The following is a 70662-nucleotide window of genomic DNA, read 5'->3' on the forward strand; positions in this document are numbered from 1 at the left end:
TTACTTATTTCTTTGCTCCTTTTGGTAAGAAAGTTGTCCTGCACGCCAGGATGGCTAATTAGCTTCAGCATGAAGGTCCCTCGCAGATTCTAGTCTTTACTCTTAGTAGCCTGTTTGTATTTTTGTTTCAATTTTTTTTGTATTTTCATATTGATATGATAATATTAAAAATAATTTTTTTTAAAAATAAAAAATATTATTTTAATGCATTTCCGAACGAAAAATACTTTGAAAAGCAACTACTATCACACTTTCACATACCTCTTTAGATTCAACTAAAAAGATTACTCGTCATACATTATGGTTCAGTTTATTTTTTACCAACATAAAAACAAAAATGTTTCAGAGATATCAATATTTTTAAAAGAGTAATAAAAAAATAAGAAATTTTACCAACTATTTAATTTGCTTATTTATCAAATTATCTTGTTGCCTTTAATAATATCAAATAATTAAATATAAAAGATAAAAGAACTCTCAAGAAATAAAAGCAAAAATTTTTAAATCTTAAGGGTAATGAAATAATTTAACTGTTTTAAAATTAAAAGTTCCTTAATAAAACCAAATGTTTTTTTTTTATTTTAATGATAATAAAATGATTACATTGTGAAATAAAAATGCAAAAATAAAATTTAACTTTATTTATTTTTATAATATCTAATGATTCCCATGAAAAAAATATTTTTATTTCTAAAACAAAGATAAATAATTTTATTAATCAAAAGCAAAATAGTACAAAGTAAAAATTCGAGTGCAAGCAATTGAGCTTAGCGAATTGAATGACGAAGAAATTTAATGCATGTATGCTATATGGTAGCAAAGTGATGCTTATTGGACTTGTAACTTTTAGAAGTTCCTGTCAATTACAAAGAAATCAGTGGTGAGCGGAAGGAGTGTGCGAGAATACTTCCAAGATAATTAGATCCTTAATCTTCAAGATATCGTGATTAGATTTCGATAAATTAGGGGGACAAGTCCTAATTAATTAAAATGCCGTACTGGGTTTCTTGAAATGATTGATACGAAAGATCAGATGTAGAGTGGAGATGGAGATGCGCAATTTGAGTGTGAAAATATGAAGCCAATGGATACTGGGGCAAAGCCGACTGAATTTTGAAAAGGCACCGTGTGATGAATTAGCTGTTATTTTTTAAAATTTATTTTTAATATTAGTTTGTTAAAATAATTTAAAAATATTAATTTAAAATAAAAAAATATTTTTTAGAATATAAAAACAAGCAACTTGATATACAGGAAGCAAGATTACTGCTGTCCAGCTTTCTATCGTATGGGTAAATTTGGAGGCATATAAAGGTGATTGTATGGAGCCATGCTGCTAGATGGTGTGGACCGTCCATGGCGAGAAAGTGTTTGGCGCAGGAAACATTCTATCGGATGAAGGGAGAGAGAGACGTGGCATCAGATTCTGCAGCAGATGGCTAAACACAATATTAAGCTGAGAGGTAAAATGTCATGGTGGTTGGATAGATGAGTTGTGAAATGTGAAATTGGTTGAGTGTTGTGCGGTTGAGTTTCTTAATGACAATATGCTTCAAGGACGGTTCTATTTGAAATATATGTTTCATCTAATTTCACACACACACACACACAGATATGTGTGTGTGAATGGCCTTGCCCCATAATTTTTAGACTCGACCCGGTCCAAGGTCCGGGTTTCGAGTTTCGACCGGGTCGTCCGGGTCAATTATTTTTTTTAAAAAATCAAAACGACGTTGTTTCAGTAAAAAAAAAATCAACGGGTTGCAACCGGGTTTTTGACTGGGTCTTGCTGGGTCACATCGAGTTTTTTCTTTCCATGTTTTTCTTCAATCAGGCTTGGTTCTAACCCCGGGTTGGCCGAGTCCCGAGTCGACCCGCCGGGCCGGGTTTTAAAACTATGCATTACCCCCTCAAATGCGTGCTCTTGGACTCGAACCACCCTTGGGCGTAGGGGCCATTCAATAGATCCGTTTCCTGTGGCCATATTCCACACAATAATCACGAGTCATGGCTTTTCACAGGCTGCAACTCTTGATTGTTTGGGAATGCGGTTCAATTCATGTTTTTAAAATTTTGAATTGTTTTGTTAAAATTAATATATTTTTAGTATTTTTGGATCATTTTAATGCGTTGATATCAAATATAATTTTTAAAAAATAAAAAAAATATTATTTTAAAGTATTTCTAAGTGAAAAACATTTTGAAAAACAACTAAACTATCCTCCCAACCATTATTAAATTTAGTGTCAGGCCATTCATTGCTGTGAATCAAAATAAGAAGAGATGTTCTTTGTACTTGCTAAATGACATCAGGCCTCAGTAGAGCCCTCCGTGGCCTAACACGAGAAGAGAGTGCTTGTATTTAACACTCTATTCTACAAAAACATTGTTGTTTTCGTGTGGACATAGACAGTGTTTGTATTTTTTTTATTCTTTAAGATTTTTTTCATTCATGTCACCAAACAATTTACTTTCTTTAATTCAATCCTTTTTACATGGCCACAGTTATGAATAGGATTTAATGATTTGTTTTTTAGGGGTTTATCACGATAAAAAAAGGTTCATGCATTAGATTGATGTTTAGTTTTGTAAATTAAACTTAATTTTATTGAATTTTTATAAATAAAATGTATTTAATTAATTAATTAAAAATATATTTGAGGTATTGTTTAGTAAAATATATATCAATTCTTGCATAGTTTTTAAAGAGGTTACAACATATATTGTGAACGGACACTTTTTTGTGTAGCCATTCATGATATTTGTTGTTACACATGACACGATCGAGGCTCTAAAATGGTTATCGAGGGATTTTTGGAAAAAAAATCAAAGTTTCCACCTAGTTTTTTATGGAGATTAAGAATCCTAAAACATGTATTTGTCCTATAAAATTGAGTAAAAGGTTGATTATGCTTGAGAGAAGAAAAAAATATCATCATCTCCAAGTCATTTTAAATAAAAGGTTACTCTAGTTATGTGTTTTCTAAATTTATTTCATGTATGTTATTAATTGACCTGTTATTTTGTAAGCTTATTTATAAGATATTTATTATTAATGGATGATCATGGAGTTACTGTCGGACCTTAGAATATGAGTCTTGCAACTCAATAAAATTCTCATGCTGTGTAAAAACTATGTTGGTCCATAGTTTTAAAAAAACTCATCGACTCATTGTTAAATTCATTTTAAAGTTAAAAAATATCACGCAGGGCTTATGTTGGTCACTAAAATAAGACACAGTAACCAAATTGTTAAAATCCAAGTTCAATTAAAACATGACACTAACTTAACGAAAACTCATCGACTCAATTTAAAACTCATTTTGAGGTTAAAACAAAATACATAGACCTATGTCGGTCCCTAAAAATTTAAAGACATGTTGACCTAACTATTAAAACCCAAGACATGACGCTAACTTGATGAAAACTCGTCAGTGTTGTTTTATTTTTTTTATTTGAAAATAATTTTTTACACATATATACATGCATAAAAAGGAGAAACCATTTTTTTTTTTTACAAAATGAAGCTAATGTGAATGTGAAATCCATAAAAATAAAATAAATGAACAGTAACCACGTGTGAATAGTGCAATGAATAGTATTTTGCATTTTGAATAGTAACATGCTTTTGAAAATGAATATTCACATGCACTTACGTATGTAAAAAGGTGAAAGCGATGTTTTATAAAATAAAGCTTTCGTGAATGCAAAGTCAATAAAAATAAAATAAAATAAAAATACATTGATGAATATTAGAATATGCATTTTTTTAGCATTTTCAGCAATAAACTTGCAAGTTGCAGAGAAGAATAAGAAATGAAAAAAAAAAAAAGATCCGGCGAAAAAGGCTTGTGCAGTTGTTGTTGGTGGCGGAGACGGTGGTAGTGATGGCGGTGAAGGGGTTCTGGGTGATTTTGTCTTCTCTTTTATTCCTTTTCTCTTCTTCTTGCCCCCTTCTTACCTCTAGGCTTAGAAAACTCGATTTCTCATGTCAATAAGCTTATTTATTCTTTTATCTTGCTATTCATGTTTTGTCTTTTCTCTTATTTCTCTTTATTTTTTTTCTTTTCTTCTTTTTCCTTACCCCCTAGATCAAACAAACTTCAAAAACTCAACTCAAAACTCTTTTTTTTCTTCTCTTTTATAAAGGGGGAAGAGCTTTTAGAGGTTCTCAACTCGAAACTCTCTTTTTTCTGATAAGGACCCTTGTTCTATTAGGATGAATCATAACCTTAAATGTCACCCTTTTCTTGGAAAAACATGACTAAATCACATACTACTTTTTTTTAGGTAGTTTCAAGGGTTTTATTGGCATGGTTATTCGGTGGTGGTGAGATAGGGATACCAAAGAAAAGGTAATGGTGTTTTGGTTGTGTTAGGGAGTGTAGGTGGAAAGATAAAGTGTGGTCATTTAGGCATGGGAGAGGGGTGGGGTAACAAAAAAATAAAATAAAGAAGATGGTGGTTTCTATGCACCAAAATAACATCCTTTTGATTCATGTTTTTTTTTGTTTTCTAGATGAAATGATGTCATTTCACCTAGGCAATAATGGACGTTATTTCAGTTTAAACAGGGGAAGCTTCTATTTTAAGTTAGTTCTTGGATTTTTATTTATTTTTACTAATTACACATTTTTGTCATAATTGCTTTCAATTTAGTCTATACTTGCTCATTTTCCTAATAATTGATTTCAATTTTGCTCATTTTCACAACCCTCTCATTCCTCCCCCTCTTTTAATTTAGTCTATGGATTTTTATTTTGTTAGTTTTGACCGGTTGCACTTCTTTTACCATCAATTCTTTTAATTTCTCCCATTATAACATATTTATTATTATTATTATTATTAGATTTTTTAATTTATATTTTTTCTTGCTTGCACAAAAACAAAACACATGTAAAAACTTGAAAAAACAGAACTTGGAAAAATTAAAAAGTTTTTTGTACATTTTTTTTACAAGGAATCAAAATTCGGGCCATTACAATATTTTTAATTTTTAATTTTTTTTCAATTGTTTTTCTTTATATGTATATTTTTTAATCATATAATTAAAAAAAATTGATTAAAAAAAAGGTTATTAAAGCCAACCTAATTCATGACATGTGTTACAGGTTAGCCTAGATTAACTCGAGTTGATAAAAAATACCATAATCTAAAAAAATAATAATTAAAATGATGGTTGCTTAAAATTATTTTTAGTTAAATTAAGTTTTGAACAGGAAAAATAGTTGTATTTGTACCCTCTAGATCAAATAGATCACATTACTCCACTCCATTATAATTTGATTTGAAATTCATGTTATATAAAGCCTCGTAGTAGTAGGGTCAAGTAAAATAAATAAGAAGAAGATTAATTATACTAACAAATTATTGGATTTCATTTTTAATTTTTCTAAAAAAATATAGACAAATAGCTATATAAAAAAAATATACAGCAGGACGCAACACAAGATCAAGGTCTTTTATTTGGATTTATCTTTTAGCTTTTTAATCTAGTATTATATTATTGTTAATATTTTTTTTATATTTATTGGAGCATGTAATCATCAATTAATATATTTTCAATTCACATTTTATTTTTATTTTAGTTAAAAGAAAATCTCAGCAATGCCCATATATTTTGTTTTACATTGAAATTAACTTTGATTCGACCGCGCACAATAAAATTATCTCTTGATCCTCTTATTCACAACGAAATGCAAGCATGGAGACTTAGGTGATCCACAATGAAATGCAGGTAAGCTTGTTTGGAAATGTATTTGTGATTGTTTTTTAAAGTATTTTTTATATTGAAATACATTAAAATGATATGTTTTTATTTTTTAAAAAATTATTTTTAAAATCAGCGCATCAAAAAAATTGAAAACATATCCAAAGCTTATAATATGATCCAAAAAAAATATAATAATTTTTCAATTTAATTGACTAACCATAACCTATGAATGTGTTATAATTTTATTAGAGTTTTACTTGTTTATTATAAACCTTGAATATCATGAATATATTTTTAAATAAATTTAAAAAATTCTTATGTTTCCGTTTACAACAGCATATTTAGTCTTTGTTTGGATATTGATATTGCGATCAAGACAGCAAGAAGACTCCCCAGTATACGATCAAAGAACAAGGAAGAAAGGCTCTTAACTCTCGTTATATGTACTGTGAACCAATTTCTCAAGGCCCATATCGTAAAGGGGCAACAAAAAACCTAACTACAACACTTCAAGGGCAGGCAAGAAGACGAAAGTGCAAGAGCTCAACACAAGCTCTTGAGGCCTAGAAAGAATGAATAGCCCGGCCTGTAAGCAACTCAAATTCAATCGATCTACTAATGATTTAGGAATTTGCTCATACAATGCACCCCCGAGTACCACGTTTTTAGCGGCGAACTTAACAAGCTGCACCGAAGAAACCGACTTCAATACAGGCGGTCCTCCTCCCTCCCATTACAGAAATATCGTTGTAAATCAATCTTCCTCGTGAACACTATCTCCTATCCCTAAAATGGGCAGGCCATTGTCCACCGTTGAAATTCCTGATAGACGATACATTCCTGACCGCCAGAACAGCCGTTACACACCAGAATCTGACGCCTCCCCTGACCAACGCCGCCGCCGTGACCGTGGTAGTCCCTCTTATCAAAGCTACGACGATCGCCATCGCGAAATCGATCGCGGCAGACGCCGTCGGTCGAGCTCACCCGACTACTCTAGAAGCCCTAGAAGAAGAACAACAAGAAGAAGCCCGAGCCCTAGGCAAAGACAAACCCTAGATCATCCTCTCCCAAAAAAATTCGGCAAGGGCCGGTCTTTTCTTGATAGGAATGGAAGGGAATCGGATGAGGATTCCGATGAGGAATTGAAAGGATTGAGTTTTGAGGAGAGGAGGAGGCTGAAGAGGCAGAAGATGAGGAAGTCTATGAGTTATTGTATTTGGAATGTTTCGCCAAGTCCTCCGAGAAGGGATAATGAAGAGGAATTTGAGGAGAAAGCGGATAAGATTGAGGAGAAGCATGGAGAGGATGAAGAAAAGAGTGATGATTCTAGCGGAAAAGAGAAGGAGAAAGGAAATAATGGAAAGGGGAGAATGGAGTCTGAGAATTCTGGGAGTAGCGAGTCAGAGAATTCTGGGGGTAGCGAGTCAGATGATTCGAGGGAGAAAAGAAGGAGGGGATTGAGTTCTAAACGTAGGAGGAAAAGGAACAATGATAGTGAATCAGATGTTAGTGAGAGCCAAAGTGAGAGTGAACCCGACTCTGAAGAAGATCGGAAACGGAGAAAGAAGTCCCGGAAAAGTATTAGTAGGCGGAGAAACAGTAGTAAGAGCATTGGTAGAAGAAGAAAGAGTACAAGGAAGAAGAGTAAGTATAGTGATTCTGATTATAGTGGGAGTGAGGAGTCTGATGATGATCGTGTAAAGTCTAAGAAGAGGAGTCGCTCTTCGGGTTCGCAATCTAAGGGGAGCAAGAAGAAGAGAAGCACTGAAACAGAGAGTGAGAATCTGGATTCCAATGAGGGTTCTGGTTCTGAGAAAAACGAAGTAGATGATGATGATGATGATGATGCTGACAAGGCTGAAACTGATGTTGAGGCATTGATGTTTAAAGAAATGATTGAGGCACAAAAGAAACCCGCTCTGGATAATGAACCTGAGGTTGGGCCAATGCCCTTGCCTAGAGCTGAAGGGCATATTAGTTATGGTGGAGCTTTGAGGCCTGGTGAAGGTGATGCTATTGCTCAGTATGTGCAGCAAGGGAAACGTATTCCACGTAGAGGTGAAGTGGGTCTTTCTGCAGAGGAGATTCAGAAATTTGAGAATCTTGGGTATGTGATGAGTGGTAGTAGGCATCAGAGGATGAATGCCATTCGTATCAGGAAAGAAAACCAAGTTTACAGTGCTGAGGATAAGCGGGCGCTGGCCATGTTTAACTATGAAGAGAAGGCGAAGCGTGAACACAAGGTCATGGCTGATTTGCAACGGCTGGTGCAGCGTCATATTGGGCAGGATGTTGGCCCTAGCCACGATCCATTTGCTGCAAAGGCATCCGATGGTGCTGATGCTTAGGGAGGTGTGTTATTATTTCTCCTTATAACTTACCTTATCATATTTTCTAGGGCTTTTATCTTGATTGATAAGTAGTGGGATGATATGTTTTCCTTATTGATATTACAATGTATTCGAATGCTTATCATATGCAATAATGATGGGTTAACTCCTTGTCAGTATCTTAGATGATAAACCTAACCACAAACTATCTGCTTGGTTAATCAGTTTCCTCAAAACCAGATGAAAGTGTAATAGATCAGAGTGTCTGTGCTATTTGACATAAATAAAAGTACATGCTTAGCCTCGACTAAAGTGTAAATATGGAATGTGATATTTGAAATTGGTACTTGTGAGACTAGTTGACAAGGAAACTGAAATGATGTTTTTGCAATTACCTTGATTGACAGTTAAGAAATGGTTTGGGGTGTAAATGATTTGAAAATGAGAATGAGTAGAGGATACTGAATTTTGCTTACTGATCTAAATCTAGATACTGTAAATTAATTTTTTGTGAATTAAAGCGAAGTTTGATTATTAGATTGCAGTCTAGAGTGGAGTTCCCTCTGTTGTAATTTGTTTCTTAGAAATCTTTACATTGACACAGCCCTTTCTTCATGTTGTAATTGTGTTAGAAAGTGAAAAAATTTCTACTGGTCTCTTGTTATCATAATTGTGTCCTTACTTTCTGGGCTGTTTGCATTTATCAGCTTCAATTACTGTTTTAATGTCATTTACACTGGTTATAGTTAGGACTTGGGGTTAGATTTTAGAAAGCTATATTTCCTTTTTAATGATAACAGAAAAGGGAAAGCTGTGATTTCAGTTCAGCGCCATAGTTATAGGCAATGGGACATGAGTGAAAGATACCTGAGAAAATTTTAAAGCAATATCTTTTCTCTGAAAAGGATAATTATTCAGAGAATAGCTGCATGGTCGTGGTGTTCAGTTAAAGGATTTTTGGGGTTGGAATTGCCTTTTTTACCCCTTAATTTCTGAGTTGAGTATGTTTCAAACCTACCCATCAAAATTTTAAAAAGGAGATATAAGAAAGAAATTGCGTCTCTGATAAATCTGCACTTGCATTGCATTTCTCCTTAAATGTGCTCTATAAACAGAAATTAGAGATTGTTTTGCTTGGATACTTGCATCATTGGGAATCAGGACCATGGGAAACATTTGTCTGTTTAGCGTAGGATTATGGATTTCATTCTACATGGTGTTTTCAGTTTGTTAGGTACATGTACATGGATGATTGGTCTTTGATGGTGGAAAGTTTTCCATGCTGAAGTCGTAAAACATTATGAACTTTTTTGCACTCAGTTTATGTTTTCTCCATCTCATCACTGGGTAGGTTTGTCTTCTTTTTCTTTTTAATCTGCTTTCTCCTCAGTTATATTTGATGATGTGCTGGGCAAGATTACTATGATTTAGCCCGAGATTTTAAATCATGTTATCTTCCCAGACCACTGAGTAAAAGGGACCTGCCACTGATTGTTTTCCTGTGAAGTCTTAGAAACTTTGTGATGGGTTTATTGGCTAATGCATGAAGTATCCTGACATGGATCCATCATGAGCCCGCGAACAAATTCTTTGACACTTTTGTTTCATGGTCAATAATCTTGAATCTTTAATATGTTCCACCGAGTATGTGCTTTTGTTCCACTATGTTGTTCGCACTTTCTTTTTATTCTTGAATTGTCTTATCTATGCTTATGAGAATCTTAATTAGACTATCTACTCGTGAATGCAAAGTCTTTCTTGCTAGAACTTCTGAGTTCTTAAACGCTTTGTGTGTATTTTAGGTATCTGACTGGCAAGAGAAATCCAAGCAAGCAAAAACTGGGAATCTGACCTCTCAATTTTAATTCTGTGCATATCATTCACATGTAAAAGTTGTGAGAGGACTGGTTTAGAGAATATTAATGAAGATCTCCACTGTAGGACATATATGTGCAGACAGAATGTGATGTGTCTCAATAATTCTAGGGGGGAGCTGGCGAGGGAATGCTCATATTTATGCAACTGTATTAACTCAAGGAAAATTGTCTTTTTGTTTGACTAGACTTTTTACAATTAGATGGGAACTGTAATTTTGCACTCCTTTTAATCCTTTTTAAGTTGTCCATTATTTCTGTTATTTTTATGCTGTTTTCTTCAATTCAATTGCCACACCCAGCTTTGTCTTGAAGAACCCAGGGCTAAATTTCCCGTTGTTAGGCCGATTTCACTATACCTATCTATTCTACCAATGGTGCCCTGTATTTTATTTTTATTAGACAGACACTGTTTGGAAATTAGACAAACCTACTCTCCAAGCGCTGCATGCTTCGAAGGTTAAAGCTTTGGTTGGGTGATTGGAATAGGTTGGTAATGCTGGTGAGTTTAGACTCGTCAAGCACTTTTTCCTGAACGGTTGCTGGGTGGTGCCAACGGTCATTTGTAGAAGCATCTCTTACAGCATGGCTTACATCTGGGATTTTGATGACAGTTTTTAGCTGTGCTGTGCTGTGCTCTCTCTGCAACTCAAGAAGTGTGGTTGGGAATCTATATATATATATTAACTCAATGGCGGCGCCAAGATTATGTTTGTTAGGAAGGATGGAATGGGTAAAGTGGAGGGATGGATAGGGGAGGATGGATGATCTTACTATTCTTTTAGTAGTTAGTCAATAAAGGGAGAGGAAGGATGAGTCAATTTATCTAAATTAAAGATGTTGTTTTTTTAAAGTGTTTTTTATTTATTGAAAAATAATTTATTTATTTATAATATATTTTTTAATATTAACACATAAAAATATTAAAAAATATTTAAATTTTAATAAAATATAGTTTCAATAGCGGCACTGATCCCTTCTCCTCAACCCTCTCAAGGATTGACTCGCATCCCTTTATTTTTCTATTTGTAATTATCAATTATCAATGTTTAAAATTGGATGGATTGATTGGGAATTTTTCCTTTACTGTTGGCCAAATAATTAGATGGGTGATAAGCCATCTACCCTTTCCTCTTCGCCCAATCCACCCCTCGTACACAGACAGCTGGAATGCTGCTGGAGCCAAAAGCAGGGGAGAGGCTGATGTCTGTTATGTATAGAAGTGGTAGGTAGGGTGAGTGGTGACCGTATTGATAGAGCCGTAGTCTGAGTGATACAAGGACGTGTACTCTACTTAGCTGAAGGGTTTGAAGTAGGGAGAATTATGTTCATCCCGGGGGTATTTGGGTTTTTTTTAAAAAAAAAGTTTTATTTTTTAAAATATTTTTAGATAATTTTAATAGATTGATATTAAAAATAAATTTTAAAAAAAATATTATTTTTACACCTTTCAAAAAAATATATAATATAAAAAGCAAACCATGTATATCACGGTACTGGACACCCTTTTCATCCTTTTTTTTTATAAAAAAAAAGATCACGTATTTCAACGGACTAGAAGCAAGACTTGGTTTTATCAAATAAGTTAAAGCCTTCACACATACTCGTAGAAAGTAATGCTTCTTAAAAGAAACGCCCTTGTTTTGGCATATTGAATCAGACTATTATGATTGCTGCCACCTATACGGTGGACTGGTGTTCGAGAGGGTTTTTGAAAATATAGTTGTGATTATTTTTTAAATTGTTTTTTATTTTAAAAAATATTTTAATAATATTTTTTATTTTTTAAAAATTATTTTTGAGATTAGTATATTAAAATAATTTGAAAATATTAAAAATATATTATTTCAAAATAAAAAAAATTTAAATTTTTTTAAAAATACTTTTAAAAAGCACTCCCAAACAGCTAGTAAAAAGAAGAAGAAGAAGAAGAAGATCCAAAGCATATAGGAGAAACTATTTTCTGGTATTTCTACTGGAAATGACAACGGAGGTTTAAACTCGGATATGTATCCGAGGATTCTAACCATTTTAATTTGCTCCTCTCCCTGACGACTAATATTGTGTTCAGCCTTTTGATCTCTCTTTGGACCTGAGGCATCATTCGGTAACATGTGATGATGGTTATTTGGAGCCGAAACATGATTTGAAAAGAATGCTGGTTGGGCTGGAACCAAAAAAATCTTAGCGGGGAAACATGAATGAGAAATTACAATAATTTTTTATATATATTACAGAAATTAATTGCAAATCAAAAGGTCCATACATATATTTAATTAATCTGTTGTACATAATCTTAAATAAAATTGAATATTTGTTATGCCACGGGTCGGATAAAATTTTTTTAACCATTCAAAATTTATAAAAATGCCGGGAGACCTAAAATTTAATACATATTAGATGATACACTTTTAAGATATTAAGATGATCACATTTTGAATCAACTCGAGTTAACTTTGATTAAATTGTAAAACTCGCAACTTGAATCATGAGAATATTATAACCCTAATGAACACAAATCAAAATACATTATAAAGTTTAATTATAATCAAGCAAATAATAAAAAATAAAAATAAAAAAAATATTCAATTTTAAAAAAGGACCGCAATATTCAACCAATAAATATTTATTTTTAAATGATAAAGGACTTGAATAAACTTAGGTTAACATGTCAAACCTGTGATTTGAGTTATAAGAATAAGATTACCTTATAAAAAAAAATAAAATGTTAGTTTTTAACCAAGTCATTGTTGGAGTATGAGATTGTAAAAAAAAAATCAAATTTTAAAAAGTAGTAAATAAATTAGCTCAAGTTATCCTATGTTAATCTATTAAATTTGTGACCTAGATTATAAAACCGGAATAATTTTATAAAACACAAACTAAAGAAACTATGTGTTTTTTAAAGTTAAGTGATAATTTATTTTTTCTATTTGAGCATGGCCTAAAACCAAAAAATTGGTTTATAATTGTTTTAAAAAACAAATTCTTTGATTTTATTTAAATGAAGTTTTTCTTAAAAAAAAATAAAGGAGAGCTCCTTTGAAAGAGAGCCTAAAAGTCCAAACTTAATAGATAGACATATTCCTAGACCCAAATTCAAGGGCAGGCGTGCACACCTGTCATTTAAATTTATTTATTAATTGGATGGGTGACATATTATTTATCTGGTTTTTTTTAATGCATTATCTGGAACCCTAATTTATCTCATTTTAAAACAATAAAAAATTAATGCCGACAGATTACGAGTATAAATATTAATAAAAAATTCTGTTAATAAATCTAAAAATTCTATAGCGTGACTTCTGCTTTTATATTTTATAAATCAGGTTACGAATAAAATTATTAGTTTAAGAAAATTAACTAACTCCATCGGAACGTTCATTGTTTACTTAAAAACGTTTTTAAAAGAAATCGAACATTGACCCACCTTGTTTAAAAAAACAAATACATCTCTGGCTGCGTCAATGCATTAACTAAACCCTAGTTCATTTAAATTAGATCCTCCATGATTAATCATCATCTTGCCGAAAAGCGACCTTCGAGCTATCATAATTCCTGGAATCTAAACTAGGGGGTGCCATTAATGTGATGTATGGCAAGTAACTTTCACGATAGTTGGGCTCAAAAGGGTATTAAAACCGCACCACATGGCATGTTTATCAGCACATGGAGGAGGAGAAGGTTTTGGTCTTAATAAACATGGTCAAAGTTTGTGTTCGATGACCAACTTGTGCCATCAACTGCAATCAATGAAAAGAGATCGACAGGAGCTACTCATGGCGGCGGAGGAAATTGTTCTTTTCTTTTTTCGTGGTACAACTCCAGGCCGACGGGACCAAATTAACGAGGCAGGAAGGTAACTTCCTTCTTCATTGCATTAAACTCCAACTCACGAGCAATGATGTGTGCAGGCATGAAAGTTGGGAAGACAACCATGCCAGAGCCATAATAACTCTACTGCCATCATACCCATTTTCCTTGCACATCATGCACGCTAATAATGAGAGGGGGGGTTTTGCTAATGATGTTTTGTAAATTCCAAGCATGTCTTGAATAATTAATATTTTTTTATTTCATTTATTTAATTTATTATTGCCCGCTAACGTAACTAAAGTGAGGTGTCTGATATTTATAAAATATTATTTTTAGTAACTTTAGAGATTTTTTAACAATTAATTAACTGGTTTTATTAAAGAAAATATAATGATATCGTGTATAAAGATGCTTTCAAAATAAATATGCAGTGGATAACAAAGTTTTTAAACCTTTTATTTAAAAAATTTATGATATATTTATAGTTCATGAGTATTTTTATAGAGATGATAGGCTAAAGTATAATATTGTATTAATAGTGTTAAAAGATTGAGAAATATATCTGACAAATATATTAATGAGAGTAAATATCTCTGATTTGTATATTAATATGGTTAAAAATATGATGTGTCCTTAAAATTTTTTTATACATCATTTTTTATACATTATTAATATTAATAGAAATATAATAGGTATTTGAAAGATTTTTATACAACACATAATAAATAGATATAGAAAAAATAAAATCTAAAAAATAACTGAGTCTAGAAGAAGCTGGATCTTTCCCTTGACTGGAGCCAAGGAAAGGCGGGTCCTTCCCTTAATCAAGTCTAATCATCTGCCATCACATACACGGTAGCTCTAATCTATGCAGGCAGGGGTAAATCAAACTTATCTCTCTCTATTATTGTTTTTGATTTACTGTTTTAGATTTGTTTTTATGCCATGATTTTAATTTCTTCTCTGTTAGTTTCTTGCTTTTAAGCCATGGTTTTACTTTTCCGGGTTGGTTTTGCTATTAATACTATTATTTTTATTTCTTCAAGTATTTGATGTTGATTTAATTAACGGGTTAGTTCTTGTTGTCAACATCGGCATTTCAACTAGGGTGTAGACTTTGCAATATCGTTTATTGGGTAAGCATGTTTCCTTTTATTTTTTATCTCTCATATATCCTATTTTGACTTGAAAATTGTTTAGTTTGGATGCGGTTAGTTTTTAAAGTGATTTTTACTTTGAAATGCATCAAAATAATAATTTTTTATATTTTTAAAAAATTATTTTTGACATCAGCAAATCAAAATGATCTGAAAACACCAGAAAAAATATTAATTTAAAATAAATAAAATAAAATAAATTTAAATTTTTTTAAAAATATTTTTAAAACATATAAATAAATAAATAGGATATTAAACCCGTCTCAAAGATTGCCATAGATGCTGTCAAAAATCATACCTGGGTTACTGTGGATGATGGACCGATTCCCTAGTATTTGTGTTGGTGCAAGCGTGGTAGCATGCAGAGGGAACCATTTGACGGGAGCAACAACAACATTAATGGAACTCCAGTTTCTCCTTTTATTTTGATTTTTCTTTTTCAACTCCAGTTACTGATTTTTTGGTCATCATTAATTATAATTGGTAGGGGGAACAAGTTTCAAAATAAGAATTTACTCTTAAATTTATTATTTATGTTTCTTAATGACCTCATTTATTTATAGGGTAGTAGGAAAACCCATTAAATTCCATCTTTTATTATTTAACTATTATTTATTATTGAATAAAAAATATAATAGTTAATATATATATATATATATTATTAAATGATAAAATTGTAAAAATTATACATATATATTATATTTAACAATCTAAATATTCTATAAATATAAATATATATTACTAGATAAAATAACTGCCAAAAAAATATCTATCTATTTGAATTGGATCAATCCATCGTATTCATGCTAAATTATGACCCTGTGCCTCCTTTTCAAGGAACCTTCTTGCGTGCCATGCAATGGGTATTTTTCTCTTACGACAGAGATGCTAGCTATTGACATTTTATTGTACACGAGCGAGCATCTCACCATCCATCATGTCACAGAATTATTGAGAATTTTATTCATGAGACTTTTTTGGAATCGGTTATATAGTAAAAAAAAAATAAAAAACATTGGAGGTGCATTTAGAAAATCCAAAAACTCATGGGCTCCATTAAAATTAACTGTAGAATTTTCTAGCCAGGGTCTAGGAGGGCTCCAGCACGTCACCAGATGGGCTAAGCTAGTTACTAGTTAGTGACTAGTGTGTCCAATATTGACATGGGAAATTGTTTTTGCCATTTCTTGCTTGCCCAAATTGCAGCCATATCCATGGCCAGCACAAGTTACTCGGAGTTCTTTCCAATTCTAACACCGTCCAAATAATAATAATAATAGCACGGTGTATAAAATATTTAGAAAAATGGTACAATTTAAAGAGTCATGGGTGATATTTATGATTCACCCGTCGTTATTGTCATATGTTATTCTCATGAATTCTTTTCAATTGTAAAATTATTGAATACAAGATTCAATAAGTGGAGAGAGGAGAAAAAAAAAAGAAAAAAAAATTCTCGAAAATACACCGAGACTCTAATGATGACACAACCAGTATCGTTGAAAAGATCTCGACGAGATGAATCTAACAATACCGAAAAGGTCACAAACTATAATCAGAGTGAATCTCATAAGCGGTCTAAAAACAAGTGAGCCATCACAACTTATGAAGGACTTGTGTGGGCCACTCCATTCTTATCTCTTTTTTTTTTTAAATCTTATTTAATCCTCAATGGATCCTTAATTCTCTAAACTTTCCTATTTCTTTAAATATTTTGTACAGTATATTATTTTATTAATTTTTTTCTAACTATGCTAGAATCCGAGAGAACTAGTTACTCGTGGCTCTGTAGCTTATGGTATCCGAGTTTAAGTCTCTTGTCTCCACACTATCCTAAGCAGACGTGACAATGTGATGATCCAAATTCACTGTCCGAGAATAATCATTTTTTTCCTTTCCCTTCTCATCAGCCATGATTTCCTCAATATTATTGGTCTTCACTATTCATACAACCAATACTTCAGAGATAAGTTAACGTTGATTTGAGTGATAATTATTGAAACAAAGTCATTGATCCGCTCCAACCAGCGGGCCCAACTCGACGAATTAGTTGTAGCTCAGGTGGCTGGTCATCACCTAATGTAATAAATAATAATAATAATAATATTCCACTTGAGAGAATTAGAACAGAGAAATTTGATCATGGAAGAACGTAAATGGAGAACAGGTGGTCAAAATGGGCAATTAATCAAGGGCTCAAAAGCTTCCGCTTCCCAGGTTTTATCCTCCATCACAATCACGAGAGCCTGGTTTCAGCAAGAGGGTCCCAACATCTGGCCCGCCCCATGAGCTCTGCCAACCAAGCACGTACAGCTGCACGTGATTCACCATAGGCTCCTTGCCACGAGCACATAAGCAGAAAATGAAAATGAAAATGCCCTTTCCACCTCTCTCTGACTATATTTGATCACAGTTGCCATAACTTTTTCACCACCAGTGAACGGTAATGGCAATCAAAGTGACAACAGACAAAGAAACTGCCGGAAAATGATGGTATTAAGCTTATTGGTTAAGGAAATTTTACAGTTTTTCCAATCCTTTTGCTTCCACTATAATTACATTTGTCTTACTTGATAAAAAAAAGAAGATAATAATGCAGATGCAGCTCAACAAAACCAAAAGGCCAAGAAAGGGTGGCAAAAGTTGGCGTTTTTAAGCATTAAGCTTTGATTTATCGAGCTCTAATCCATGTGGTATGTCAGTTAAAGGGGAGGCCCCATTATGAATTCTTTTAATTATGTACAAGAGGAAAATGAGTAGAGAATGTAAATGCGTTAGAGAGAGAGAGAGAGAGAGAGTAAGTGGAGAGAAGAAGATTAATATCCCTTTAATTTTTAAAATGTTTTTCTTTTATATTTTAAAATAATATTTTTTATTTTTAAAATTTATTTTTAATATTAACACATAAAAAACAGAAAAAACAAATACAAATTAATTTTTTTCAAAAATATTTATAAAGGTAAGAACAAACAAACTTTTAATTTGGTTTTCAAAAGGTATCCACTGACACTATTTGAAAAAAGAATCCTTTTGCTTTTCTTCTATGTAACGTGTAGTATAATAACCAGTCATTTTCCAGCAAACATCCAGCTGCCGTTTCTTCATGGTCTCCCCATGTTACTCAAGCTTTCTCTTCCTTCTCTGATCTCTATCCATCCCTAAATATACTAAGCGAGTTTTTTTTTCTGTTTTGTTTTTATGCAATTCATTTGGTGAAACTAAGTACAGAGTCACCGACATTGACAAATCTAAGCAAATCTAAGTCCTTTCTCTCTCCCTGTAGCTTGGCAACATATATAGCTTCTGGCAGCAAAAAGCAGCGTGCCCAGATCAAATTGAAGTGTAAAGAAGCTAGCTTTGGAGCATTTTGGAAGATGGGGTCTTGAGTTTACAAAGGTACTATTGTTTTTGTACTGTCTTCATTCTTTTCGCCTTCTAGCAAAGAAGTTCCAAAATTGTTAGATATTAGCGTGCTTTTATTGGTAAAATGAGGGACTTTCCTTCTTGTTTTGGTGAAAGTGGCGTTCAAGTAGCTGATTCATCTTCTTCAAGTACAACAAAAGCTGCTCAAAATTTGGTCACTTGTGTCTATCAATGTAAATTACATGGCCGTTCTTGTTTAATTACTGTTACTTGGACCAAGAATCTCATGGGTCAAGGTGTTGGTGTTGCAATTGATGATTCAACAAGTCAGTGTCTTTGTAAGGTTGATATAAAGCCATGGTTATTCTCTAAAAGAAAAGGGTACAAGAATTTAGAGGTAGCTTCTGATAAGGTTATTATATATTGGGACTTGTCCAATGCTAAATTTGGTTCCGGGCCAGAACCTTTGGAGGGTTTCTATTTGGCCATTACTTTTAATCAAGAGACGGTGTTACTTCTTGGGGACATGGCGAAGGAAGCGTACAAGAAAATTGAAAGTGCTCCAGTGCACACTAATGCCATTTTTATTGCTAGAAGAGAGCATATTTTTGGGAAGAAGTTTTATGGTGCAAAAGCTCAGTTCTGTGACAAGGGTCAGATGCATGATGTTACTATTGAATGTGATACAATTGATCTTAAGGATCCCTGTCTTGTGATCCGCATTGACAGTAAGATGGTAATGCAGGTTAAAAGACTGAAATGGAAGTTCCGCGGCAATTATACTATATTGGTGGATGGCCTCCCAGTTGAAGTGTTTTGGGATGTTCATAATTGGCTATTTGGAAATTCTATGGGTAATGCAGTTTTCATGTTCCAAACTTGCTTACCTGCAGAGAAATTATGGAAAAGCCAATCCACTCTTGATCCCTCTGTACTGACCTGGTCGTGCTTGCAGAAATTCAGAGACTGCCAATTACAAGGTCTTGGTTTCTCCCTTACATTGTATGCTTGGAAGAATGATTAATTTTTTTCCCACTGTCCGAGTCGTGATAGATAGGTCCTGCAATGTTTTTCAAGAATGTTGTGATATAGATACAATTGTTTGCATTTGGAAGTTCACCCATTTGTTTCCTTTTTTCCCTCTCCCCTCTTCAGCTAACTAGTATTTTATGATCACACTAACCAGTTTCTCTTAATCATTTGCTTTTAGGGATTTAGCCCAAGCAGTGATGTTTTAGATTTTCTGTTATAAACTATCCATGGGTGCTACCAACATGATATCTTTGTGGAGCACTGCAGTAAGATTATCCTTTGTGTACTCTCACGACAGCTTTTAATATTTGCGAGACCCATGAACTTTTGTTGTAAAGAGATGAGATGCAAGTTAACTTGTTCTAATTCCTAGATTGCAGCAGGTATGTACATCTTTTACGTGGGATATGAGGCGATTTATGAGGCAATAATTCCTTGCTCTGTTTGTATGTGTGCAGCCCTACTTGCTTATCATTTTCTTTTTATTTCTGGTTCCAGACTAGCTGTGTCAAAACAATTTCATATGGTTCTGGCAAGGAGATGGCAGGCACTCCATATACAGTGAGTCAGTATGTTAGAGGCTTTTAAGACTCTGAACCTCGCCCTTTCATCTTGTAGATCACAAATTTGAGATCAAAATGTGGTTGAAAGATGCAGGATAGGTGAATTTGATGTAAAAGAAAAGGGCGAGATTGAGAATCTAAAAAACCACGTTCTAAGTTACTGTATATGGAGCAATGAACTAGTAGTGTGTCTACACAGTTGCCCTTCTGTGTGATGATGCTGCTCTCAATTCTCAAATATGATACAGCACTAGTTGCCCTTCCATATGTGTGTCATGTACTTGTTTTTCTGTCATAAATGGAAACCCTAGCAGCTTTCTAGCTTTTTAATTACCACAACCCCGAGGAAGCAAGCTGTTCGATTTACGCATCTCTGCAGAAAAAAACGATTTACGTTGTTCAATTGCCATTGCAAGGTACACTGTTGAGCCTCATAATTAGAAGAGTTGTCGCTGTTTGTTAATTAATGATTCGAATTGCCTGTGCCTTTAATATGAGCCTCCTAGATTTGGGTGTTTTTTCAAAATAACACTTTTCCAAAAAGAAGTTTTGAAAAAGCAGTAAAAGCTTGGAAAAAAAGAGAGGAAAAGAAACTCAATTTTCTTAAAATTATTCACATGATAAGACTAATTTTTCTAAGCACCTTTTGGAGTTTGAAGTACCATATGTGTTAAATGTGTAGCTTGATAAAAACCTATTATGATTTTAGATATAATTGTTGGATTAAATTTAAACTTTATCAAGTGATTTTAAGGTTTAGTTGTAGCAAGTTGAGGTTTGAAATAACCTCGAAAGGATGTTTTTGTTATTTTATTTATTTTTTAAAATAATTTTGAATTTTAATTATTTTTTATACTCAACTTTAATTAAAAAATGCATCAGTATCGATGGACCAACGCTGTTATGATATGCAAAAGCAAGTATTAATACTTAACTATCTAGGTGGTGGTCTAATGGTAAAAGTTTGAGATCAAGATGTTTGTTTCCTCTGTAGTTTCAAGTTTGAGCCCTGTATTTGCTCATATGATGACCACTAGAGGCTTACATGATCGTTAACTTCAGGGCCCGTGGGATTAGTCAAGGTGCACGCAAGTTGACCCGAACACCCACGTTAAACTAAAAAAAGTATTAATGTACTTACATTGCCATATTGATTATTAACTTGTTATTTTCATATTATTTTAATATGTTTTGGAATAAATAGTATTTTGAAAGGTAATGTTACCATACTTCTAAATACTCTTTCTGATTTTTAATGTTAGTTATTTGTACGAACAAGCATCATAAGGTCTGTATAATTTATTTATTTTAACTCTTAATTTTTCTAAATCTTTGTTTGGTTGGTTTAATTTCAAATATATTCTAGATAGAGTCTTAAATCTCGAGACATCACGTCTATTTTCAACATTGTTTGGTTTTTCAAGAACAATTTTGTTTTTAAGTTGCACCCCTACGAAGAGTGCAATCCAGTGGATCGTGCTATTCCCAACAATGAAGACAGCTTATTTTCTTCGAAAGCTATTTTTTCAAAAATTTTTTTTTGAAAAAGCACTATTTTTCAAATTCAAAATAATTTCCTAGTACGGATCCGGGGTAGTTATTTTAGTCGGAGTTTGAAAATATAGGTTTAAAGAAAGTCATCAATTATATATTTTTTTAATTAATTTTTTTAGTTATTTTTTTAATTAATTTTTTTTAAAGGTAGTTTCAATAAAATTTATTTAAAATTATGATGTGATGGTTAACTAAATATTTTCAAATTTATAATTACAGTAAATCACATAGTGCATCACATAAATTATGAGTCTTAAAGTTTTAGATGGAGTAGTTATTGTTTTTTAAAGTGTTTTTATCTTAAAAATATATTAAAATAATATTTTTTTATTTTTTAAAATTTATTTTTGATATTATCATATTAAAATGGTTAAAAAATATTAAAAAATTATAATAGTTTAAATTAAAAAAAAAACACTTTAAATAGCTGATAAACCAGATGACTGATAGCCTTCTACGTGATCTGAAGCAAAAGCAGAGTCATGACTTGGTGACTGGTAAAACGAGGAAGGCCCACAATAGCGAGCTTATATATAAATTAGCGTAGCTTATTTTTAATTCCTATTTTTTCTTAACGTAGCTTTGCTCTTTTCTGAATTCTTGGTTTTTTTATAAAAAAATTAACATTATTTAAAAAATAAAAAAATAACATAGTTTAATTAATTTTATTTTATTTTGCAAAATAGCACAAATTGGTATATGTGGTTAATGAAAAACACAATATTTCAAAGAAATTATTAAATGAGCAAGCACAAAAAATAAGAGAAAAAAAAAAGAAGAAAAAATAAATGAGCATAACTTCGATGAGATATTCGTCTTCTTTTTTCATTGTAATTTGTGTAAGTTTTTTTAATAATTTATTTGAAATATTATAAAATCATGATAATTTTAAATATTATATTTTCTAATTATGACATTTAACAGATATTACTACGTGCTAAAAAAAACTATATTATTAGACGATTATTTTATTCAAATAATGCTAATAAAAGAAAATACCGGAATTCTTGCAACATTTTTTATTAATCCAGTTCAATGGAGTTCACAGCCACAGGTCTCGAAATCAAAATTAAACATTAAGAAAATTGTCTTTTTTTAGACCCTTTTTTTTTTGTCATGCAATTAGTTCTCTTGAAGATGATAACACTCTCCTTTCCACACGACCTTTCATTTTCAGGAAATGGTATAAACCAGTTCTTAAAATATCCAAACTTTTTTACTGTTCAGACTTAACAGACCCATAAAAATGGGAACTCTCTTCTTCCCTCTCTCCCTCTGTTGCCCACCAAGTCTGAGACTGAGATCCGATCAGTACTCCTCTTCAAGAACCCATCTCTCAAACCCAATTTCATACCCTCATATCTCCTTAATCACTTCCAGGTCCAACAGATTTAGAGGCAAAACTGTAGTTTTTGGAGGGAATTCAAGTGACATCCCAAATGAGTCTCAGTTTCTAGATGAAAATGGAGTTGTTGATGACATGGATGGTTATCTCAACTATCTTTCCCTCGAGTATGACTCTGTTTGGGACACCAAGCCATCATGGTAATTCTCTTCTTCTTCAATTCATGTTAGTGTTACTTTCTACTTTTCTTCCTAAATGTTTCTGTCATTGCCTCCGCTGCTCAATGATTGCCATTCTTTACTACTTGATATGGAACTTCAAGAGATGGCCTGCTTTTCTCGTCTAGTGATAACCGACAAGTCATCCCCAGGGATGGCAGATATTTCTAGCAGTAAATGACGAGTCGTTTTAACGATACACCGGTCATTCATTCATGGGAGTGATGGCAATCTTTCTAATGACAAACAAGCTTCCGTTCTTTGTATACCTTTTGCAATTCCCAGCAATCTTTCTTTGTTTTCGTAATGCATTACTTCAGCATGTGTGTGCTTGTGTTACTTATGAATTGATCGCCTTTTTTCATGGATTTGTCACTAGGTGTCAGCCGTGGACAATAACACTGACTGGAGTATTGGTCATTGCTGGTAGCTGGTTAATTTTGCACTCGGTCGTTGTTACAACAATCGTACTCTTATTAATATGCACCTGGTGGTACATTTTTCTGTATTCTTATCCTAAGGTATGAATGACTCTATATCTTAATCGATGTTCGCTTGATGCACGTATTGTATCAACGAAAGGATATGCTTAAAGGTTCTTGAGTTTTTGGTTTATCTGTGAATTTTCAGTGGAATATGCGTGGTTGTGTATTTTTGAAAGTGGAATAGAATTACACGCCAAGCAGGAGAGATGCGAGGTTGAATAGACATTAAGAAAATGCCATTTGGGAAGGATATCCTTAAAGGGGCTTGAGATATCATTATGTGGATTGTCATTCATGGTAGAGTTAGTCAAGAAACACATCGAGAGAGACTGGAGTTCTCGAAGACTTTGGCATGATGTGAACTGTGATGCATAACATGTAGTCATCTGACTCATTTCATATTCTTGAGTTGTTTACAACTTGTGGTCATTGAGCCTCTCTTTCTTTGCATCTGCATTTGTTATCGTCTTACCATTTTACTCCTCTCTCAGAAATACAATGGCTGAAATATAGACTCAGAAATACGATGGCAGAAATATAGACTTGAAATTCTCAGATAGGCCAATAAAGTGAATATATGTTTGTTTTTTTTGCAGTTTCGGGACATAAAGCAGAATATAGACATTCTGTCTGGTTCTCTTAAGGAACTTATAGCTGAATAAGATTTATGTCTCACATTTTTCTTATGAAAGTTATGCAGAATATTTGTATGATGTGCTATAGTAAACTGTTTATTCTGCTGAGAGAAATGTATAGCGTCTTAATTTCTGTAATTTTTGACAGGTGTATGCAGACATGATCGCTGAACGAAGAAAGAGGGTGACAAATGGTGTTGAAGATACATTTGGTATGACGAAGAGCCAATGATTTAAACTATATATATATATATATATATATACACACACACATCCAAAATGTCCATTCGTCATCCCTCTCCCCTGATACTTGTGCGTAATTAGAATTGATGCGCTCGAATTTAAACATGGCCATGAGTTTTGCGTTATTTAGATATTGTTTTTTATCCATTTGGCTCAATGCTCGAGTAACAGTCTTCGTAACTTTTTGGCTGCATGCCTATGGAGTCCAGCAAATCATGTTTTTACTCTGGCCTAGCTCCATCCGAGAGAATCCTTTAACCGTGGTCTAAATAGCAAAATAAATACCAGAGATGTGTCATGTGTGAGCCCTGATCAGCAGTGACATTGAAGCCTAATATATATGTCAATCATGAATATATATGCTGGAATGTGAACCTTTGCAGAGTGTTGCTAGAAACGAAGGCACTGGTTTAGAGATCTCAAACTTGCATGCGAGCATAAGATGAGGCCACCCTGAATTCTACTTTTATTTTCTCGTTCGTGTGTTCGATGCTTAACAGTTTGTTTGGGAAAGAAGTAAATGGAGGGAAGGGGAGGGAAGGTTGATGAGCTCGTAATCCTGCATGGAAAGAAAATTCTTAATAAATGAGAAGAGGAATGGGAAGTGACATTTTTTAATCTTACTTGAAAACCTTTATTCCCCCTCAAAGTCTCCCTTACAAATGGAAAATTTTGAGATTTTTTGCTATTAACTTGCTATTTTATCCATATGTTTTTTTAAAAAAATATTCTTTTAATAAATAAATCTTTTCAATCTTAATTGTCTTCTCATCTCCAGTTAAAAGGGTATTAAAGATATTTAATATTTATTACCATTCTTCCCATCTCTTCCCTCCTTTAACTTCCTCTCCTCTCTTATTATAATTTATTTCCAAACAAACTGTAACATAATTTGGAAACAAAGAAATAAGTACTTCTTGGATTCAAAACGTAACTCGTAATCGTTAGTTAGGGAGAGTGTTGGTGTTGATTTTCTTTTGTTTGAAAAAATATTAAATTAATATTATTTTAGTATTTTATGATAGTTTTAATGTACTAATATTAAAAATTAAAAAAAATTATTTAATTTATTTTTAAATAAAAAACTATTTTAAAAATAACTCTACATTTTAACCCTAAACAGACACTGAATCCACAATTTGCAGCTCGAAATCAAAGTCCTAGCAAACTCTATGTTACAACTGCTTAATTGAGGAAAAAAATAGTGTATAGTGCAGAACCACCATCGAGATCACCAGAACAGCAGAAACAACTAACCGAATTGAAAGAGACGGCCCAAGGACTTAATATCTGTACAATAAATCTCGAGTTTGAGTCAGGACGTGTACCTCTTATAAGAGTCTGGGCAGTCGAGGTTTTACTCGCTCACCTAAACCCACAAAATATATTTTTCGAGAAGTGGGATTTCCTCAAATCCAAAAAAAAAAAAACGGTCGAATGTTAAAGAAATTATTTTACTAATCAAGTTAAATTTATCTTTAAATATACATTGAGTTTATAGATATTAATCTATAATTTTAGAAAAGATTTCCATTAAACTACCGAAATTAATCACGTGATTTGTGCATGTCTATTTTTTAATTTCAAATCTCTTTGTAGGTGGATAAGATAAACTACTTTTATGTGCAAATCACATAACTAATTTTAGTGGTTTGTCCTAAAATCTTACCAAAAATATAGATTAAGAACTTAAACATAATAAAGTATAAAATTAGCTCAATTCGTAATGTATAGTATAAGAACATTTAAGAGAATTATTCTATTATATATGTAAATATTAACCTTTTATTTTATTAAATCAATGCAATATAAAAAATGAATGTCAACCTGGCGTATTTATTTTAAGTGGAGAAAATAATAAACTCAGTTTTAATATATCATTGATTGAATAGAAAAAAAAATCAGCCTAGAGTGCTTATTTAATTTGAAAAAATAATATCATATAAAAAGTCATATTATATGATCTAGAAGTATATGATGTTTTTAGAATATAAATGAGATACTTATTAACAAACAATTTAAAATATAAAACAATAACTTACCTTTTAAATGTGAATCAACTTTATGAAATTTTCAAGGCACACTCTAATTCTTTGTATTCTCCTTGATTTTTATTTTTTTTGCGGACACATGTAAAATACGTAATAATGATAAGGACCATACGAAAATAAAAGGGCTGAGAGAGCTTTCTCACACTGTAAATGCTTTGTTCAGAGTGAGAGGATGTTCAAACCAACTTGCTGACCTGTGGCAATGTTTTATAGTGCACTACTTATATTTTTTAGCCTTTGTTATGGGTTAGATAAAAAAATTTAAATATAACAAATATTATGAGTGCAATTTTTTTTTATTATTATATTATTAAACCTGATTTAACGAGTTAATCTTGAAATCTTGCAATCTAACTCGAATTTTAAACTAAATCACCTTAGAGGTGACCCAAATTAAATTAATTGATTTCATGAATCAAAAGGTAATTTGGATAATTGGTAAAAACATGACTTAGTTTTTAACAAAATTTTAAGATAATAACTTTTTTCCACAAAAACTATTGAGACTGTGGCATATTAGATCGATCTCAGTCCCCAAGCAAACTTTGCCATTGACTCTATTGAGTTTAATAATTTATTTTTTATAAAATATTTTTTTAATTATATAATAAATTGAGCATCAGCCTAAAAATAAAAGTTTATTTTCCAACCATTTTAATATTGAAGGATAAAATCGAGAAAAAAAACTATTAAAAACAATTAATGAAAAAAAAACAAAAAAATATATAGTCAATGGGTGAACTCGCTAAACCTATGAACCGAGTAACTTAGGTTAGCACGTCAAATTTGTGAACCGAATTATGGACTCCAGTGGGATTATAATTTTTTTTCCAAAACCATTTTTTATTTAACTACATGATAAAAAATATATATTTGCATAATAAAACATCAACCTAATACTAAGATGCTATAAAAAAAATTAACCAACAAAAGAAGATCAAAATATTTAATTTCACAACATGGGTAATTTACCTTGTTGTATTTAATGAATTTTTCTATCAAAATAAAATTGTAATAGAAAAACACATAAAATGTATAATAGAAATTGACACGCACGTAAAACTTATTGAATAAAAGCAAAAAAAATACAAGGCCACAGATATGAATTTTTTTATAAAAAATCAATATTTTAAAAAAATTAATTCATATAAAATTAAAAAAAATCATAGATAAATCATACGTGACTCTTTAAAAACTAAACACACTTGATATCATTAAAAAATCACCACAATCTAATTAAAATATAAATTCAAAATTATTTTTTTAAAAAAATCAACTAATGCATTATCTTTTAAAAAATAAAAATATTTTAAAAAAAAATTGAACCAGGCACTACAAGGCCTGGTAGGCTAGGCTAGTGTCTCGCCCAATCAAGCAACAACCCGACTGCGACCCTATAAAAACTAGCCAGAGCACACATGCCTATGTATATTTTTTTAAGTTTAAAGGGGCAAACGACGTGTCGTGTATTCATCCTTATAATCTGGTTACTATAATGATCGGAAAACAAGATCCTTTGTTTTTTTACCAAAAAAATATTTTGAACTTATTTTTTGTCCAAAACACATAGAAAACATCCTAGATATCTTGTTAAACCAATTCATGGCCTCAAGAAACATGCAAAACAGCCCCAAAACCTGAAATCCACTAGGACAAAATAAATTCTCAAGCTCATATTTGATTTTTAGGTGTTTTTAATGTAAAAAAACACTTAATCTTAACTTCTCTTATCGTACGAAACTATTTGAAATAAAAAAACAAATGTTTTGGTAGCTATATTCCTTACCAACAAACATTTTCTCTTTTAAAGTCAAAATCCAATAACTTCATCTCTCTATTCCAACAAAAAAAAACTTAAAAAATGAGTAAAATAAAGTTCGATATCAAAATTAAATTTTGTAAAATTCAAGGGATCAATCACTTGATAGCTAAAAAAAGCGGGGGACTCAATTATATTTTTGACAGAAAATTTTAATCTACCATCTGTAATACTTGTATTTTTTATTTTAATCTTTTTATTTCAATTCAACCCTCCCTTATAAAAAAAAACATATATAATTAAGCTCTAATTTGATTTCAAAATGATTTAATTATGCAAAAATTAGTTTGAAAATCAATTTGAATTATTTTTTTGAAATTTTATAATTCAGAGTAAACACACGAGAGGATGAACAAAAACAACAACATTATTTAAAACGACACACATTTTAACTTTATGTGTATGTGTACGTATACGTATAATAGGACAATAGCATTTATTATATTTTTGCTTAAAATTTATTATTTAAAAAAAATACTGCATTGATGATTTTTTTTTCAAGTCTATTGCTTTGCTCCGGTTTTTTTTTTTTTTTTAACTAATGAAGTTTTAAAATTACGATTATAATTTGACTGGCTAATGACTCAAATCGATTTCAAATAATTTGATATAATTTCACATTTTCAATCTAAATCCCACATACCTGAATCTAATTTTCCCTTTACTTTATCCGGACTATATGATTTTTCTTTACCATTTCAATTAGATTTGAATCATCTCATATTATTTAATAAATTCATTATATATATTACTTTTTTATTTTGCTCCAAATCATTTTCATTCAACAATTTTTTAGAAACAAACAATCTTAACACAAGTATTCTTGTAGTTTTTGCTGTTGTATTTTTTTTAAAAAAAATTATGTTAAAAAAATAATTATATATTTTTAAAAATATATATCTAATTAAAATTCAAATTGTGGTGAGATTAATTATTGCATGTAAAACAAATAAAAAACAGATTTTCATTAAAAAAAATATGTTATTATAATTTCTATAAAATTAAATTATATATAAGATCTAATATAAAAAAATAAAATTATTTAATTAACAAAATAATTTTTACATTAACTAATATACTAAACCGTGTGGGGGATTTACTGTTCCCCATACACAAAACACTGTGGATTACAACAGTAATCCACAGTGATTCTTCTTTTTTTTTTTTTTAGCTTTTCCTTTTTTTTTTGTTTTTTTTCAATTCTTTTTTTCAACTTTCTGATTTTTTATTTTTTGTCATTTATTTTTTTTCAAAATTATTTTTGTTGATTTTATCTTTTAAAATTTTTGTTTTGTAATTTTTTTCTTTAAAATACTATGGATTGCTATGATGTTTTTTCACTTAGTTTTTCTATTTTATTTCTTTATTTTTCAAAATTATATTTGTCGATTTTTTTTTATATTGAGCTGATTAAAAATTTAGCTTTATAATTTTTTTCTTTAAAATATTGTGAATTGTTGCAGTGTTTTTCCATGTGGTTTTTTTATGATTTTTTTCAAAATTATCTTTGTTGATTTTTTTTAAATATTGAGTTGGTTAAGAATTATAATTACAATAAAACTAAATCATATGAGGAAAGCGTTGTAGTTTTTTTCACAAAACACTGTGGATTGCTACAATATTTCTTTAAATGGTTTTTTATTTGATTTTATTTGGGAAAAGCGTTATAGTTTTCCTCATAAAATATTGTCAATTGTTGCAACGTTTTTTCTCATGGGTTTTTTTCCTTCCAAAATTATCTTTGTTGGTTTTTTTTTAATATTAAGTTGGTAGAGAATTTAGCTTTGTAATTTTTTTTCTTTTTATTAACTGAAAAGCTAAATCATGTAGCGAAAACACTGTATCTTTTCTCACAAAACATTGTAAATCACTACAAATCATTTTGTTCAGTCTCTAAGTTTTGGATCACCAACACAATTTTTTTTTTCGTTATGAAATATTTGCTCCATCATACCTTTAATTTTTATTACATATCTAGTGCTAGTTCATAATTATAACACTATCAAATATATTTGTTTTATAAACCCGCGGCAGCGCGCGGCATGTCATCTCGTGGTAATTAAAAAAAGAAAGAAGCTACACTCTACCAAACAGTCTCGAAAAAGGATCAACATCCGTTTTGAACCTTTTGATGTCTTCATAGTCACCCACAGGCCACAGCCTACCCATTTGAAGAAAAGAAAAGTACCGAAACACCCACCATCCAGGCATCGTCCACGACACGCGTTTCGACTTCACCATCCGCCATCAACCCAGCGGACTCAAACCCTAAGATGGATCTCCTGAAGCAAGAGCTCCTCAAGAAACGCCAAACCCTAGCCCAAGATACCGGCGGAAAGAAATTCTTCAAGCGATCCGAAATCCAACAAAAAGAAATCCAAAAACTCCGCGAACAAGAAAAACGCGAACTCGAAGCCAAATCCCAACGCCAATCCTCCTCCTCCTCTATCACCTCCTCCTCCACCACCACTACTCCAAACTCCAGCGTAGCAGCCTCCACCGCCGCCGCCACCACCACAACCAAAAATTCCTCTTCTAACGCCACCACATCGAAACCCCTAACCGTAGAACAAAACATCGACAACCTCGTACTCCCCAAACAAGAAGTAATTCGCCGCTTCAGATTCCTCAAACAACCAATTACTCTCTTTGGTGAAGATGACGATGCTCGTCTTGACCGGTTAAAGTATGTTCTAAAAGCTGGACTTTTTGAGGTTGATAGTGATATGACCGAGGGGCAGACCAATGATTTTTTGCGCGATATTGCAGAGTTGAGGAAGAGGCAGAAGAGTGGGATTGTGAGTGGGAGGAAGAGGAAGGACAGAGAGGATGGAGGGGGAGAGGATGGGGAGGGAGGGGAAGGGGATGGAGAGCTTGGTGGTGAGTGTGGGGCTGGTGGGGGTGATAATGATCTGGATTCAAAGCGAATGAAGGCCAATTTTGAGGAATTGTGTGAAGAGGATAAGATCTTGGTGTTTTTTAAGAGGTTGTTGAACGAGTGGAATCAAGAATTGGATGAGATGGCTGAAGCAGAGAAAAGAACGGCGAAAGGGAAGTCAATGGTGGCAACTTTCAAGCAGTGTGCTAGGTATTTGAATCCCTTGTTCGATTTTAGTAGGAAGAAGGTGAGTGCTTTTATTTTTTGTTTTTTCTTTGAATTTTGATGTCACAGGGCAACTGTTCTCTGTGAATTTAGATGTTAGCATGGTGTTTCTGGTTATGTAGCTTTAGGGCGTTCTGTGTGCATGATGCCAAACTATGCTAATATGCGAGTCTAGTCCATCCGTAATCAATCCAGATCATTAGAGACTTAGATGACTGTTTTCCTTTGATATAAAGCAAACTTAACGGGGATCTAGTAAATCTATTTCACATGTTATGATCCCAGCCAATGCAGATGGGTTCTAGACCTGTGATAATGTTACCGTTAAGATAAGAGATGGTAGCATAATGCGGTGAATATGAGTAATATTGCTCTGTGCAATGGAAAATTTAAGTTCGCAGAAAGCATTATGTGTCTATTACCTAGGCTTATTCCGACTTCCGAGTCTCCTTTGTTTTTGCCCTTTCTCTGTTCATTTGGCCTTATTTTTTGGTCTGCTCTGGGTCCTTTCTGTTTTCTCTGCTGATAACTGTGCTGCAATGTCTCTCTCTTGCACATGGAGATAAAAGGGTGCATTTTATAGAAAGAGTTATCCCATCATTTCATTTTCAACACCAAAACCTATACTTAGAATTACAGATAACTGCCATTCATTCAACTGGTGCTGCATTCTTATTGTAGATTCTTCCAAGTGACATTCGCCAAGGATTGCTTCTGATGGTTGAGTGCTGCATGAGGCGAGACTACTTAGCTGCAATGGATCATTATATTAGACTGGCAATTGGAAATGCACCCTGGCCAATTGGTGTTACTATGGTTGGTATCCACGAACGTTCAGCTCGTGAGAAGATTTACACCAACAGTGTGGCCCACATTATGAATGATGAAACAACTCGCAAATACTTGCAGTCAGTCAAGAGATTAATGACCTTTTGCCAACGACGGTACCCAACCATGCCGTCTAAAGCTGTGGAGTTCAACAGCCTGGCAAATGGCAGTGATTTACAGTCGTTATTGGCAGAAGAGAGGGTTTTTGATGGCAATCAGCCTTCAGAAGGAAGACTTCGGCTGATGCCTGCTCCGGATGAGAATTAGGTATCATCTGCATGATAGTTATCTTTTTATCCAATGTTTTTAACGGAATATGATGTTTAATTCTTTGGAATACGGTGATATTTGGACCTTGTATGTTTTTTGTTGATCTTTACTGAGGCTGAATTGCTCACTTTACAAAATTGAAAAATAAGAAATTGATAAGTGGGGATTGAAGAATCCCTCATAGAGCCCGCATATTGACAAGCAGCTTCTGTTAGCGTCTATCTGGGAGTCCTCGATATTTTTCTCTAACAAGGGTTCGGTGTAAGTGACTTCTGTTTTTTACGCGTTGTAAAATAAAAATTGATAAAATAATACAATGCAAAAAATATATAAAGAAATAATACAGTTTAAAAAGTTGCAAATGATATTTATGATTCGTTAATTCGTTCGTGAGTATCGTCTGCGATTCTTTTAAATTGCAATTGCAAAATTGGAAAGACAGGATTTAATAAGGAGAGAGGGGAGAGATAGAAAAAAAGAAAGAAAAAACGAAAAAGATTTTGAATACACACTGTAATGATGATGTTATTGATATGGGAAAAGAATTTATCAACATAAAAAAAATCATTAACAGTGATCGGGTAGGCATGAGTAGCTAAAGGCAAGCGAATTCTGACATCTTTAATGGCTTATGTGTTTCATTTTATTTATTATTTATGATTTATTTTTTTAAGTGGCTTATATGATTCTTTTTGTTTATGATTTATTTTAGTGTTATTGGATTTATTTTGTTAATATTTTTTTAACGGCATCAGTAATTGTGTTTTTTTAGTTTTTTTTCCACAAATTAGAAAGAGAATAGAAAAAACAAAAAAAGAAAATGACCTGGAATGAAAAGTGTGTAATACCTACGTGAATTATCAGTTGAAATCACTGTAGGACTTGTATCAAATTCTACTAGATGTGTTTTTTTTTTCAGAGAGTGAATGATGACTGCTCCTGGCTTGTTTCTGGCAGCACCCATTCGCTTTATATTAGAAAAAAAAAAAAAAAACAAAAGAAGAAGATAAAAATTGTACAATAGTATCTAGAGGTGCCAGATTCATTGTTTACAATATTTTTTTTTTTGCTTTAAAATATTTTTTTGAAAATATTTATTTTAAAAAAATTATTTTTGATATACTGAAACAATAAAAAATAAAATCAAAATAAAATTAAAAAAATCAACGTAATTACAAACATCTCACCTTAATTAGCCAAAAAATTGTCAAATAGAATAGCACTCTACTTATTATCACGTGGGCAAACATCCAATGCCCTTAATTTATTCATTACGAAAAATTGCCCAGAATATTTTACTTCCGTGGCCGGCCATGTGAATGTGACAAATCGTGGGCTGTGGGCTGTGGGCTGTGGCGGGTTTTAAGATATATATATATATATATATATATATATATATATATAAAGAGAAATTTGAAAGGAGTTAAAGATGCTCTTGTTAAAATATTGAGTACTTCGTTGTGTCTTTTCTCCTCCAGTCCTCGTAAGTAATTAACCCGCATCCAAGTACCATGTAAGAAAGTGCATTAACTAGTTGTACTAAATTGAGTTCAAAAGTTTTGTTAATAATAATAATAACAATAATTAAATCGAGGTCCAGTTGTGCTGAATCCAAGTAATGCAGTGTTTGATAACGAGGTTAAAACTATATTTTTAAAAAAAATTAATTTTTTTATATTTTTAAATTATTTTAATTTATTAATGTTAAAAATAATTTTTTAAAAATAAAAATATATTATTTTGATTCATTTTCGAACAAAAAACACTTTGAATTATAATTTCTACCACATTCCCAAATACCTCCTAAATCTCAATCTATTATAGTATCTTATACTTGTTCAGAGTTAATTTGTATTTGCATTTTAAAAGTATTTTTTAAAAAATATTTTTTAAAATTTTAAATTTTAGATATTTTCAGATCGTTTAAAAGTACCGATGTCAAAAATAATTTTAAAAAATAAAAAAATATTATTTCGATATATTTTCAAGCAAAATACACTTTAAAAAATAATCACTACCAAACCAGCTCTTACTTGCTAATTGCTAATAAGTATTCGTTTGATATTGCGGCCCAAACAGAGGTTGGTCAAAATATATTTATTTATTTTTATTTAAAATTAATTTTTTTTTATTTTGATTTATTTTTATATGCTGATATCAAAAATAAATTTTAAAGATAAAAAAATATTTTTTTAATATATTTATGAGTGAAAAATACTTTGAAAAATAACCATTACCATATTTCCAAACACCCCATTCAAGAGAATGTATGCACAAGAATTCATTTTCTATATTTATGTGTTTATGTTAATCCAATTTCCAAAAACATTGCCTGAGTAAGTGGAATGGGTCTTTTGAGGTGTTTGTGACCTCCTAATTTTTCCTACACTTCCCCTAATTATAATTCAATACTTGAGAAGCGAGATAAAAACAATTAAGATCATGATTGCAATCTCACGTCTCTTACTAATTATGCAAAAAATCTTATTTTTCTTTTATTGTTGTAGATTTATCATACATATGTTCGAGATTCATCTAAAAAACACAGGTCGAGTGTAGTAACTGAGTTCCTCATCTCAGAAAAATTGCATGTTCATGTTAAAAAAAGAAGTCTATGAACCATTTTATTTAGCGAGAAATTCTATGAAATTCGAAACTGTAATTATCAATAATTATAATATATAAGAGATAGATATATATAAAAAAGAAAAAACAGAGAATTGAAAAAACAATCTTAAGAATGAAAGATATTCTTATTATTATTTCTTTAAATTCGAATATAAATTTCTATTTATGACTTTGATCGTAGTTTTATTTTATATTTAATATTGAAAAAAGTCAATGGAACGAGAAAACAATCAAAATTGTTTATAAACATGTTGTAAATAATTTTTTTAATTTTTTTAATTATTTTGATGTTATAATATTAAAAATATTTTTTAAAATAAAAATTTTATTTTAATATATTTTTAAATAAAAAATATTTTAATTTAAAATACTATCACAATCTCAAATATCCCATAACCAGCCACCTATCCCCCACTCCAATAAACCCCCACGTATTCATCCACGTGCCATCCAATCCTTTGTCCGTATTCCACATCTCTTAAAAACGGGGACTCCCATTTCCTCACGCTCTCTCTCTCTCTCCCCCCCCCCCCCCCCCCACACACACACACAGAGACACACATTCACCCCCCATGGATCTCCTCCACACCCCGACCTCCATGGCCAAACGCCCCTGCCCTTTCCCTTCCTCTCCCTCTTCTCCTCCTCCGAACCCTAACAAACTCCCTAACATGAACAATCAAGTCGGCAACCTTCTCCAAACATTTCTTAACCTAGCTGACTCTCATTCTCTCTCCATCGACCAATCATTGGAGCATCTCCTCGACTCCTCCCCTTGCGATGCTGATCAGTCTCTCCTCATCGATCGCGCCCTTAAACTAGGATCTCTTCTTCTCGAAGCCGGCAACCGCTCTGCTAGGAAACGCTCTTCCGTTCATAATTCACTCACCTGGGCTCTCCCTCCTGATCTCACCATCAAGGTTTCTTTTTTATTGCCAAGTTTTTTCTTTCCTCGCCGGTTTTTGTTCAGATTTTGAGAATTTCAATTCATGCAAGTTGCTGGCTGTGTTTTGCTTGTCGGCGATAACAGTAGGATTTTTTTAAAAGCCTCGTTATTATTGTAATGTGGAATTCAAGGTTTGGTTTACTTGTTGGTTGATTTATGAGTGAAAAGTTTTTCGTGTTGCTTGCTTCCGTGAATATGGTCTAATCAGGTGTTGTAGAGGAATTTTTAAGGGAACATGATTTGTGTTTGGTAATCTTGAATTTCCATTTCGCAATGCTTTGATTGATGGATGTGGCTTCAAATGAATTGATTGCATAAAAATGTTGATGGCATTAATTTAACGTGGTTAATTAAGTAGCAGCGAAATACTGCCAGATATAATAGTTTCTTGAGTTTGAAAGTGCATTGATGTGCTTATATTCTGATACATTGATGTGGTGAATATTCTGTGGATCCGAGATCCATGAAGATGTTACGAGGCCGCCATGTTTGGTTTGATGGCACTTGTTGATTTAGAATCAAGAATTTCTAGATTCCTGTTATGGAAATGTCTACTTTGTCATTTTCAGCTCGTGCTGAGCATTTGAGTGTCTAGTTAATTATAAATTCATTTTTATAGTAAAATGGTTTTCTTTTTCTGAATGATCGATTCATAAGCATTATGCACGTGCAGTTATTTTCTATGCTTGATGCACAAAGCCTGTGCTATGCTGCTGCAACTTGTTCCATGTTCTACAAATGTGCCATGGATCCCTTGTGCTATGCCAATATTGACTTGACAACTGTGGTCCCAAAAGTTAACAATGCAGTTGTGTCTACAATGATCCAACGTGCTGGAAAAGCCCTTCGGTAAGAATTTTTCACGTAACAATTCTATATCCTGTGGCAAGTGTTCTCATGGGTCTATTATATGCTTTGCATCTCTATATTAGGTATCACTGGTGATAGAATTTTAGAAGTTTTGATTTCCTTTGGCTCGGTGTGGTAAAGAAGACAAATCATAACATACCAAAGATTTGTCTTGAAAGCTAAACTTCTTTACATTGAGCCTGATGTACTACCTATGCAGCCTTCATTTTTTTTCCTTCTCAGTTTCAATATCTCATTTAGATCCCCTATTATGTAATTATGAAGATTCTGAAAAATAATTTTTTTTTAAATATAGTATTTCATTCATTTTGATCTCATATATGACTATGAAATTTAATTGATGTTTGTTTGTATGTTCAGTATGGAGAAGGATTAATCCTTCTCTGTCTGTACTGGGAAATACTCTGTTGATTATACTAAAGTGAGCCTGTATTGAGTATTATATTGATGAATGAGAATTATGCTGTATAGCATGCAAGGTGTATTAGTTAGTTCTCATCTTTTATGACTGTTCCCATGATGTCATATGTGGATATTGTTGGTGGCCTTGCTGATTTCCTTTTCTCTCTCACTCACTTGGTCACTTAGGTCCCTTAAGCTTGGTATAGTTCCAGGTCCGACTCTGCCTCATGGATCTTGTCAACCATTGGTTTATGGAATTAGGAATGCTGTAGAAGTATCTAACTTTTCATGGAATGATAAAAAGACCAGACAGGGGAAGGAGTCATCCACTCTTACTAGATACTGCTTAACTCCTTTAAGTGGGGACAATGGTGCTGCTGGGTATGTTTGGAATTTGGAGACATCGATTACAGATTTTTTTGTCACATCTGTGATTTCTTTTGATCCTAATGTTTGTGTTTTTCGTAATACAAGGGCTGTTTTGAGAGGATTGCATCTATACAATATTGAAAGAATTGACAACACATCACTTTGTGGGGCATTGTCAGCCTGCCCATCTCTGCTTGACCTGGAAATAATTGGCCTGTAAGTTTGAGTTTGTTGTCTGTGTGATAATGTTGGTTTAAAAACATTACATTAGGGTAATAACAGTGGTTGCGTTATTTGAATAACATTGATAAATGGAGTGGATTTGATACAGCAGGTGTAAACAATGATGCATTGCATCTCCCAAAATTGTTGTGATTTTCAAATGCCACTACTAACGATGTGATTGGATGCTTTATACATACACACAACTTTCCAAGTTTGGCTATCAGTAGCTATTCTCTTCCTCCAAGTAGTAATAATTATATGCCTATTTTGTTTATTTTGTTACCTTTCCTCATCAGCATTTTTTAGCTATCTTTGTAGTGGTAACAAGGTAATATTATTATTACAATAATTTGTTAATACTCATGCACTTTTTAATTGATTTTAGTTCTCACCTTTAGAAAGTTCTAGTGGCTTAAGTCAGCTTCTTTTATGGAATTTTATGTGTTTATTTTACAAGTTACCTTTAATATAATTATGCATCGGCAATTCATGTAGATATATTCATGAGTTAGTTTATGCAAAATATATTATTAAATATGTATCCTGTAACGAGGACAAGTGCATATTTTCACGTGACTTATCTTTTGATAATTAATTTTGAGCCATTCTTTCTAAGACTTTTGGGCAAAAATTACTCTTTATGGTGGTAGATGAATTTTATTTTTTTGGAGCAGACATGTTGACTTGAGGCAAACATTGGTGTCAGTGAGCTTGAATTGTCCCTTGATAGAGCGTTTGTTTTTTGAATCTTCAAAAACAGGTGCAGCACCTTCTTATTGAGAATTCTTTTAGTTGCTCGTGTATGTTTTTGCTAACTTGAGCATGTTCATTATCAGGAAGAGATGACAGTTTGAAATCATCAACCTGTGTGGATCTAGTAAATAATTGTCCAAATTTAACCTCACTGGCTCTAAGAGGTTTCAAGCTGTATGATTATAAACTTCGGATACTTGTTAAGGTATGTCAAAAGTCAAGTTGGGTACAGCTATGTTTTTGATAACAATGAATTTCCGCATGCTACTACTTTTCCATTTAATTGGTACTAATCTTTCCTTTTCTCCCCACTTTTAAGTAAGACCTAATATTGCTTTACTCTGTTGTGCAAAATCTTCGAATGTTTCATAGTTGGCATAATGCCAATGGATGACCTTAAAAAATGGAGTTTTGTGGGAGATCAAGTCCCACTTGTACTCAATTTATAACATACCCAATTTCTCCAATCTCAAGTTTTTTTTTTTTATCTCTAGTTAAATATTTCTCTTTGTTCATGAGAGAGGTCTGCTTTTGTCGGTTGCTTCAAGCACCATGGCTTGAATTTTCACTTCTGGTTAATTTCATTGTTCAAACTTTATTGCTTGGTTCACCAATCTTATTAAAATTCCAGGGGGGAATAGCAAATTTTTCTTTTTATCTTAAAATTGTGTTAGTTCGCATTATGGAATGGATCTACACTTCACGACCTGAACGAGCAATCTATACACTCTGTCATTAATATTTCTAGTACCAATTTTACAGTGATGGTTGGTCTAATGGCATGCCATTCACTATTGTTGTCAAAATTTGATCTAACCAAGATTCGATCACAGAACAAAGGAAAAGTTTGAGAAATACATTTCTTTGCTTTACAGTTCTTTGATTTTGGTACTTGGTCTGTAAGATGCACACGCTGTACTTTGTAGCCAATACAAAGTTTGTTCTTTGTCTGAATTGAACTCTAATGACTAACAAGATCTGGCTACCTGTACAGGGATTTTGCAAACTAAAATATGTAGATTTTTCAACGTCATATTCTATCACCGGAAGCTTTTTGAGGTCTGCATTTTTATGGAATGTAACTACATTGATATTTTCTTTTCTCTATTTGAAATCTTACAAGGGTTTGTTTTTCTTGAAACTAACAGGAACCTTGGTGGTGACATGGGTGGGAGTTTGCTGGAAGTTTTGATTTTCCGAGACTGCATGCATCTCAAAGAGGCAAGGCCATAATTCCTTTCACTTCTCCACCTTCTTTACCTTAAATCTCTTTGAATGTGAAAGATCTTGGCTTTTGTGGTTTGGAGGGTCTCTGAGATCCTTTCGACGACTCATATGGTTCAATTCCTAAATGGGCTAGCATCTGGATAATCCATATCTATAGATATAGAATATACATCAACCTATGAAATGCTAATACTAATTTATTATATTTCCTATTTCCCTCCTTGTTCACTTATTTATTTCATTACTTGCAGTTGGAAGTTGCCCGATTATTTGCATCAGTTCTTGCTGGGGACTTTAGATTTCTTCGATATCTTGTGGGTAGATTGATATTGTTGTTTTTTCTGCTTTGTGTTGGTCTGATTCTCATGTTCCTGCTTGATTTTCTTCTTATTCTGATTACTGCACTTTAATAGGATATATCAAACAGGGAAGGTTTGGCTGCTGCAGGTGATTCGTATGGCAGATGTTACAGTTTAAGGTGCATTTTTTTCTTTTTGCATTTATCATGCTTACTCGATATTTATACTTGTTAAGATTCATGTAAAGTATTTTGGTGCTTGTTGGCAGTATCATTCCTACAAAGCAGGTATTAGAAGAAAGGCCTGATATCTGTTTGCTAGCAGAATTTCCATCAGAAGGAAGGTCAGATATCTGTCGTTCATTTAAACTTTTTTGTTGGTGACATCTGGAGTCAAACTCCAGTTTCTATTCTTATCTAAATAGCCAATATCAAATGGGGAAAAAGAGCAGAAAACATAGGATTTTGGAATTAAGTTCCTTGGTTGTCAATCTGATTTTTGCAGTTTTGTCGACCTTGGCCAAATGACTGATAGCGATCTAACTAGCGAGGTCAGCCTGTCATCACAATTGAGCAGTCGTGCATCAGATGGTTTGTCATTCATGTGTACATCTGAAATCAACTATAGTAGTGATCAGACTAGTGGTAATGAGGAGGGGTAAAGGTTCTGGATATGTTGTTTTGAGGAGAGCTCAGATGAGTTTGATTATCCTCTTGGCTAGGTGAACCATGAAGTTCAGCAAGGTTTGGGATTTGTAGGTATCCATCTCCGTCTCTGTCAACTATGCTTTTGATTGCAAGTATTTGAACTCTATGAAGTGATAACTCCTTCCACTTAAGGACCAGTATTTATCTTTCTTCAGAACATGGTTGACAGGGATATGCATGATGATTAAGTTAAAGAACTGGAATCGCATGTTGGGAAGCCCTTATTCCTGACATTTTATCAGTATTCAAATCAACAAGGCCGGGGTACTGACAAGTTGCATGCTAATTGATGTGGACCAGTTTTTTCTCTAACATTGTGCTCTTATGCTTCGTGGATTTATGAAGGGAGGCTTTTATTGAGAGCAAGCTGATTAGAACCTTTGCTGAATTGACTAGTGGACAATGGACTTTCTTGCACATTACATCATCACTTTCATGCCTCCCGTACATCGGATGCCTGTAGATTTTAAAGCTGCTGATGTTCCCGGACAGTGGATTGAGTTGGGGGTTTGCCGTCCTTGTTTACTGAGATGACTGTCGAAGCCTTTGGGGAAGTTTTTTCCCCTTTCCCGGAATTGTGCTCTTTTATATTATATTACATATATTTTCTTACCATACTTGGTGGTGGACTCCTCTACCTTACCGTGAAATTTGTATCCAGGATATTGGATGATATCATATTCATTAATTATCGATGAAAAATGTATAATGTGGCTTACAAGGGGTCATATTGATGTTGGGATCTCTCCCTGTCGTTTCCCATCATTTCATCCATGGACTGTGGGCTGTGTCTGTCATCTTTCATCGTTTGTTGTTTTGGATGAATATCATCTCCCAACGACCCCTTGAACACTTTTCCCATGGGTTAAGGAAACATTCCCTTAGATAGTCATGCAAATAGGTGCTCAAGCACCTTCAGTCAGAACTTCGCTCGGCGATTGTCAGCGGTGGATTGCAACAGCCCCACCATGCAAACCTACCGACGCCGCTGCTTGAGAACCCAGAGGATCCACGAGCGAGCAGTCCCCAACCACTAGGGGTTGTTTGTTTTCGTGGCCTCAGCCTGTGTAAAGAGGTACATGTCATTGTGCTCCATATGCAACTCCAACCAGTAAGGGGTTAATGACTGTAAGACTGCATTGTAATTTCTCAGCAGTCTCCGTATTAATAAAATTATGTGTGCTTCCAGTATTTGCCAAGATAGACACAAGGTGCTTATCAACTTTATCAATAACTCGGTGTGAAAACCCTTAATACCTTCCAGAGCATAAAGGGATGTGTATGGAATTATCTTATCAATTTTTTCCCTCATGGTAACATCACCATTATCTTCGCTATCCTCTTCATCATAAAAAATGCAAAGGGAGTCTAGTTTACTACTTTTGCATGTGACCAGGCACAAATTTCTCATCACATCAAAAGCGGAGACCCTTTGCCCTGTATCTTCTAGATCTTTATTTCTTAGTGGTTTGGTAGTTTTAACAGGTCTTTTGATGAAGTGTTTCCGTGCGGGGGTAGACAATATGCTATTTGAAGAAGGTTTTTGAATTTGGGACATGGTCGTGGTAGAGTTTCTGTAATTAGATTGAAAAGGGTTCTGTTTAGTTTGAATTGTCTGAGCTATGTACTGATGATGTATAGATTTGGTGCAGTATTGAATGTTATACCTCTATGAAAGAGTGTTTTCTTGTAATCTAGAAAGGCTGTAGGCCTACTTAGGTACCGTTTGGGAACGCGGCTGCGGCCGCGTTCCCAAAAAATTTGAATTTTTTTTTTTTTTTTGCTAAAATTTAATATGGTTTGTATGTTTTGGATCGTTTTGATGTGCTGATGTCAAAAATAATTTTTAAAAAATAAAAAAACATCGTTGGCATGTATTTTGGCACGAAAAGTTATTTGAAAAGCACCCGCAACCACACTGCCAAACACGCTCTTAAGGGACTTGGGGTTTTTTATTTCAAATTTTAGCCCACCAATGAAGAATACAAGAGCCTGTTTCTCTGAGATCTCAGCTCAATTCCATAGGATATCAAAATCCTGTATGTAAGTTTCTAAACCACCCATTTGTCTTAATTCCATCAATTCTTCGAGACGGTCTTGCTGGCTCCCAAACTAAGAGCATATAGCTTCCACATATAAAGCCGCCCCATCAAGATAGTAGGAGCCATCGCACTCGTCCGAAGAGACGTGACTCTGATACCACTTGTAATGAGCCTAACAGTGAGACCCAACTTGGATTTCCTCCAAGTTAGCTATTGACGTGGGTGATGATTGTAATGCAACTAAAAGTGGTTGAGTATCAATGAGTATATTAAGAACTAGAAGGAGAGGGACGTAGAGAGAAAAGGATGACATGGAAGGGAGAAGAAGAGAAGGGAGAGAGAAGCTTGAATTTGTTATGCCATTTTTCTTAGGATTCCTTCCCTGTTGAAAACATACTTAGGCCACCACGTGGCAATACTAGATACTGGCATAAAAAACAACTAAAACGCAGTGTTTCCACCGCTCTTTCTTAATTAAAACTGCGTTTTGAGTCCACTGCTTCCAACGATCGATCATTTGAATCCCTTTGCCCTAGCTTCCCCCTCTTTCTCCATTTCACCGAGATTCATGCACCTCCATCTATTAACTTGTATAAAACATGAATCTTGGGAGTAAATTAAAGCTTTTCTTGATTTTCGAACGCTGCAAAGTCCGCTGAAATGTCGTACATCATCAAAGCTTGCTCGCTGATTCTGTTCCGAATCCTATCAACTATTTTATTGTCTGGTGGCCACAGCATTTCTTCTGAATGAATCGTTTGCATCTTCGTTCCTGATGGGTATTGTAATGGCAAGGTCTCCCATATCTCCAAACAACAACAAATATAAACAAAGAATATTTGTATCTTTTGCCGAATTTATTATTCTTTTCTGTTTTGGTTATATTATAACCAGAAACAAAAGAATTACATACAATCCATCAATAACCCTATACCCCTCATTTTCCTATTCAAATTCTCCAATGCAGTATCGTTGTCTAACGTTGCCCCATAGAGTAACAACCAGCCTCCTCGTGAGTTTTAGACAAAAATAGCTGCACCACCTGGTAATCAAACACCAGCAGGAGCCACCTGACTCCCATTTTCCACGCCATTTCCAGACCTATCTTCACAACCCATGATTCATCTTTCAAAACGTTGCAACAGCCAACACCAGCTTCGGAATCCATGATGAGTCTGTGGAGAGCATCTCGAACCAACCGAGCAGCTCCAGCAGGGGCAGGGTTACCCTTGCTTGCGCGGTCTGTGTTCAACTTTGTCCAGCCAGGGAACGTTTTAAACTTATCCTACTCTCTCCGTGACCGTGAGGTTACAGCTTTTCTTTGCTCGTCGCTAGCAGCAAAGGTTTCTTCCATCTTTGTTTCCTGGGTATCGTGGCCCAGTAAATGCAAGTTATGTCGGCCCAATCTAAAAAACTCAATTAGGGCCCGATGTATTGCTATTGGCATAGTTCCATTACTTCGCCCTTTACCAGCTTTGCTCCCTCTTTTGCGTCTTCACTTTTGACCCCTTTGGAAGTTGCCAGCCACATCCAAGAAACAACGAGGTTCAAGGAAGATGACGACTATTCGACGATTCAGCTGCAACGATCTTCTCCGCTTCGCCTCCGTCAATTTCGACCACCTCACCGAAACTGTAAAAAACCTCCCTTCTTTCTTCTTGTCTAAACCCTTCTTTCTTTCTTTCTACTTTCCTTCAATTCTTTTCTGTAATACAATAGTAATGAATTTTGAAACCTGTACAGTTCAATATGTCATTCTACATGACCTATTTGGCAAGATGGCCCGATTATTTCCATGTCGCTGAAGGTCCAGGAAACAAAGTTATGGGTTACAGTAAGCTTCTTCTCCCTACTAATTTGCTTTTGTTTTCATGAATTGTTAGTAAAATAAATTGTGAATTGCATATGAATGGGTTGCAGTAATGGGTAAAGTAGAAGGACAAGGCGAGTCGTGGCATGGTCACGTGACAGCAGTGACTGTGGCCTCAGAATACCGCAGGCAGCAGTTGGCCAAGAAGCTTATGAATCTCTTGGAAGAAATTAGCGACAAGATGTAAGACTTGCCTTCCATACTTGCAATTATGTTTTTTTTTTAGTTGCTATTTTAATAGGAGATATGAATTTGATTTGATTTGATTTGATTTTTCAGAAATTTATCACAGTTTTCATGGAAAATTTTTGTTTCTTATGTTTTAGACATTCTATAGAACTGTTGTGGGACTTAGAAAACTCAGAGAGGTTGATTCAAATTTAATTTTAGCTTATGGTTTCCAATTCTATTAGTATTAGTTTCTTCAACAAGACTTTGCAGCTTTACAAGGTGCTTTGAATTATGGTTTTTTGAAGGAGAAATAGTTCCTCCTGCAATTTATGCCACATTGTTATTTCTTCCTTGCTAAATATCATTCTATTTAAGTTGACTAGCATCTTGACACAAACAGATTGTCTGAATGATATGTTTCTCTTCTTCTAATTGTTGCCGGCCAACCAAGATCAGATATAGCTGGTTTTCCGCGAAATCTATTTCAGTAGAGTGTATGATGTCGATGGCCCGAGGGCCACTTCTGCAATATTGTATAATTTGGATGCAATTAATTGAAAGTTTGTTTGGTTGGTTGTGTCTGAATCTTCTTGAATTGCAGATTGTCTCTCGGCTAGTATTTGTTTAAAATAAGTCTCCCCAGCTTCTTTCTAACATGAGAAACCTTTTTGCAGTGATAAGGCTTATTTTGTAGATCTTTTTGTGAGAGCATCAAATACACCAGCCATAAAGATGTATGAGAAGGTAATGGTTCTTTGAATTCTTTTTGTATCTAGACATTTCTTGCTGGTTGATCATTCTGAGTCTCTAGTGCTTGCATTTTACAAACATGAAATAGTCTTCAGTGAAAGAAGCTGAACCTAACCTCCAATTTATCTCATTTTAAAATATGATTCCACATTGCTACGTTTGGCTATTGCCTCTTAAATTTGGTTTTTTTTGTTTCTGTAGTCCTATCCTTTCTTACAAAATGGTTGCTGGACTTCTGTTCCAACAGGTGCCTTCCAAAGAAATCTAGGGGCATAAGGTGCTTAGATGCCTTGCAAAGATTACTATTGGATAATCTTCTGCACAATCTCAGTTTTGAATGGATAATTCTGGAAATTTGCTCAATTTGTGTAATTCTTGCAATCTTTTGACCCCATGCATGGATGTCTAACTTCTATCTTCTCTGACACATTCTTTTTTACTTGTTAGGGTATTAATTGAATTTGGTCATGTGCCTTGTATTAGCAATCCCTCCGGAAAGACTTCATAATTTTTTTTGTCTAGTATGGCAGCTAGAAAGGAATTTGGTTGCTGCTGCTTGTTCGGTTCAGATCGTTCATATAGATTAATCAGAGAATTTATTAGCTGCCAAGTTGATGTTTTTAATAGAAAACTATGAGGGATGGTGTCATTATTTTCTGAATGAAAGAAGCCCTATTCTACAAATGATTAGCATGTAACCGGGAATTAGAACTTTATAGTGTTGAATCAGCATATGCTCATTAGTAGGGTTCCTAGGACTGCTGATCTACGGACCATGGCCCAAATTCATAATAAACAATGAAAGTAATGATCCCAATTCAAAGAAAGAAAAAATTTGAAACTACCACCTGCACCACCTTGCCAGTTTTATCCTTTTTTTCAGTATGCAGATATTATATAATTCATTTTCTTGATATAGACTACTGATAAATATCTTTAGTTAGGCAGTTCATCGATGTTGCCCTACTCCTATTGGAGATTATCTGGGTTTTCTACTTGACAAGGTTATATTCTTCATGTACTGCATTATGAAGTTAGTCTCCTACCTGTTATGAAGTTCACATCTACCTGCTACTATTGAGATTCTCTGGTCTATATTCTACTTTGATAAGGTCCATTCTTGCAATTAATATGCAGATAGTGGTCTTCCTATTAGTAGGTCTTTATAATGCATTTATATATGACCATGGAGTTATTTTATCTTAGCCTAGAGTGTTTTGGATGTTACGTTTTTCTTATTGTTCAGTCAATGAGACAAGATGATTCTTATTCTTCTGTCTTTGCAAACAGCTTGGGTATGTAATCTATAGAAGGGTGCTGCGCTATTATTCAGGGGAGGAAGATGGATTAGGTGAGTATTCCGTATTTGGCTTAAGCATCCTTAAATCCCTTACATTGAGCTTATGTTGCTTCTCACACTTACAATGCTGTGTTCTGTTTTCAGATATGAGGAAAGCTTTATCTCGGGATGTCGGAAAGAAATCTATTATCCCCCTCAAACGGCCTGTCACTCCTGATGAATTGGAGTATGATTAAATCTGCATTTTGTGGACAATTGAAGTTGAAGTGATGGTTTTGGCTCTTGGAACAACAATGATGCCCGTGACATCTTGTCCATTGTAGAACTTATGTTTTATAAAAGAGAATAGTGCCTTGTATCTTTCATTTGTTCAGTATGATTGCATGAAGAAGGGACTACAAAACTTTCGTCTTGGATTCATGGACAGCTTGTTGATTGTTTTCCTGTATGCTATGTTTCTGCCTTCAGTAGTATTAAGAATGCCAACTCTCCATCGAGACACCGCAAGGAGCGCCAGGGCATTTTTCGATTCCTCTCTTTTCTTCTTTTAGATGTTTTGTGTTAAATATCTCAGCATGCGATGAGTCATCGTACGTTGTGAATGTCTGGTGATGACCAAACATGCGCTCCGTTATATTCTAGTCCATTTCTATTCCTTCAACTCAAAATGGGCTATTTATGGCCCAATAAAAAAGATATGCATTCTGTTTTTTCTCTCATTTTTTTTTTATAATCTTGATATAAAGATATCAAACTTATTGGGAAAAAAATTGATCACTGGATGATCAAGCACAAACCTACAAAGACGTATCAAAATACCGAGCAACGGCAACTACAGCCTCTGTTTACATTTCTCATGCTGAAAACATCCCTTGGAATTTCGCGTACAAGTCCCTCACCTGAATCCAAAGAGTGGACTCTGTGGATATCAAATCCAAACCTCAAAATTGAAATCCCATTGCATTTGCATTGATGGGACCTTGGCCAACTGCATGTTTTCCGCTTGCACAACAAAGAAACAAGCATGAAGAGAAGGCTCACGTGTCATTGTTCTGAAGCCAAAAACGAAGGTCACAAACTAGTGATGGAGCTTTGAAGGGCTCTACCACAACGGATCCAAAAAGAAATGCCCTTTAACTTCTACACCCATTGGTCTCATGTCTTGAAGCTTTCTTCTATGAGATTTTTTATTTTTCTTTCGTTTACCTTTTCTTCTTCTTTTTTATCGACACTATCTTGATTCATAAAAAGTAAAAGAAAAAACGTATCTTTTGGACAGGACTTGGCATGAGTTGTGGATTTTTATTCCCGTGCTAAATTAAAGAGATTATAATATTTTTTCTCTGATCTCACATCTCACACAAGTCAACCATATCGAGATTGGTCCAGGTGGTAGAAGTTTGTTCCTGTAGCTTCTCCAGCTACGATTCTCTGATTCTGTGCCATAGATATCTTTGCACCTCCACAAGTGCTTGAAGTGAGTTGGGTTTTGGAATGTCATCAGTGGTTCGACATCAAGAATGAGAGAGAGAGAGAGAGAGAGAGAGAGAGAGAGAGAGAGAGAGATGTGCCTGATAAATTTGCTGGATTCGGAAGAGACAGGATGAGGAGGCCATTCGAGAAGAGTATGCGGGACAATGGCTATGCCTACTGAATTCATCATAATCTATATTCATACATGGTCGTACTTAAACCGTACGGACAGACTAGGATTTCTTCTCTTGTTTCTGTCCAATCTTAATTAATGGAGACAAATCATCATCAGATGACTGCCTTGATTTGACGATTTTATCTATGCCTCTTCTTTTGATAATCTCTAGTTGTTGTTGAAGAGAGAGCATCAACTTTCTTTTCTTCTCTGGTCTGGGAACTTTAATTCCATGATCCATACCAATTGAGGCCCCTGCTGGCCGAAGAGAAAATCAACTCTGAGACACGATATCATCACGTCACATTGTCTGCCATTCTTCGCTCTACATTCAGGAGGAAACTCCTACAGCAAACAAGCTCAAAAAAGAGGGTCCATAATCTTTTTCCAAAACAACTAAATGGGGTTAATTTACCACACACACACACATATATGTTAACTGACTAAATTAGGGCAAACAAATGATCATTAATTCACATAATTCAGGTTTGGACAATATGGAAGTAATCATAGCAGATTGATCGAACTATCCCATGTCAGCAATCGATACAAGTGTCTCGTGCTATTTAAAGTGCGTGCTAATGGATTCTTTATAAAGATAAACAAAACCTACTTGTATTGCACTTACTAGAGATAGAGGAGGGAGGTAATTGAAGCGAACAAGATAATTGGGATTTCCTGATCTAATCGATTGGGATGTCAAATATCATGATTTGGGAATCTCCACTTTTGTTTTAAACATAGCATCACTTTGTAAAATGCTTTATGTCACCTTGTCTGCCATTTTTTCACAAAGCCCATTTTACAGGGAACTAATCTAAGCTACCAACAAGTTCAAAAAATGGCCCCCCCGTTGCGCACACACTGAATATGAAAAAAAAAAAAAAAGGGTTGTTGCTACTATATTTTCAGGCGAAAATGTTTTTTTAATAATGTTGAGGTTGATCTGATATGATTTAATTTACTTAACGGGTTTAAAGATAATTTAAAATACTAGTAAAAATATTGCTTGACTAAAAAAAAAATCAAAATGATATTTTTTTTTTAATATTAAAATGACAACATATTGTATTAACTTAAGTCAACATAGGTTAACATGTCAAATCCACGCCCTAGTCTCATAACCTCATAGAAAACAAATCAAAATAAATTGTAAAACTTAAATTCTCAATCAATTAATATTAAATGATGAAATTAAAAAAAATAATTAAAAGAAAATAACTTAAATTAACTTGTCAAACCCACCATTTAGGTTATAAAACCGAGATAACTCCATAGAAAACAAATTAAAAACTCAATTTCCAATCATTCTAATGTTGAAGGATGAGATAAAAAAATCAAATAAAAAAACATAAAAAATGACCCGAGTCAATCCGTCAAACCCGTGACCTGAATCATGAAAATAAGATAATTATAGAAAGAAAAAAAACTTGATTTAACCTAAATTAACCTGCTAAAACCGCAATCTTTGTTATGAAACTAGAATAACTTTATAGAAAGAAAATTATTTTAATTTATGAAAATAAATTCCCAACTGACTCAATATTAAATAATAAAATTTTAAAAAAATCTATTAAAAAATGATAAAAAAAATCTAAGTCAACTCAAGTTAACCCACTAAACACTATTCTTGGATCATGAAATCATGATAACTTAATAAAAAAACAAAACCAAAATAAATCATAAAATCTAATTTTCAATCAAACTCAATACTAAACTATGAAAGTGGAAATCATGATGCAGATCATGAAATTGGAATAATACAATAAAAAGCAAATCGAATGTAAAATGGTGAAATTAAAAAAAAATTGTTAGAAAATAATATAAATCATATCTTGGGACCTCACATAACAGTTTAAGTTTTTGGGTTCAGATAGTTTTTTGACATGATATCAAACTCACACTACTTGTATTTAATTTTTATCAAAAAGTTTTCACTCCTCATCTAACCGTTTAAATTGTTTAAATTATTGAGTTGAGATAGTTTTTTAATAAAATTAAAGAAAAAAAATCATTGTTCTAATAAATAGTGTTTTTTAGAAGAGTCATTATATATATATATATATATATATATATATATATATATATATATATATATATAGAGAGAGAGAGAGAGAGAGAGAGAGAGAGAGAGAGAGAGATTACAACAAAATTGAATTTTGTATGATTTTATTTAAAATGTGGATTTCATTTAAGAAGAAAATACTAATGAATGACTATAGAATAAATACACATAAAGGTCAAGGCACTCTCTCAAAGAGCACTTTAGCTATGTGATAGTTGAGAGTCCCAGGATCACAGATCGCAGAATAATAAAAACTCTTGGCTACTTGAAGGAACGTTTGCTTGATATTAGAATCTATTCCATCTGAGGGATTTTGGACTACTAACTGCACAAGTTCTTGCATGTCTGATTCTATTTGTGGGGTTGTAATTCTGTCAGTATTACTGGTAATAGTGCTGTAGCTTCCATTGTAATGTACCTAAAAAATTGTAAGAGAAAAATAATTATATATGGGATATATGAGCCTTTCAAAAGGATATAATATAATTCATAGAACAAAAGTAGAGATATAATTAACGACAAAAATAAATAAAGCTTATTTGCATCCAATTGATATTTTTAGCCATGCAGATTATATGACCCCACCCCAAGAACACTCTTTTTGTAAGCAGCAGTACCCATCAGTTTAAGCATTTCAATTATTTTTTTGGGAGCCTTGTCAGAATCCATTGAGAGAAGCTCATGAAGAAAGACATTATTCAATTCTGTTGTCTGGTTAGTATATTCGAACAGTGGCTTTCCAGCCATTACTTCAGCAGTCCCTATGTCTTTTCTTTTTTTCTTTTATATATATATATATATATATATGTATGATAAATTGTCCTTTTAGCTAGCAGTTGCTAGATTTACATGGGATAGTTGCCGGAATGACCTATACAAGTCACTAAGTGACATAGTTATGTTCCGATTCTTGTTTGGATCTTATTACTTGATGACATAAATGTTACGTTGAAGAAAAACAAAACCTTGTTTTTCTTCGGTCGGCTTGTCACTTTAACAATTTGTTTGCACAGCGCAGCACTGCTCAGGATATAAAAAAATTCATGGCGGGTACAATTATGCAACTGATCATAGTTCTGCTTCTTAATTAGAGAGAACAACCCCCTAAAAATAGTGACACTGACGTATAATGCATAAATACTCAAGGAAGATGCCGAAGAAAAATGAATGCAGCCAAATTAAAAGGCTTTCAAGAAAGCAGTATTTCTAGCCAGTCTCTATCACTAACCTTGTTTTTCTTGTAATGATCAAGTTGATAGCATGTTCTGTTTGTCAGGTCGACGAGTTGTTCATATTGAGGATGATGGGCCAAGAGCTCCTCGGAGACCAAATAGCCAGCGGTGAGATTTATTGTTTGCACTAGTAGTTCTGCTTCCCCTTGGCGTCTATCTCCTTCCAATTCCCAGATCAAGAGCCACTTTTCCCACTACATATATTTGTTTGGAAAGAAAAAAAAACACTAAGACTAGAACCTTGGAACTTGTATTAGTCTATATTTAGGAATAGTGGGATAGAGTAACATATTTTTAATGCTCCTTTTTCTGAAATTTATAGTCAGTCAAGCAACTCACAGCATGGCGTAAACTGTGGCTAATGTCTCGACCGTGAACCACTAATGCGCCAAAAGAGAGCTGATTTAGGGTTCCAAGCAGCAGCTTAACGAGCTCCTGCCTTGTCTTCTTTCTACCCGACCTCCTGCAACATACGAGAATCAGACATAAATAATCATTTTCCTTTCGATTGAAGCTTTAATAAATTGATGTCATATTCAAACTAGTAACTTCTCTGTACATGTTTGCTAGCCGGTTTAGTTTATAAAATCACATGAGAGATGAGCAGGAAAGAGGAAGGGTTAACTCCCTTTAACCCTTCAACAGTCATCAATTTATCCATTTATAGACCCAAAAGCTTAAGTTTTTGTACAAGGTCCGAGATATAGTTTATTTTATATAGACCACTAGATGTTGCCACCAACGATATGATGATGGATTGTGTTGGGTTCCCTTACCCATACTGTTTGCTACATGCTAAGCTAGCTCGAAAGTCGTGTTGAGGTTTTTTTAAAATGTTTGCACTTTTCAAAATGGGTGGAGCACGTCCGAGTAATGGTGCAAAAGCTAACCACTTCATTCTAGAAGTGTATGGTGACTGGTGAGTTAAGGAGACAAAAAACGACAAGATACGGTGAATTTAGACGAGATGGGTCAATCCCACGAAAGCTGAAGAGGAGATATGTTTTAGGTGAAGGACAAGACAAAAGCACCATTTATTCTGATGCATACGCAGAGCAGCATTCACCAAACGATACCCAATTTAATCTCTATAGTTTATTAAGAAAATAAATCATACATGCACATCAGAACTCGATGTAAAAAAAGAAAAGAAAGATAGCAATTACTTTTAATCATGAAACGAATCCCTCATCAAATTAGAAAGTATAATTTCAACTCCCTTCTAAGTTGGATCCAGTTTGGTGTTCAAGGTTTAATAATATAGGTGATCACTTATTTTTGTCGTTAATGTTGTGACAAGAGTTCAAGCACATTAAAGTATTGATACAAATATTCTCCTTTTGTCCGGAATATTTGGCACTATCATTTTAAATGTTTTGTTTTCTTGATCAAGACAAACAGATTTTACTGGCATGTATGCTAAATCGTTCGGTAGGCTATTTATCTTAATGTGTTGATAATAATTTAATGAAAACAGTGATGAGATTTACCTTCCATTTATGCTAATACCGTAACTGAATTCATGTATGAAGGCTCTCCTCTGCTCGCTAGAATTGTCATGATTCTCAGGGAAATAAGAGCCGACAACGTCGAGCAAGACTGTAGTGGTAGCCCATGCAAGTCGCTCTTTGGACCTTTCCGGCTCAAAGATACTGGCTGCTGCCAAAAAGTAAGAGAAGATAAGGGTTCTTCTGCTTATCCCGAAATCTCTTAGATTACATTCTTCATACCACCTGCAAATGATCGAACATTCATAGAGTATATGCCACCTGATTAGAGGATAAGGAGGGAGGGGTGCGTGCATTATAATCGAAGATTTTGTGCTGTTTTTGGTCGCTTACTTTTGAAAATTTTCCCATTCAATGCGATGTAATGCTTGGCAGTTGTTGTAGTCTAATTTTGCCAGCTGGAGATACTCACTGTTGTTTATATATGACATTCTGCGTAAGAAAGAGGCTAATTAATTGGAGCTATATCAGCAATTAACATGCATGGATTACAAATGAAGAGGGATATTATAATTTGTATGAAAAATCCAATTAACCACGGGAACAACTTTTTGTATACTTTATGAACTCTTATCTTCGTATTTTGCAAAAAAATTCAAAGGGCCTTATGGTTTTACATTTTCCGAAACATTTCTAATTATAAATGAGAGGAAGACGAGTAGGAATTAAAGCAACAACTAGTGTAAGTAACCTGTAAAGGGTCTTGCCAATCCACACGTCGTCCTCGCCACCATACTGTTCTATGAAGAATCTAGTCTCCACTCGAGGCAAGCTCGCATACCATGGAATCTCCAATGCAAAACCCACCTATTATACATGATTTTAAGACTCTTAAATTAGTCCTCTATATAAATGACTCTATCCATTCATTCCTTGTGCTGCAAGATTGATAAAATTGGCTAAGATTAAGAATTGCATATATTATTAAAAATAATAACGATTATTGCAATCGAATATGCTGCATATTTGCAACAGATCGAATAATATATAGCGAATATCAAGTTTGAGACGATACCTCTCCGGGCAAGTCCTTCGTTATAATCCACTTATCTAGAAGTTCATTAGCAGCTTGTTTTTCCCTTAGGAATTCGAATGAATATTCCTTGGCATCCTCAAGTATCTTCTCTCCCGGAAACAGAACCTGAGAAGCCCTATACAGGTTGAACATTCCCGTAACAGCACCTGTTGACTGCCCTGCGAAGCAGAAAAATTCACCGCCTTTCTCAAAATGCTTGAACACATCTGCCGAATACAAAAGAAAACGCCGTGAATATTATAACTGGAACCTTCTTTTTTTGGAAAAGTTGCTTTACTGATTTAAGGATTTATATATATGGTGATAGATTTACCGGCAGAAACCCGGTGCCCATGTAATCTAAGTATCCTGAATCCCATGGCCGTGTCATCAATATCATGGACATTAGAATTTCTCGCCCAACAGATGCCATTTTCAGTCCAATATCTGAAGCATTTGTCATTTCAGAAAAAGAAAGTCTTCTAATTGTACAGGTTGCTTTTTACGTCTCTTCAATAAAAAAAATAAAAAAATTATACCTATGAATATAATCGACACATTCATTGATCTCTGAGACGAAATATCTTGAGATTCCAAGACGCTGCAGGCGATCCACAACCCAGATATGCTCAAATAAGTCAACCGGGTAGACATTGGGAACTGAAAAATGGTTAAACTGATAAAATTATCTAACAGATGATCGAAATATATATTTTATTTTATAGTCAAGGCTGGAATAAAAACACTTTACCTCCCCCTTTGAATCTTTGGACCGCCTTATTCAAATATTCCAAGCACTTTTTATCTTTAGTTTGACTGAGTGCGAAGGCAGTAGAGGATGGAGAGAATAAGAATGACCCATCTAGGCACTGCAATTTTATAAGCTGTTTCCAGTCCAGACCTCGCATTCCTTCCAAGCTATGGAGTAGGGTTGTGGGCACATTGTGCATTATGTCCTTGGAAATCCTATCCACGCACGCACAGTGATTACATTATATCCATGTAAGGTTTCTAGTAATAACAAAAAAATAATAGTACAAGATGTGACTGTTTTAGTTCATTTATCGTATCAATTTACGAGAAAGCTAGGGAACACAATTATGACTGAAGTTCGTGTAGTCAAACAACCTTTTCAGCTTTAAATTTCTCCTGGCATAAATCTCTTGAAGGAAAGTAGAATCATCCGGAACTTCGATGTCTAATTTTTTGGCTATCGCAAGAAGTGAAGGGAAAGCAACTTCAAATCCAATAGGCATGTGCTCAGCATTTTCATCTTCAAGCTTGCATAAGTTGTCTCTAAAAAATAACATCCCTGATATATATAATGATGAAGCTAGTGCCATGTTAGCCTACCATGAAAACACTCAGGTAGAGCGAATCCTGCTAGCCTGAACCATATCAACTTTTGGACTGTCCTACTAACCTTTTTCGCATTTATCTCGATGTAAGTTCCAAGATTTCAATGCTACCACGCAAGCTAGCGTATTAATCAACCTATCATGCGCCAAAAATATTCCCGCGTCACCCCACGAACCATCTGGAAGCTGATTGTTGGCAATCCACTGAAGGCTAGATGGGAATTGGGGAAGGCCACTCCCATTAATATCTTCCACAAGAGCAACCCATGCGGTGTCATATGCTGAGATGCTTATCTCTCCATCCTCCATCATATCCAGCATTGCTTTAATAGTTTTGGCACGCTTGCTTATTTCCTTTGCTACAGAGACCTTTTGAGAAAAATAATAATAAAAAAAGAAAAAGCTAAGACTTGAGTTATTTGTTTATTTTTGGTGCATAGGAAAATAGTAGAGTATCAGACAAAGAAAAGCGACTACTTTCAAATCACCTTAGCAGCATCTTCTTCTGCGTCATCCTCCACAATATCGTGAGGCCAGTTTATCAATGGCAGACCATTTTGTTGTTGAAACAAATCTGCATATTCTGTACGGAAATCATGCCCAGTAACAACATTTGAATTTAAACATTTACTTTCTTATTATATGCCGTTGAATATAATTAATTAGAGATGACTGTGTACCTTGAGCGCGAGGCTTGGATATAGCACTGCACCTTGTATGAATGTTATCTTTTTTGTCTTTAGCCCCATACAACCAAACACCTTATGAAAAAGAAACCATAGTGGTCATCACAAATTACTACCTCTCTTTGTCATTACAATTAGTAGTTTCTTACTTTTCTTTAAATTAAATAATATTTCTGATATGCTTGATTTAGTGGGGTTTTTTTAAACATAATTAAGAAAGAAGAAGACTATTATAGCCCTCTTGGGGAAGGAATATGAGTTCTTGCCATTTAATTAAGCAGAAGTAATTCCGAAAAGAACCAGAAGATCTCTTTTCATATATTTATAATGCTGTCTATGAAAGCAATATACATACATACATACATACATACATACATATATATATATATAGTAATTAATACGAATGGATGCAGAAAATGAAAAGGAGATAGATACTTAGAAAAGCAAAGTGCCAGTACTGATGTATGATACAGGTTTTCCTAGCTACCTACAGCTAGCCCGTGGCAATATTTAATATTGCATTTTTGGCGTTTCCGAAACCCAGAAACCATCCAAGATGATCAGAAAGAAAAGATCTTCTTCGCGTGCTTCCATGATTAAATAAAGAGGATTTGATCAACCCCATTAAAAAAGGTAAGACAATTTTGAAATGGTAAAGCTTATGCTAATGATCGCTTGCCTTAATTAACAGTAAAATCCTCGAAACACTTCATAAAGGACCATCATTAACCCCACATAAACGCATGGAATCTAAGCTCTGAGAGAGAGAGAGAGAGCGAGAGAGAGAGAGAAATAATTAATGAAACACCAAAAATACAAAGTTGGTGTGTGCGGTCTGGTTTCTTTGAGCCTCCGCCTTGGAGGTTTTTCTCAATATTGGACTCTTAAGGAATAATAAGAGGTGATCGATCACATCTGAAGAAATAAATTAGGCAAATTACTCACCTGCAGGGAAAGGAAGGGGATGGATATTATCAGAGGTTGAAAAGGAAGACCTTGGTGTGCTTGGTACCGTAGACAAGAGATGGATGGAGGAGTAATGAGAGGACATGGTGTTGTTTTTGTTTTTCTGCGAAGAGCAAGATAGCCGAAAACCACCCACCAGTATTTAAAAGTGCAGAGGGGGAAGCAAGATGACAGAATCGACTTATCAAGAGATTCCCGCTATTAGGTGCATGGGATCGTCTAAAAATACTAAACTATCGAATTGGGGGCAGTCCCGTCCTTTTCTTCCCTCTATCTAAAAGAATGGAGAGCTCATGGCGGTGCTACTGATCATGATCTGTGTATGGCTGGCCCTCTCAGGGTCCTAACACTGTTAACCAATATTTTATTTGTTTTCTTGTTCGGAAAGTGTTTCGGTAAAACATTGTTTTTTTAAATTTTTTAGATTATTTTAATATATTCATGCTAAAATAAATTTTAAAAAATTAAAAAAAATATTTTTTTAATATATTTTTTTGAAAAAAAACTTTAGAAAACAAAAGTGAAAACCACTACTAGAAATTTAACGAGTAAAAATAAAAATATCGATAGAATTTTTCCACCAATGGATTACAGTAAATTTAACTACAAACTTTTTCAATGTTATATCCGTTTGTTGAAGGAAACATTCTATTAACATATAATGAGGGAATTATAATGGCAAAAAAAAAAAAAAAAAAATTAGAAAAAAAATATGACGTATAGTTTTTACCACTAGAATTAATTTAACAATAAAGTTTACCAAATCCACCTATCATTGCCGGCATAAATAAAAAATGTATTGTCAAACCACATTAAAATATCGACTTTTCTGATATCAATGTCTCAATTTTCAGAAAACAAACAGAAAGCAATTAACAAATTTAGTCGGTCCAACCTCTCGGCACCCAATCCGATGTCAACTTTGAGATCCGATCTTTTAACAATAAAGTTTGTTAGTAAACATATCTATAGAATCAATAACGATATTACAATAACATTCATATATATATATATATATATATATATATATAATGATGTGATATTTTTTATCAAAAAAAAAACCAATAAAAAAACTGACAAAATGATCCGGTGTCCTCGTAGATTTGCTTAGCACATTTGTTAACAAAACTAAACAGGCTAGAATAAAACTCACCAACAAAAATATGGGATCCTCTCGTGTTCTCGTACATTTGCTTCCATTTATGACGACATTTCTATATGTTGAGAAACTGCACAGGAAATCCCTACCACCATTTTAATTCACATGATCTCAGAAAAAGACACAAATTTTCAAGTCCTGAATTATACCATATCATCTCAAATATATGTTGACTTTAAATACTTGTTGACTTAATAGGAGTAGCATTAAGGTCTAATCATCTGAAGAATACCCAGGTCCACTATATATGTACTTTATATGATGATGGATATACTAATTGCGTTCAATTATATTAATCTTTATTTATTAAAATCCTTTTACTTCAAATTATTTTGGTGTCTTATGTTAATAGTTTTTTTAAAATAAAAAATTTATTATTTAATTTATTTTTGATTAAAAAATATCTTTAAAAACAACCATAATTTATATTCTAAAACACCTTTAAATTTAAATAAAATAAAATAAATAAATAAGCACAAGGAACATGCTATAAATAGAAGAGAGGAGAGGAGAGACACCCAAAAAAGAAAAAAGAAATGAATACAAAGAAAACCAACGAGAATAAAGGGAGAAAAAGAGAGAGAGCGCGGGGGGGGGGGGGGGGGGGTTGAGAGAACCTGGAGCCCTAAAAAGAGAAAAAAGAATAATCCCAGCTGCCGAAAGATAATTTTGCCAAAAGACCAAAGAACCCTAGCTGCCTACCCCCCTCATCCTCTTCCCTTACCAAATAAAAGACAGCCGAAATGGCACGCCCACGCCACTGTTAAAAATCCTCACCATTGCACTGTTGGAATCCAGCCCCAAGCTAGCCAACACAGCCATCATCGTTCCATTTCCCATCAGTCACCACACCAAAATCTCTCTCACAACAACCGCTACCGTCTCTCTTTTACAACCATGTTGAAACCCCCACAGAAACCGCTCATTGCAGCCTCACACGACCACCATCGTCTCCAGCCTCTCACCACCAAAATCATCTCCGCTCATTGATCTGAAATATCATCACACGACAATCGTTCTCCCTTCCAACACAAAATCACAACGAAGGTAAACCCGAAATATCAGACCCAAACTCAACCAAATCAAGCCCAAAGGTCTTACCATCCAAAAACTCGTCGGTCTTTGTGTTCTTTTAAGGTCCATCGGTAGTGCGTCAAGAACACGAGCACTTAATCTACGAGCGCATAAGATGCACGCGCCGACACTGCCTCGACTTTTTCTAGCATTTTTTGATCGATTCTCACAGCTCTAGAGTTTCATTCTTAGATTCAAAACAAATTTTTACTTTTATTTTCTTTGTATAATTGTAACGTGGCAGAACTGACTTAAGCTAAGGTTTATTCGGCCAATGGTTCAAGATATCCTTTTAATTAAAAAGTTTCGAATAAATAAAATATTTTTTTTATTATATTTTATAAAATAAAATTTATTTTTTATTTAATAAAAAATCACAAATACAATATGAAAATTACTCAAGAGGTATTTTATATATATATATATATATATATATATATATATATATATATATATATATATAATTCCTAAATAGTTTTAAAAACTTTTTGTTTGAAATCTCTATTCAACGTCATCCAAAAAGAATTTCCCAAAAACCTGCTGTACTCTGTTTTTTGAGGTCGTGTGAAGGACACATGCTGCCCAAGCCAGCAACACCCAATTTGCCAGCGCGTGAGATGTACGTGCCTATATTGCCGACATAGATGCAAGATCTTCTTAGGGAATTAACTCATAGGTCCCCTCCAAGGTTGTTAAAATCGCGATTCAACTCGTAAAATTGTACGATTTTATGAGTCAATATAGACTAAACGTGTTAAATCATTCACAAATCTTGGAAATAGGTAAAATCGGGTTAAAATTGAGTAAAATCATTAAAATCAGGTAAAATCGCGCAAAAACGCGATTTTACACCCGATTTTACGCGTTTGTGCCAAAACAGAAAATGTTGCGCCACTGTTCCCTCCAGCTCCACGTGTCAAGCAAGTATTGGCTTATTGAGTCAATACACGGTACACTGTGAGTCACACGGCTGAGAACAAAACCACAATCTTCATTCTTCAATTCTTCATCTTTCTTCATCTTTTTTCAGTCTTTCACACAAGATAACAACACAGAACCGGAAAAAATCAAAATCCCTAAGTTACATGTAGTTCGTGCTGATTTGAGTGAGCATGGTGCTTTGGATGAGAAGTGCCTAACTCTAGCAGAGTTAGCGGCCACAGCTGTTGATTTTCCCAAGACTGGGAAAATTGTTTCCATGCCTTCGGATTTGAAACCCAAAATTTATCCAGATTTTACGGGGAAAGAGGAGCACCAGTCCTATAAATCAAAGAAAACTTTGGGAAGGCTATATCGCCAGATAAAAGATGCTTATGATGACGATGATGTGGCTGCATCTTCTAAGCTTAATTTTGTTCGTGGTGACATCCCATATGATTTGGATCTTGAAGTTCTGGGAGCTACTGATTTTATCAGTGATGCATGGGATCGGAAGTGCTCATACGATGGGCAGCGCGTGAGATGTATGTGCCTACACTGCCGACATAAAGTGAAGAGGGAAGAAGAGGTTGTAACAGGGCATGTATGGTCAATGCCGAAAGGCAGCAGTAGGAAGCAAGGGGACCTGAAACAGAGTCTTAAACACTCTTATAATTGCTGTTTTTTAAATTTGTTAATTATTATTTAATGAAAAGTTATTTTAAATTATGCATGATTTTTATTTAAATCATATATTTTAAGATATATATTTTAAGATATTTGAATTATGTATGAATTTTTATTTGAAAACTTGAAATATGTATGAATTTTTATTTGAAACATGTTTTTTAAGGTGCTTGAACTATGTATAAATTTTTATTTGAAGCATAAATTTTTTTTTATATATTTTAAAATTCCTTACGATTTTACGATTTTATGATCCGTTTTTACAATCCGAGTTTGGGTGCAGCTTTCCATACCGTGTTAAAATCGTGATTTTAACAACCTTGGTCCCCTCATCAATAGTTCAACTTGCTCTAAACTAGCCCACGCGATCTCCTAGGGTTAAGTGCAACAATATATGTTAAGCTAGCTTAGTACGTTGCCACAACAACGTATTTCTTGGTTTAAGCTCTCCAGCCTTGACTTTTTTAATGAAGGATTAATATAATTTTTATTTTGTATTTTAAAAGTATTTTTGATAAAATTTAAAAAATATATTTTTTTAATTTTTAATTTATATTTTTTTTAGTGTTTTTAGATTTGATGTTAAAAAAATAAAAAAAATATATTATTTTAATACATTTATAAATAAAAAGCATTTTAAAAAACAACACTCCTAAACAAACTCTAAACGATTTGGCTTATCTTAGTTTTAATTTTTTTTAATCATTATTTCAATCCTCTTAGCAATCAAGTAATGTGCATGTTTGAGGATATTAAACTAGTAGTTAATAATAGAGTTCACAGCAGATGAGTTGGTACATCTTTGAGAAGCATAGACCGCATTTGTTTGCTGAAAAGTAGTTTTTTTTAAAAAGTAAATTCTGAAAAAATGAATTATTTTCTAATGTTTGATAGTGTAATGAAAAATAAGTTAGAAAACACTTTTCAGTGTTTGGTTATGTCATCAAAAATGAGCTGGAAAATAACTTATTAATTTTTTATTTTTCTCAAGTTTATTAAAATAATGAGGAACAAATCTTACAAATTAAAAAGTTAAATGAGAATGAAATTGAAAAAAAATTCATAGATTATCTCAAATAAAATAAATAATAATCAAAATAATAGAGATCAAATCTAAAAAATAAAAATAAAAAATAAAAGATGAAGAAATTAAAATAAAATAATTAACATTTTATAAATTATTTCAAATAAAATAAGTAATAATTAAAAATAAAAAGGATCAAATTTGATAGATAAAAAATTTCAATAAAAAAATGATAAAGGAAAAGCAAATAATAATTATAAAAATGAGGAGCAAAGTTAATATAAAAATTAATTTTTAAGAGATGAAATTAAAAAATAAATATTGTAAACAAAATATATATAGCAATCAAAAGTTTGAGGATTGAATTTAATATAATCAGTAAATAATATGATATTTCTAAATTTTTCATAATTTCTAGAAAGTGTTTTCCACCCAGATTTTATAGGAAAACACTTTCCTGAAAATCATGCCAAATTTTTCTTAATTGAAAAGTATTTTTCATTGACCAACTTTTTTAAGCAAACAAATATAAAAAAGTTTGGAAAGTAATTTTTTAAAAATCACTTTTCAAAAAATAAGCATAACCTAATTTATTGTGTTTTCCAGGCATTTTGCTTCTGTTGGGACCTGTATCCAAGCTTATGTAGTGATGCCTCAATAGTCAAAAATAGGCATGGCTGTGGATTCACTCTTTTTAAAGAAAAATAATGTCTAGGTTCTATAAATACGCTGTCAAGAATTAAAAGAAATTAACTACTCAGATTATAGCATCAAGTTGGTTTTAAATTAATTAAATAATAAAATAATATGCAACAATAGTAAACATGTATTTTTTTAAAAAAATTCATGCTATCTTAAAAAAAAAATTATAGAATTACAAAATTGAATAACAAATAAATAAAAGTCTGAGTTAACCCGAGGTAGTGCTATGGACATGTAGCCTAGATAACATGGGGCAAACCAATCAAAGTTAACCCGTAAAACTCATAGTCAAGATCATAAGATCAAGATATCTTTATTACAAAAAAAAAACTTGAAAAAAACCACCAAGGCAATCTAAAAAAACTTAATATTGAACAATGAAATTAAAAAAAGACTCACGAGTGACAAACCATCAAACCATCGCCGACACGTGTTCCACTAAGAGAAAGAGAACGTGGTGTTGCATCCAACGACATGATAGAAGGTTAGGTTCAACCACATGGAAGCACTGTATGCACTGCTTGAAATACGTGGGTGCCTTTCACATGCTAGTGCATGCAAAGCACGCGCCTACAACTTTTAAAAATTTAATATTGGTTAAAAGATCACAATGCCCTCGAGAAAACAATAAATAACAAAAAACCAAAAATGAAACCCTTGATCGAAAGCTTTTTTTTCCTTTTACTTTAAGGGTATTTAAGTAATCTAAATGTGCATTAAAAAAAATAAAAAATACTCCTAGACACCAATCATATATTCTTATCTCTAAGAGTATTTTAGTATCTTTATTGTTCATAAAAACCAAAAAGATCTTATCATCCCCGTCAATTAAACCAAATGTTATTTGACTGAGGGGCAAAATCATTATTTTTCTATTGTAATCCACAATAAATGAGGGCGGTGTTATAGTAAAAACACTATTTTATACCACCTTTTCCTTTTAGTTTATATATCTTCTATGAGCCACATATATATATATATATATATTTGTGTGTGTGTGGGGGGGGTCATAGAAGATACAAGATCAATGTCATAATAGGTCACGAAGCTTAATTTAACATCCAAGATTCAATAGAGCTTCTATTTATTTGGGTTTGAGTATATCATATAATTTAGTGTTTTTCAAAAACAGGGATCATCAATTTGACTCTTTATAAGCCATTATTGCTCAACAAATTAAAATATTCATCATCAAATTGGAAATCGGTGTCCATAGAGCCTAATAAGACAACATTTTCAGATAGAAAAGCTCGTTGAGATCTTATGCAAACCCAACCTTGGATAGGCACAGACTCACCCTGTAGCCATCTGCTCCTCTCGGATGCACCACCCACTTGTCAAATCTTATCTACTCATTACTAAGCACAAAACAAAACATATATGCATTTAATAAGAACACGTAACTTGACCACATGTTCCTTAAAAATAGATCATATTATTGTCATCAACATTACACATCCCATAAGATTTAGAATGAATGTAGCTTTTATAGAAGCCCGATGTTACTCTGAGGCCTGAGGTAAGCAATCTCTCCTTCCAATCTTCTTAGTAACAAGAAAACTTCATCTTTTTCCTTTTTAAGCTTTGTTCTGTAATCTTTATTTTATAAACACATACAACACAACTTTCTAATTTTCTTTTTCTTCACCACCAATGTTAACTTAAACATCTAAAGATTTCCTAAACCTACAAAAAAGAGTTGTTTTCCAGGTGATTTATATATCCAAATCCAATATTTTACCCCTTTCAGCCCATTATAACTTAAAATAAAAACCATAATTTTGAAGGGATTTTTAGCAACCTTACCAATTGCAAAACAATCCAAGCAACAATCACACTCTTAACTCAAAACATGAGATCCTAACTATTACTTTGTATAACCCCACCATTTTAGTAAAGCTTCTACTAACATTATAGTCAATTTGGTTTCAATAACAAGTTGTCGAAGACTATCCTAAGTCATAATTGTCCAGCTAAACTCCATTTTTCGTATGAACATGGCAACCTATTATCATGTAAACAAGAAGATTTCCATTTTGTTCGTTACAAGTGCTTAAGTATACATAATTTTGAGATTGGTGGTTGCTAATGTTACTTTCCATTCCATGAATCTCTAGCAATATGTTCTTGTTTACTTCTTTTAAGAAGATGTCTAAAGAATAATTTTAATGCTAAACACCAATTATAACAAAAGGAAACTTAACTTTATTATAAAAATATTTATAATTACTGTAAAGTAATATTTATCTAGTTTTATTTATTAAGGGTAGAATAGTATTTTCAGTTTAACCTATATAATTCCTTTGTATTTAGGTTAACTTAAGTACTCATAATAAACAGATTATTGAGAATTCTCTGGCCTCCTTTTATGTTTGATCTGAATTACTTTATCATGGTATCAGAGCCTAGTTGATCGAACCCTTGGCTTGTTAATTTTATGAAACTCGCTGCCCTTGTAGAAATCATGTTCACCAATGTCAGAGCCACTGCTCGTATCAAAATCGTTATCATCATCCACTTCATTCCTTGTAAAGTGTTCCAGCACGCTCAATGCATTCATTTGAAGCTTAACTTCAGATTCATTTTTCAAAACATCAGACATGAGTTGTTTGACCTATTAAAAGATGGAGGATGAAGATCAAGTTTTGTGCTTGCGGCTGAAGAATTAATATCTGAAACTTTATTTTAGATTCTTCAGCTTCTGCAATTTGGTATTTCTGTTCTGCCTCTGCAATTGTTTTGGTATTTCATCTTCTCTTCAGTTTCTGCAATTTGGTATTTCTATTCTGTCTCTGCAATTGTTTTGGTATTTCGTCTTCTCTTCAGTTTCTGCAATTTGGTATTTGAGTTAAGTTTCTGCAAAAAAATAAAATAAAATTGGAGTGATATTTTGTCTTCCGCTTCTACAAAATCTAGTATTTGGACTGTCCTTCAGCTTCTGCAATTTGGTATTTCTGTCTGTCTCTGTAATTATTTTGGTATTTCGTCTTCTCTTCAGTTTCTACAATTTGGTATCAGCTTCTGCAATTTGGTATTTCTATTATGTCTCTGCAATTGTTTTGGTATTTCGTCTTCTCTTCAGTTCTGCAATTTGGTATCAGCTTCTGCAAATTGGTATTTATGTTCTGTCTCTGCAATTGTTTTGGTATTTCATCTTCTCTTCAGTTTCTGCAATTTGGTATCACCTTCTGCAATTGTTTTGGTATTTCGTCTTCTCTTCAGTTTCTGTAATTTGGTATCAGCTTCTGCAATTTGGTATTTCTGTTGTGTCTCTGCAATTGTTTTGGTATTTTGTCTTCTCTTCAGTTTCTGCAATTTGGTATCAGCTTCTGCAATTTGGTATTTTTGTTCTGTCTCTGCAATTATTTTGTTATTTCATCTTCTCTTCAGTTTCTGCAATTTGGTATCAACTTCTGCAATTTGGTATTTCTGTTTTGTCTCTGCAATTGTTTTGGTATTTCGTCTTCTCTTCAGTTTCTGTAATTTGGTATCAGTTTCTGTAATTTGGTATCAGCTTCTGCAATTTGGTATTTCTGTTCTGTCTCTGCAATTCTTTTGGTATTTCGTCTTCTCTTCAGTTTCTGCAATTTGGTATCAGCTTCTGCAATTTGGTATTTCTGTTCGGTCTCTGCAATTCTTTTGGTATTTTGTCTTCTCTTCAATTTCTGCAATTTGGTATTTGAATTAACTTTCTGCAAGAAAAATAAAAAAATTTGGAGTGATATTTTGTCTTCTGCTTCTGCACAATCTGGTATTTCGACTTTCCTACAGCTTCTGTCATGGCATCTACTACCAAAGAGATTGTTTGGTTACGTTGGTTACTTGCTGATATGAGAGTTTTATTTTCTCATCCTACTCCTATGAATTGTGACAACCAGAGTTCTATTCAGATTGCTCACAACTCGGTTTTTATGAGCGAACTAAGCACATTGAGATCGATTGTCATCTTACTCGTCATCATCTCAAGCATGACACCATTACTTTGCTTTTTATTCATTCTTTCTTGCAGATTGTAGATTTCTTTACCAAGACACATTCCATATCTCATTTTCATTTTCTAGTTGGCAAACTCTCGATGCTTGTAGATGCCGCATCGTGAGTTTGAGATGAGATGTTAAGTAATATTTATCTAGTTTTATTTATTAAGGGTAGAATAGTATTTTCAGTTTAACCTATATATAATTCTTTTGTATTTAGGTTAACTTAAGTACTCATAATAAACAGATTATTAAGAATTTTCTGGCCTTCTTTTATGTTTAATCTGAATTACTTTATCAATTACAACACAAAGAAGCTATTGGACATACAAAGATAAGAATTGATAGGCTGGTCCAATAAGGTTGCTTAGCTACTAGTTCCAAACCAGAGGGAAGGACAACATAATACACCTTTGTATCTAAAATTTCTTTGGGATCGATGTCCTTTAACATTGCATAACACAGCACACACACACACTTTCGGTGACTGTAGGACTATTAATTTTAACAGGTTCTAGTCTCCATGACAAATCTTCCCCGCTATTGAACAACTGGTGTAAATAAAAGAGCCCTATTTTTAAATGTTTGTCCAGAGGGCATGAAAAGACATGGTCTAAACAACTTTTTACATCGAGTTATTTTTTTATTGAAAACTAAATTTTTAATATTTTTATATTATTTTAATATACTAATTAAAAAATAAAAAATATTATTTTAATATATTTTTAAAAAACATATTTTAAAATACAGTTGCTATTATATTACCTAAATAGCAATCGTGTCTCACATCACAGCTCGAAGATATTCAAATTTTTTATCAGATTGATACGCGCGCGCGTGGTGTCATTCACTAAAGATATGATTGAATTTATGAATCCCCCAGTCTTTCTTTCATTACTTGTACCTTTGGGATGTAGATCATCAACCGTCAGATTATGACATAAATGGATCTTGCCCGTGACAACAAGAATTGATAATCTCTCTCCATCTTTACGCATATTTTCCTCTTCACATGTGTTGGCGGGTGATATGTCGTTTCAAAAGTAAAAATTGGATTTTATTGTCGTTTCAAATCACTTGAGGATTAAAAAACACCCTGGTCATTAGTTCATACATATATTGTATCCTACTGGTCCCATTTTGACTGTATGGTTGTTTATAGATTTAAAATGGTGTTAGACTACGTAATAGTTAATTTATTTATTTTTAAGTTGTTCACCCTGTATTTGAGAAGAAAAGGATGAAGACTTTCAGAATAATTCTCTCTAATTTTATTTTATTTTTTCTAAAACAGACTTTCAGGATAAAAAAATAATAATAACCTGTACATTTTCAGAAACCTACAAGTTGATGCTTGATTGATTAAATAACGAATTTTGTATATTTTAAGAGTTTTTTTCCAAAATGCTTTTGAATTTTATTCCATTTGGTTTTTTTTTCAGAATTTTTCAATTAACGTCATCTATCATTTTGAATTTTACAAAAATATGTAATTTTGAACAAGAAAATTTAACATGCAACTAGGGATGATTATTTTCGGTTCGGTTCGGTTTTTATCAAAAACAATAACCAAACCGGTTTTAAAAAAACCAAAACTGGTTCAAACCGATCGGTTTCGGTTATTTTAGAACAAAAACAAGTTCAAACCGACCGGTTCTGGTTCGGTTCGGCTCGGTTTTTTGATTTTTTTTGTTCTAAGCTTATAAACCTGAAACCAAACCGATTGGTTTTTTAAAAATTCTAATCGGTTTAATCATTTTTTTTTCACGATTCAGTTTTTTTAGTTTTTTTTAGTTTTCTATTTAATCGGTTTTTTAGTTTTTTTGCTCACTCCTACATCCAACTTACATTTTATATAATTATAAAAAGACTATAATACACTTAACCCCACGAGACAATTCCAAGAAAACCAAAGTTAAAAAACCTAAAATGCCTCCTGATCTTATGCAAAAAAATGTTAACATCGGGTGTTATACGGTAATTACATCATACAAAAAATATAAAAATTGAAAAACATCCCTTAGACATTAGTTGTGTTTTTTTTAGGATACAAGAGTTATTATACTATGCAATAAATATATAAAAATATAATTTTATTTCTAAGTGTATTTATTTTTTTTTTATCATTAAAAGCTCATCAATTATTTTACTGTAAATTATATTATACATAATTTACAGTAAAACACTGAAGAATTTTAGTTTTATTGCAGTAAGAGGAAAACAAGAATCTCCTTGGCGTGTTGTAAATTTAGAAATATTTTACCTCCATGAGCAGAAATAATGACCTGACCTCGCAGCCTCACTATATTAACTTCATGCTCATTAACCTGCGAGCCATAATAATGCAATTACCGAGACAGATTGTCTTTGTTAATGAGCAATGCCGCCATCATCATGTCCTTTTCTTTGCTTTTTGGAACTGCTACGTCACTGTTGCTATCCTGTGTTAGAGTTCCACGGACAGGCAATCATCTATTCGGTACACGTCCATCTTTCACATCCTATCCCATGAAATGCGAGGGGAAAAATAAAGCTTGTGCATAAGAATAATTGTTACCAAGACAATCGCAATCGACTTTAATGAAGAAAGAAGACCATGCCAATACGTAATGATTGATGATGTGGTGCACAAAGAGACGATAATACAAAGGTATTTTATTTTATAACATAGTTTGATAAAAATTTTAATTAAATAACACGAGTTAGAAAATTATTTTAAAAAGATTATAGGTTGGACGCAAATGTGATTTTGAATATTAATTTTACAGCAAAATTATTGGAAATAATGATTGTTTATGCAAAAATCAAAAGTGAAATTAATTTACATATATAAAAGATAATATAAGATTCTATAAAGATTTGATTGTCAAGATATAAGATTTAAAATCCAAAAATAAAGAAATATGGAAGGAGATAACTTGATATGACATGAAAAGGAAATGAGAAAGAAAAAGAAATGGAAAAATGGATTACCGGGAATGCATCGGAGTTTTGATTTTTTATATTTAGTATTGTTAAAAAAAATTCGATGAGATAATTCTAACCATACCATGAAAGACCATCAAATAAAATCATAATTGATTAATAATTTTGTTTAAAATTAACTAAAACTTAAAATATTTTAACCCAAAATTAACCTCAAACAAAGGCACCAACCAACTTCAACCTTGTTTCGAAGTATTTTATGGTGTGGCAGAAGTATAAAAAACAGAACGCTAGGCTGTTACTAGTGACTCATTCTTTTTTCCCCTGTTTCTCTCTCATTCCACCTCACCTGATCTTCGATCATTTCTTTCCCTCCTACCGTCCTCCTTTTCTTCCCTTGTTCCACCTCATCTGATCATTGAATCTTAAATCTTGTATCTAACCATTAGATCTTCATAAATTTTTATGTTGATTTTTATACATGTTAATTAATTTGTATAAAACATGAATATTTGATTTGAGTTATTACCAAACCTAATAAAACAACAGATGTTACAAATTCAATATTAACAATCATATTAAAATTGAATTATTTTCTAAATATTTTTCAATCATGAGTATTTTTTCCAACACTTTAATCATACTGTCATTTTTGGACTCAAGATTTTCAGACCTCCTTTTCTGACTTCAAATCTTTATGGTCCCCACACCCGTTCTCTTCTGCCTGGTCAATCACCACACCTTGGCATAAATGCAT

General features: G+C 33.1%; 7 protein-coding genes across 15 annotated transcripts; 6 read left to right on the top strand and 1 right to left on the bottom strand.

Moving 5' to 3' along the window:
* Positions 1-6295: 6295 nt before the first annotated feature.
* On the top strand, positions 6296-10183 carry LOC133694718 (uncharacterized). The gene is made up of 2 exons (XM_062116389.1): positions 6296-8068; positions 9849-10183. Exon 1 carries the CDS (start codon positions 6505-6507, stop codon positions 8062-8064), a length of 1560 nt encoding a protein of 519 aa, XP_061972373.1. The 5' UTR covers positions 6296-6504; the 3' UTR covers positions 8065-8068; positions 9849-10183.
* Positions 10184-17894: 7711 nt separating this feature from the next.
* LOC133693638 (uncharacterized) lies at positions 17895-20184 on the top strand. Of its 3 annotated transcripts, none has more exons than XM_062114884.1 (2): positions 17895-19236; positions 19467-20184. In XM_062114884.1, exons 1-2 carry the CDS (start codon positions 18381-18383, stop codon positions 19472-19474), a joined length of 864 nt encoding a protein of 287 aa, XP_061970868.1. In that variant the 5' UTR covers positions 17895-18380; the 3' UTR covers positions 19475-20184. The 3 variants fall into 3 exon arrangements, 2 of the variants coding, with proteins under 2 accessions (XP_061970868.1, XP_061970869.1); XM_062114885.1 differs by having other exon boundaries at positions 19787-20184; XR_009842144.1 differs by having other exon boundaries at positions 17896-19671; positions 19787-20184.
* Positions 20185-22557: 2373 nt separating this feature from the next.
* On the top strand, positions 22558-24478 carry LOC133694130 (uncharacterized). Its single transcript, XM_062115581.1, has 3 exons — positions 22558-22950; positions 23348-23489; positions 24237-24478. Exons 1-3 carry the CDS (start codon positions 22652-22654, stop codon positions 24318-24320), a joined length of 525 nt encoding a protein of 174 aa, XP_061971565.1. The 5' UTR covers positions 22558-22651; the 3' UTR covers positions 24321-24478.
* A 5851-nt stretch (positions 24479-30329) lies between these two features.
* Positions 30330-32594, top strand: LOC133695240 (uncharacterized). The gene is made up of 2 exons (XM_062117137.1): positions 30330-31326; positions 31986-32594. Exons 1-2 carry the CDS (start codon positions 30475-30477, stop codon positions 32397-32399), a joined length of 1266 nt encoding a protein of 421 aa, XP_061973121.1. The 5' UTR covers positions 30330-30474; the 3' UTR covers positions 32400-32594.
* Positions 32595-35566: 2972 nt separating this feature from the next.
* On the top strand, positions 35567-41572 carry LOC133695213 (F-box protein SKIP17-like). Of its 6 annotated transcripts, none has more exons than XR_009842393.1 (13): positions 35567-35950; positions 36650-36825; positions 37435-37629; positions 37723-37833; positions 38517-38602; positions 38679-38800; positions 39590-39654; positions 39744-39816; positions 40074-40136; positions 40236-40300; positions 40390-40464; positions 40626-40879; positions 40984-41572. XR_009842393.1 is itself a non-coding variant. In XM_062117102.1 (12 exons), the coding sequence occupies exons 1-12, from the start codon at positions 35603-35605 to the stop codon at positions 40780-40782; spliced, it is 1536 nt and encodes a 511-aa protein (XP_061973086.1). In that variant the 5' UTR covers positions 35567-35602; the 3' UTR covers positions 40783-41572. The 6 variants fall into 6 exon arrangements, 2 of the variants coding, with proteins under 2 accessions (XP_061973086.1, XP_061973087.1); XR_009842394.1 differs by having other exon boundaries at positions 40998-41572; XR_009842395.1 differs by having other exon boundaries at positions 40626-40875.
* A 2740-nt stretch (positions 41573-44312) lies between these two features.
* LOC133693723 (N-terminal acetyltransferase B complex catalytic subunit NAA20) lies at positions 44313-47494 on the top strand. Its single transcript, XM_062115004.1, has 6 exons — positions 44313-44504; positions 44614-44704; positions 44791-44923; positions 45586-45655; positions 46952-47012; positions 47106-47494. The coding sequence occupies exons 1-6, from the start codon at positions 44427-44429 to the stop codon at positions 47195-47197; spliced, it is 525 nt and encodes a 174-aa protein (XP_061970988.1). The 5' UTR covers positions 44313-44426; the 3' UTR covers positions 47198-47494.
* Positions 47495-50815: 3321 nt separating this feature from the next.
* Positions 50816-57635, bottom strand: LOC133694214 (ent-copalyl diphosphate synthase 1). 2 transcript variants are annotated; one of them, XM_062115679.1, is made up of 15 exons: positions 57419-57635; positions 56468-56548; positions 56276-56361; positions 55853-56156; positions 55558-55741; positions 55181-55395; positions 54969-55089; positions 54764-54876; positions 54430-54656; positions 54106-54221; positions 53748-53846; positions 53397-53639; positions 52246-52369; positions 51903-52100; positions 50816-51092 (listed from the first exon to the last, which is right to left on the bottom strand). In XM_062115679.1, exons 1-15 carry the CDS (start codon positions 57522-57524, stop codon positions 50850-50852), a joined length of 2460 nt encoding a protein of 819 aa, XP_061971663.1. In that variant the 5' UTR covers positions 57525-57635; the 3' UTR covers positions 50816-50849. The 2 variants fall into 2 exon arrangements, with proteins under 2 accessions (XP_061971663.1, XP_061971662.1); XM_062115678.1 differs by having other exon boundaries at positions 56276-56370.
* Between the last annotated feature and the right edge of the window lie 13027 nt (positions 57636-70662).

The sequence above is a fragment of the Populus nigra genome, chromosome 5 (genome assembly GCF_951802175.1).
Source record: "Populus nigra chromosome 5, ddPopNigr1.1, whole genome shotgun sequence".
NCBI classification, from domain to species: Eukaryota; Viridiplantae; Streptophyta; class Magnoliopsida; order Malpighiales; family Salicaceae; genus Populus; species Populus nigra.

Bases quoted from the DNA above. Each gene is read 5' to 3' on its own strand.
- LOC133694130 (XM_062115581.1), top strand. From the start codon at position 22,652: ATGGGAACTCTCTTCTTCCCTCTCTCCCTCTGTTGCCCACCAAGTCTG. The intron at 22,951-23,347 runs GTAATTCTCTTC...ATTTGTCACTAG, and splicing joins TGGGACACCAAGCCATCATG to GTGTCAGCCGTGGACAATAA. The intron at 23,490-24,236 runs GTATGAATGACT...AATTTTTGACAG, and splicing joins TTCTGTATTCTTATCCTAAG to GTGTATGCAGACATGATCGC.
- LOC133695240 (XM_062117137.1), top strand. From the start codon at position 30,475: ATGGATCTCCTGAAGCAAGAGCTCCTCAAGAAACGCCAAACCCTAGCC. The intron at 31,327-31,985 runs GTGAGTGCTTTT...TTCTTATTGTAG, and splicing joins TCGATTTTAGTAGGAAGAAG to ATTCTTCCAAGTGACATTCG.
- LOC133693723 (XM_062115004.1), top strand. From the start codon at position 44,427: ATGACGACTATTCGACGATTCAGCTGCAACGATCTTCTCCGCTTCGCC. The intron at 44,505-44,613 runs GTAAAAAACCTC...AAACCTGTACAG, and splicing joins TCGACCACCTCACCGAAACT to TTCAATATGTCATTCTACAT. The intron at 44,705-44,790 runs GTAAGCTTCTTC...AATGGGTTGCAG, and splicing joins AAACAAAGTTATGGGTTACA to TAATGGGTAAAGTAGAAGGA.
- LOC133694718 (XM_062116389.1), top strand. From the start codon at position 6,505: ATGGGCAGGCCATTGTCCACCGTTGAAATTCCTGATAGACGATACATT.
- LOC133693638 (XM_062114884.1), top strand. From the start codon at position 18,381: ATGAGGGACTTTCCTTCTTGTTTTGGTGAAAGTGGCGTTCAAGTAGCT.
- LOC133695213 (XM_062117102.1), top strand. From the start codon at position 35,603: ATGGATCTCCTCCACACCCCGACCTCCATGGCCAAACGCCCCTGCCCT. The intron at 37,834-38,516 runs GTAAGTTTGAGT...TTTTTGGAGCAG, and splicing joins GACCTGGAAATAATTGGCCT to ACATGTTGACTTGAGGCAAA. The intron at 39,817-40,073 runs GCAAGGCCATAA...CATTACTTGCAG, and splicing joins ACTGCATGCATCTCAAAGAG to TTGGAAGTTGCCCGATTATT.
- LOC133694214 (XM_062115678.1), bottom strand. From the start codon at position 57,524: ATGTCCTCTCATTACTCCTCCATCCATCTCTTGTCTACGGTACCAAGC. The intron at 55,396-55,557 runs GTTGTTTGACTA...GTGCGTGGATAG, and splicing joins AGAAATTTAAAGCTGAAAAG to GATTTCCAAGGACATAATGC. The intron at 52,101-52,245 runs GTGAGTTGCTTG...AAATATATGTAG, and splicing joins GCCACAGTTTACGCCATGCT to TGGGAAAAGTGGCTCTTGAT.